Source organism: Tetrao urogallus (assembly GCF_951394365.1).
Source record: "Tetrao urogallus genome assembly, chromosome: 1".
Classification (NCBI taxonomy): Eukaryota; Metazoa; Chordata; class Aves; order Galliformes; family Phasianidae; genus Tetrao; species Tetrao urogallus.
Genome location: NC_136813.1, coordinates 21,252,428 through 21,324,516, shown reverse-complemented (window position 1 = coordinate 21,324,516; position 72,089 = coordinate 21,252,428). Strand labels below are relative to the sequence as shown.

The following is a 72,089-nucleotide window of genomic DNA, read 5'->3' as shown; positions in this document are numbered from 1 at the left end:
GATATTATTCCTATTTTCTTACTTGTCATAACAGGGTCGGTCAAACCATTTCTATGGCAACATAGGTGTCTCTGCAGTATAGTATACACTCATAAATTGGAAGCACAGTGCTCCTCCCTGACAGCCACAGGGAAGTGGAATACCCGAGTCCAGCTGAGGAGCAGACCAGATGACGTTTTAATATTGATTCTAGAACCAAATTAGAATTGCATCTGAAAATGAGCCCAGGGTTGAAAACAGAAAATGTAATTAGAACGGAACCTAAGTTAGGAATCAAGGTCACACCTTGTCATAAACAGATCTTTGTTCCAATACTTGCTTAAAAGCTCCATCTGTTCTTTTGGAAGTGGGAATGGGAATTCTCTGCTGTTAACAAGAGTTTTTCATGGGAGCAGATAGGCTAAAATGGGTCCTGGGGAAAGACAGAGGAGAGTTTAACCCTGCTTGGGTCGCTGTTACTGGGGAGAGCTTGAAGAGATATTGTAATGCATGAAGAAGGGAAGTGCACACTGGTGAGATCACAGACTGTGTGTGTATTCACACAGACTGAGTGTGAATAGAGTGATGTGATGTGGGTGTGTTTCCTATGTGCCTCCTGCATGCTGGGCTGGGGATCCAGCTGGAAAACTTTCCTGCCTTCACTCATACATTGGCATGAGAAGAGCCTGCAGAGTGCAGAAAAATGGGCTTCCATTGCTTCGTAGATGAACGACGCCCCTCAGTGAGGGTGTTATTCAACTAATCTGATATTTGATGGTTTTGCAATTCAGTTGTAAAAGCTTGCATAGTGGAACACCATTAACAGCAAAAGAGGCATTTGTTGTTGGTGTGCGTTCCTGTGCTGAACTAGAAAGCCCTCATTTTCTCCTTGTTTTTGTTCTCTAGTGGCAAAATCTTCTCTATGGCATCATGGTTGCCATACATTCCCCAAGCTGTGACTCACTGCAAGCTTGTCCCCTGGGACAGCAGCAGGCTCCAGAAGGAGCTGTGCATTTCAGGTACCAGTGCCCATGTGCCCTGCACTGAGCCTGTCCCAAGGGCAGGGCACATCTGGTGGGCATCCTTCTTGCCCTGCAGGCAGTTTGCAAATAAGAAATGGCTGTGGTCACTCCAAAGCAAGTATGAATGATAAACCATGCTCCTCAGACCATACATCCATTTAACCTCCTCCTGACCATCTGTCATGCCTTTGCCATCATATCCCAAAACTGTCCCAAAACACAAGGCTAGCCTGTGTGTTGGGGACTATGTTTAGATTGTTTTCAAACTGTCCCCACCTTTGCTGAATGGCAGCCCTACATCTTTTTTCCCTTTTGCTTTATATGACTTAAGAAATGCTTTCAATTTGTTGTAATATAAAGAAAATGCAAAGTTGATTCAGGATATAATTTAGCTTGCCTTTTGGCAGTTTCTCACCTTATCTCAGTGTTCCTGACCTCTAAATCCGAAAATGATTTGAATTAATTTACAGCTACTATGCTCTGCAGCTGCCTGCAATGCTTGTACAATGGGTTCTGATGCCTTCAGTGCTGGAGGATGTGACCATCAGGTGACAATAACCATAGGAACCGTTTGTGGCAGAGCTGTGTGAGCATAGCTGCTTACACCACTGAGCGTTAGATGACTCTGCAAATCAAAGAGGAGTAGCAGCAGATTGGTACCTGGTAAAATGAGATGGAAAGCACTACTTTGTCTGAATGCAGTGCCCAAGACTAAATATCGAAGCCAACATAAAACTCCAGCTACCTTGTGACATTGGCAAATATTGGTTGTCTGCTTTTCTGAAGCATGAAAAGAACTACTGAGGAAAAAAAAATTGCATGTAAAGAAAAAAGCTATCTTCTGATAATAATCCTGCATTTCTATGAGGTAAGTATATTCTACTGTTTTCATTAAAGCATACCATAGAATTTGGTTTTATCAGTATCAGTACAATACCCAGTATATCCTCAGTGAAATATCCTGTATGCCTCAATTATGAAGAAAGAGAGATAAGGAGAAATATTTATCTGTATTACATAAGTGCAAGAGATTTTATAAGTGGGTAGCTGGTCTTAGTTCAAGTTAAGAAGCAATTAAACTAATCATTACTATTTTTATTTACAAAAATCTGTAAGAGGCCGAATCACCCATATGCTATGTTGCTGCATGATGCTACCCAGTCAATTTGCACAGATGAAAATACAACTCGTGCTACAACGTTGTATCCAAAATCTAAACACAGTGTCAGTGGTCAAACTGTGCTCATAAATTTTTCGGTGTGTTCACAAGACAGGACACAAGACAGGACACAAGACATCTCTGGCAGCTACAGCTAGAAAAATATCCACTCCCATAAGAAAATACCCTCCAAAAAAAGACCTCTCATCTGTGCTTCTTTTCAGATTTTCTTAGTGAAGAGTCTCATGCTTCATAGAATCATAGAATTGTTAGAATTGGAAAGGACCTTGAAAGGTCACCTAGTCCAACTTCCCTGCAATGAACAGAGACACCTACAGCTCTATCATGTGCTCAGAGCCCCATCCAGCCTGACTTTGAGTGTCTCCAAGGATGGCAGAAGTATCTACCACCTCTCTGGACAACCTGTGCCAGAGCCTCACCACCCTCACTGTGAAAGAAACAACTCTTTGCGTTGTTTCAGTTATGTTACTACTCCACAGATTGTGAATCACCATTAAAAGCTGCATTGCTACCCAACCCTAAGGGACACAGAGCAGGGACAGAACATGCTGCTGTTGTGTTTCACATGGAAGAAAACATCTGTAATTGCACAGAGCGTTCAGGAAATTCCATGGTAGCAAGATGGGATGCGCTTCCCCACTGAGGTGTATGAGGCATGTCAGCCTCTACTCCAGAGAATAACCCAGCTGTAAATGCAGCTCTGTTCCCAGCATCTCCAGTAGGATCAAGGCAGTTGCATGGACCTGGTGGCTGTTCCTCCATCTTGAGTTGTGTGCTCACACTTCTGAAGCTGGAATAGCTCCATCCCCTCCCTGCTCCATCATGACATCATGAGAAAGACAGAATTCACCCTCACTTATCACTTCTTAGCCTTATCACTTCTACCCCATTTAAGAACTCAGTCATCAGAGAAAAGGCAGAATTGAAAAAAAAAGAATTAAGGAAAAGAAATAATGGCCACAGTCAATTTGTAGTCACCTCAGAGTTGCTCTCTACTTGAATGAGAATTCAACTAGGGGGTGAGAAAAAGCCCATACAAGAATAGACATATGCAACAAAGTACTGTTGGAGTGAGCATAGCTTGAGTTTAGGAAAGAGAAGAGGGGAAGAATTACTGTGGCCTGTTGAATGGTTGTGAGGTCTTTCATTCTTTCACATTCCATTGTGAGATTTGTGTTTTGTAATTAGGTTCTAGGAGTTTTGTACTACGACATGTTGCATAATAAATGCATGCTTATTAGGAGCATTTTAATCGGTGTTTAGGATTATTATTAGAAAGAATGGAAAATTGAGGACTCTATTGATCTGAGGATGCAAAATAGCTGATGAATAGTGTGTACAAAGAGGAATGCTTTCAGAAAAATAGATGTAAGAATGACAGGTTGAATTAAATTTTGCTGGCACAGGTATTATATTTTTGTGCTTGTGAGTGTGTAGCCTGATTTGTCCATAAACTCTTTACTTTTTAATGAGGAAATAAAATGAGAGAACAGACTGTTTTATAGACTATTCTATATACTATTCTATGTATCTATATGTTTTCTTTGTGTATAGTTGCAGTTAAGGCCATATTCTGTTACTATAATCACATTAGCAGGTAACTTGATGATTTGGGTTGGAAAGGAACTCGAAGAATATCCAGTTCCAACACCCTGCCATGGACTGGTTGCCACCCACCAGCTCAGGCTGCCCAAGGCCCATCCAATTCCTCCATGGATGGGGCACCCACAGCTTCTCTGGGCAGCCTGTGCCAGTGCCTCACCACAGTGATAGCGAAGAATTTCCTTATAACATCTTACCTAAATCTCCCCTTTTTTAGTTTAAAACTCTTTCCCCTTGTCCTATCACTATCACACCATGTAAAAAGTCAGTCTCCCTCCTAATTTTAAGCTCCTTTTAAGCATTGGAAGACCACAATGAGATCTCCACAGAGCCTTCTTCAGGCTGAACAAGTCCAGTTCCCTCAGACTGTCTTCATAGGAGAGGTGTTCCAGACCTTTCATCATCTTTGTGGCTCTCTCCTGGACTCTCTCCAACATCTCTACATCCAGGCCTAGGCACAGCAGACAGAATTAGGTCTCACAGGAGCAGAACTGAGGGGGACGATTCCTTTCCTCTCTATCTGGCCACCCCTCTGTTGATGCAGCCCAGGATGCTGTTGACCTGGGATGCAAGCACACACTGCTGACTCATGCCCAACTTTTCATCCACAAGGACTCCAATGTCCTTCACTGCAGGGCTGTTCCCAAGGAATTCTTCTCCCAGTCTGTACACATACTTGAGATTGTCACAATCAAAGTGCAACGCCTTGCACTTGGCCTTGTTGTACCTCATCAGATTCTTGTATGCCCACTTACTAAGCCTGTCGGGGTCCCTTTGGATAGCATCTCTTCCTTCTGCTGTATCAACTGCAACACTCAGCTTGGTGTTGTCTGCAAACTTGCTAAGGGTATACTAGACCACACTGTCTGTGTAATTCATAAAGATGTTGAAAAGCACCAGTCCCAAGGAGGACACTCATGAACAGCTTGCTCCTGGAATCACTGATCAAAAGGCTCTGGCTGCAACCAGCTAACCAATTCTTTATCCATTGAATAGTCCTCCCTTCAAATTCATGTCTCTCTAACTTAGATTTAAAGATGAGGAGATGGAATGTGTGAATGATCCTGATGCGGATTTGGACAAGGGCTACAGGACAAAGAAAAGATACAACCCAAAGAGAACGCACTGTATTTTAAAGGAACAAAGGACTGTTTTTGTAACTCTCGATAAGGAGAAAAATAATCACCCTGAGACTTACTGTAGCTTATTTGGAAAAAGGTTTTCACTTGCTTCTGGTAGGCTTGCAGGCAGCATGCTAAGTGAACAAATCACAAAAGTCGTCTTGCTGTCACAGCTTCAAAGAGTGTTCTCTCCCCAGGAGTGACAAGGGGCTGCTGTAGAAGTCAAGCAGAGTTGCAAGAAATTAACCATCACAAATCACTCAATTCTGATAGCAAATTAAGTAATCCCATCTCTCATGACCCATAACTAAACTAAACAAAGCTTTCTTTTTCTTTATGAAGATAGATTCTCTATTGTAAATAGACTCATCTTTCAACAGAAATTATGAAGTCCTAGTTTAGAAGGCTGTTTGCTTTATAGACTCCAGTGCCTCAAACACAGCAACATCAAAGCTCTTGCAATGTATGTTTGCCATTGCAGAATTGAAGAGGGAATTATCCACTGCTTGCTGGACTGCTTTGAAGATGCCAAACTGTCTGCATCAGGAATATCTGAAAAGGAAATGAGGTTATTAACTTCAGTGTCACGTATCAGCATAAGGAAAGTGGAAGTGAGCATTCAAGGCCGATAACTGCTGCCTATGGCATGGTGACACTGTTCATCACTTCCTTTGGAACATTCTGCAGCCTATGACAGCCACTTCTCACCTGCACAAGGAACTCCAGACCTCTGAGGCATCTCCTTTTGTCAACTTCAAAGGAATGAAGTGAGGCATTTCCTCACTCCATTAGTTTTTTCTAATTCTGGTTACTTGCAGAGTCCAAGAATGCTTACCAGGTTGCCACTAGATATTTTTCTATGTTAGATAAGACTGCCCTGCTGCAGATAAGTTCCTAAGTAGAAGAGGAAGGTAGGAAAGGTGAAGAGATTTTTCATTCTGTGAATACTATTTCGCTTTCACAAAGCAGTTAGTATGACTTTGTGATGCAGTTTTACAAATGCAACAGTCCAGTCCTGTATGCTCATGGTCTATAACACCATAATTAAAAGAGAATCAGATACAAAGATTTTACGTTGTTCTGTCAGATGCTTGTCTGCAAAATATCGTAACAAATCAAAGCAAATCAAATCCTTAAACCAGAAATGGAGTTAATACTGAAGTAAATGCAGATGTTTTCCATTTTGACCTCAGAACACCAATAAAATGCTGATTTTCAAGCAATAGTAGGCACCGAGGAAGAACTTGGTGCCAGATAAGAAATACAAATGTTTTTGTTTGCACGGTGGTATCAGAGAACTTCCATGTCTCATAGACAGGCTGCCCAGAGAAGCTGTGGATGCTCCATGCCTGGAGGTTGGATGGGGCCCAAGACAGCCTGATGTGGTGGGTGGCAACCAGCCCATGGCAGGGGGTTGGTACTGAATGGTCTTGAAGTCCCTTCCAATCCCATCCAAGCCATTCCATGAAACACAGGGTAACTCAGAGTTACTGTGTCTTCACTCATTAATTTTTAGACAGAGGTCTTGTTTCTCTAGGTAGCTATATAGATGCAATGTGTTGGTTTTTTTTTTGTTTTTTTTTTTGTTTTTGTTTTCTTTTTTCTGAAGTGAGTATTTGGGGTAGTTTTACTCAATTCATCATTCTCCAGCTCAAATTGTCCCCTACTCCTTCCTTTCCACCCAGGGGTGAGCAGTTCTCAGCTCAGAAAGTAAATGGATTTTGCACACATTAATTTGGGGATATTAGACATCACATCCTGAGGATTCCTTATGGGAAGGAAATATTTAACTTTTTTCTCATTTTCTGACATGGCTGCATTCTGCATTGCTTTGGAAGAAATCAAAAGGCGTTAAAGGTGGTGCGACTTCATGAGAACATCTGCGCATTTTCAACAGGTTTGACATTTCAATTTGATGTTTTAACCTTTTTAGCACATACAAACAGAATCTGAACAGTCTGACAGATTGGACCCCTTTCACCTGTCTTCCAATCCAATTGCACTTTCTGTCGGAATTTACCAGTTTAGTGTAAAGATAAAGAAGCGGAGTTTTCCCAGGCACCTTGTCACAGCTCTCTGCTGACTGAATACATCTTTTCCTGCATCACAGAGATGGCTATTGGGAATGTGTAACCAATGAGATTCACCAGAATGAGTGTGCCAACAGGAAGACAGGCCACCAGCTTCTGACTGGACCTCTGTGGCACACTCCAGAGGCCGAGACAACCAGCCAATTCAGGAAGGAGCAGGGGAGCAACACCATTGAAGGCAGCAAAGAAGGAAGAGCAAAGGTCTAGTTTTGTGGTATGGGTGAGAGGAGCCATTTGGTGGCAGAAAGACAGGAACACTGTGTGGATCTGGGGAAAATTCATTTGGCCACTGTCAGACAGCACAGTCTGGAAAATTAAGTGGAAATGAACCTGGAGCTATGCTAGGTGAAGTTACGCCACAGTCAAAAGGTAAAGAGCAGAAAAGAGTCCCATTATATCAGGGCATAGAGAAATGCAAAAGGTGTTTAATGCACAGGGCATGACTTGCTGAGTCAGTCCTGGGAGATGAAGATAGTGAGCACAGTCTGAGGGGCTGCCAGAAGATCATGCTTATTTTGGTTCAACATTTGCTTTCAGGGTAATGATGGCCCTTATTCTCCCTTTCCAGGAAGGGTGAAGGTGAGGATCTTGTTGCAGCTGTTTTATAAAATCCTGGACAATTTCCACTCAACATTCTCAAAACGGATTGTCAATTCCAGCTGTCCTGGAAGCCCCAGCTACTTTAGCACATCTACTCTGTTACCCAGGGATACTTCTGCATTAACAATATCTGAAGGTCTACTTAATCAACTCAGATATACCTCAGTCAATCACCCACTCCCACTCCTTTTTTATATTCTGAGGTGAAAAAATCGAATCCATGGAGATAAGCAACAAAGAACAACTCCTGGTTTGGTTCTTCCCTACCCTTCTTTGTTTGATACTCACTGACAGGCAGACTGAATATTGATCTCTGGTTTTTCAAAACCAGATCAGTAAAGAACCTCCTGGGAAACAAAAATATTCTGAGGTATATGCCGAGAAATGAGGGAGCTGTTTCTTTCAGCCAAGTGGGAGGGTGGGCTGAAGGTCTTGAGAATGGAAAGAACTTGCCATTTCTTTAAGTCAAAAACACGAATAACATTTGGAGTGGACATCTCAAGCAAGAGACATGCTTGTAAAATCAAGGCTCCGGTTTGTAATTGTGGGTGAGTATTACAGAATCAAGTAAATATTCACCTCAAAAAGAACAGAAAATAAATTGAGCATGTAGAGAAAAAGAAGTAAAGTTTGGAATTCACAAAGTATCAGAATAAGATTAAAAAAATATTAAAAATTGAGTTCTCCTAGGCCCTGTAGTGTGTACTAAAATAAAAAGTAAGATAATTTTGATTGTGTAAATGGAAGAGGAAATTTGTGATCTGCTCTGTACCAAAATCTGGTCAGTGGAAAATCCTGGGCTGTCCCCAAAGCAAAAGGAGTGCCTTGTCCTACCAGTCAGACTCCCTCCAGGATTCTCAGGAAGCCAAAGCTGCCCCTCTAGCTCACAAGTGCTGTGGGCAGTGGGCTTTGCTTCAATGCTTATTTGTAGCATTTTTAAGCGTCTGTGGAACAGGCATGAGGGACAACTCATTGATCCATTTTCCTGTGGGATGAATGGCTGGGGAGCAACCTGCTCCAGGCTGGGACAGATGGTCTTTTTTTGGAGATGTATCCTTCCTGCACTAGAAGAGAAGGTTTCAAAGACCAAAGGAAGAGTGAGTAGCAGATTGCAGCATGAAGCTGGAGACCTGTGAAAAGGAGCCAAGAGACGGCACTGAAGATCAGACAGGCAGGCTTTACACAGACAGGGGATTTGCTTTGGGACCAGAGGGAAGAACATTATCGCCTTCAGATGCAGAGCCAGCTGGGAACTAGAACCTGCCCTTCAGCATAGCTTTGAGGACGGCTAGGGGAAGTTATGTGTCGTGTAGCTACACACATGCATAACAAAACAAAACAGAAGTATTTCTATTTCAGTCTCCCTGGCATAGCTGCTGAATATTTTTCATTTTTGAATTTTACAATACCAAGCTGAGTGGTGTGGTTGACATGGTAGAAGAAAGGGATGCTATTTAGAGGGTCATCAAAAGACTTGAAAGGTGGGCCCGGGTGAACCTAATGAGGTTCAACACGGCAAAGTGCAGAGTTTTGCACTTGGGCCGGAGGAATCCCAGACATCCATACAGACTGGAAGGAGCGGCCCTTGAGAGCAGCCCTGCAGAGAAGGACCTGGGGGTCTTGATGGATGAAAAACTGAACATGAGCCAGCAGTGTGCCCTTGCAGCTCAGAAGGCAAATGGTATCCTGAGCTCCATCAGGAAAGCGGTGCCCAGCAGGGACAGGGAGGTGATTGTCCCCCTCTTCTCTGCTCTTGTGAGGCCCCATCTGGAGTACTGTGTCCAAGTCTGGAGCCCCCAGTACAAGAAAGACAGAGAGCTGTTGGAGAGGGTCCAGAGGAGGGCCACGAAGATGATCAGGGGACTGGAGCATCTCCCCTATGAAGACAGGCTGAGGGAGCTGGGCTTGTTCAGCCTGGAGAAAAGAAGGCTGTGGGGTGACCTCATTGCAGCCTTTCAGTACCTAAAGGGAGCCTACAAGCAGGAGGGGAATCAACTCTTTGAAAGGGTTGACAACTGCAGGACCAGGGGAAATGGTTTCAAGTTGAGGGAGGGAAGGTTTAGGTTGGATGTCAGGGGGAAGCTCTTTACAGAGAAATGGTGAGGTGCTGGAACAGGCTGCCCAGAGAGGTTGTGGATGCTTTGTCCCTGGAGGTGTTCAAGGCCAGATTGGATGGGGCCCTGGGCAGCCTGATCTAGTATTAAATGGGGAGGTTGGTGGCCCTGCATGTGGTGGGGGGGTTGGAGATTCATGATCCTTGAGGTCCCTTACAACCCTGGACATTCTGTGATTCTGTGAATATTCAAATTTCTATTCAGATGGCCTCTTTTAATTTAAAAGCTTTCAGTCTTTTAGGGTGGAGCTCACTGTACAAGATGGATTAGACAAAAGAATCTTGGAGTGCACATGAAGGTGAGGCATACCTGAACTGGAAAACTACAGTGCTGCTGTAAACCTCACTGTCTAAAAGTGCAAGGGAGCAAAAGTTTTGCAAGGGGAGATAAATATTTTTTCAAGAGACCAGCTTGTAGAACTTAAAGAAGAGAGATATTTGGGCACAGATTGAGTCCTTGAGTGTTTTGTTCTGTTTTGGTGGGTTGTTTTTTTTTTTTTTTTGTCTCTTCAAGGTATCAGGAACAAATGCACCTGAATACTTGTGTATTTGTGTGTCATTCTGCCTGCTGGGCTAGTACAATGCAGGATTAACTTTGCCTCACTTGAGTAAGAAGAGCTTTGCACAATGATTCAGGATGATGTCTTATGCAAGACACAAATACAAGTTTGTGCTTTTTCTACCAAACAGTCACCCTTTCATTCTGTGTGACAGGGAGGGCTGGCCTGGCCAACAGCCACGCTGAGCCCTTTTTCCAGCTCAGAAATTCATCAGCTGGCTGTATCCACAAAGCCGTTGCAAACCCCCATTGAAATAGGGATTCAACTGGAGCTGTGACATGCACCTATGGAAAGTGTTTTCTTTGTATCTTCGCAGTGCTCTGTTGCCATGGTTGGAGATAACAGGTTTGTGCTTTCTGGGGAGAGCTGCAGAACGGCTCTTAGGAGAAGGGAAATCCTGTACAAGATGAATCTTTGCCTTGAGATAAAAAATGGGAAGGAGAGAAAGAAGCAAGGAGAGAAAAGTGCTGAGCTCCTTTGTGCCTGACAAGCCCAGCCCTTTCACACAGCAGGACAGTCAGACATCAGACTGGAAACAGAAGGTGAGAATCTGAGAAGGAGCACCATGACTGTGTGCAATGAGACAGAGGTTCCCAAGATTACTGGAAGCCAAAAAGCTTCAAGTACTCCATGTATATTTTTTGTTCTGAGCAGAATGCACAGCACTGTGCCCCTGGAGTAAGGCAATGAGACTGGTGTCTGGTCAGCCTCCTGAGTGCACCTTCCTGCTGGCAGTGAGGGTTGGCTGGGCCAACAACTGAGCTGCTTCTACCCAAATTAAATTAAATGGCAGGGAACTTGCTTGGGGGATTGAAGTAATTCCTAAGAGCAGGATACAGGTTCATGTTGGTTCTCCTTTATTCACAGAAATGTGGGATCAGCTTCCAAACCAGTGTGCCACTGCCTCAGCAGATCTGTCACATTCGGGGTTCACACAGGGCACACACCAAGAAACCATTCTACTCAAGTCAAGGGTAACTCAATTGTAGGGCTCTATATAGTACTACACAGTCAGGAAATTTAGTTGGACAAAAGCAAAACATTGTCCCAGCAGATTATAAACAGCCCTTTGGCTGTTTATAAATGGTCTATTTGAAATTTCCTGACTGTTCACAGAGAACTGGAGAGGGGATGAACCAGCTTCTCCTCTCAGCTCATAGTGCAGAAGGGTTGGTGGGATAACGCATTTTGTTGCTGTGATGCATTTTAAGGTCTCTGCTGAAGAACATTGCTAAGTACAATTAGTAATTTTAAGAGAAAAGAGAGAGGTAAGGATGGAGGGAAGGAAAAATCTCAAATCCTTTAATTGCTTCATGAATAATTTAAGAAGCTGGAAGCTTGCTTTGCTGCAGTAGCTGTGCTGAGGGAAAAACTGCTGAGTGATTCCCCAGGACTCCAGAGGCTGATGTCTGTTGGACAAATGAGCCTACACAAGATTAATGAGATTGCTTACCAACATGGTTCTATTGTCATAGAATTTTCCCTATTACCTTAATATTAAATATAACTACTGAGTTACTGGGAAACAATACAGAGGTGCATTGTGCTTGGGCTGATCTTTGTCTCAGTCAAGAATCTGCACAGATGGGAAGGACGATCATGCCCTCTTTTTATCACTGCATTCAGCAGTAAGTGCACGGAAGGTTGGCAGGTCAGTAACCCAAATAACCCAGCTGTTATATTTACCTGCAAGAATGATGTGCAGTTCTGTAATAAGATTGCCAGAGGTCTTTCATGGTGGCCTATGATCACGCTGAATTTAAACTGTTACAATAGCTCTCATACAGCTTATACCACACATTTTGAAAGGTTAGATTTAATTGCTTATGAATGCAAGGCCATAAATAACTGCTGAACTGAACCACTTTTCAGACTGTAGTGAAATAAATATTTGCAGCAATTTTATCAAAATAGAAACCAATGATGGATGATTGAAGAGGATGTAATTAATGATTGGTCAGATTTGGAGCTGTAGGGTATCTTTTGTATCTTTTGTTTCTGTGTTTCTGATGACTGCTGGAAATACTTCAACAAACACTGCTTAAAAATGCCACGTTCTTCATGATACGTTCAGTACCATTTCCCCTTAAAGCGGTCCTGAGCCTGCTCTGTCCTGCAAAAAATGGGAGGCATTTGTTTGTTACAGCTTTTCTTACATTTAGACTCCTGTTTTCAAGCATCTGCTCATGATTCCACTTGCCTGCGGATGAATTTCCTTCCAGAATTTGTGCCTATGGTCAAAGCCTTATAGGTCTCATATCTGTTAAAAGAGCTCAACAGGAAGTTGACACCTTTAAAGAAGGGAAAAAATAGAAAAATGTTAAGGATAGAAACCCGAGTCAGGGTATTGGCTTCTGTATCCTTGCTCTGATTCAAATGGAGAACAGCATGTGGGTCCTAAACAGCTTCAATCAAGCTCTGTTCTGAACATCTCTACAAATCACTTTAAGAGAGATCCATATCTTCAAAAGAAATGGAAAAGCACACAAGCTAATACATGTTATTTAAAAGCAGCTGTTGCCATTCCTTCCAATATTTGAAAGGAGCATATAAACTGGAGGGGGTATGAATCTTTATGAGGGGGGATAGTGATAGGACAAGGGGGAATGGTTTTAAACTGAGACCGGGGAGGTTTAGATTAAATATTAGGAGGAAGTTTTTCACACAGAGGACTGGAACAGGTTGCCCAAGGAGGCTGTGGATGCCCCATCCCTGGAGGCATTCAAACCCAGGCTGGATGTGGCTCTGGGCAGCCTGGTCTTGTGGTTGGTGACCCTGCACATAGCAGGGGTTTGAAACTAGATGATCTTTGAGGTCCTTTTCAACCCAGGCCATTCTGTGATTCATATGATTCTATAATGATGACTGTGGGCAAAGAACAACAGAGGCACAGCACATCCTGCAATGAATCCCATGTGGATGTAACCCGAGGACCCCATCAGCCCAATGGGTCGTACTACGGTTCAGCAGCATGTTGATGCAGGCCACTGACTTTAACATCTTGTGGTACAAAGTTGTTTTTCTTCTGTCTGCTTGGAACAGCCCTGGGAATTTTGTCACCAAGAACCTTCACTGAGGCTTGTAATAGCTGGGTCAGCTCGATTTTCCGAGTGCTTGGGCTAATGCCTTCAGAGACCTAGTCATTGGGCACTGACACTTTTGGATATGTCTGAAGTAACAAGGGAAAAATGCATTGCAAGTGATGGTTGTTGCTAATGAAATCTGCCTCCCTAGCACCAGGCCCTATGCAGTATTGATTCACTGAGGCACTTCTTGAGGGCTTCCCTCAAGAGCGCAATTACAGTAAGGACACAAACAAGCAGGAGACAGAAAAGAGCAGGAAAGCACTGGGCAAATCTCCAGAAGTATCACTGACACAACGCTGAATACTACAAAAGGAAGATTTTTGGGTGCTGTTTTAAAAAGGCAAAGGCTCAAACTTGATCAGTTTTGCACAGCCAAGATGCTTGGATCATTTACATTTTGTCTCACTGCTCTCACAGCTACGTATTTCAGTTGCATGTCCTGGATGGGCACTGAGGCCAACACCCTGTCCCATAAGAGAAAATACAGGGGAATTAAGCCAGGATCCTAAAAGCCTGCAAACTGAAAGCAAACACAGCAGTACATAAAACACCGTGAGTCAGTTTGACTGCGCAAAAGGGGAATTCTCCCCAGGAAAACAGTGATCTTTCAAAAGAATCATTTTCCTTTAAGTGCCATTCTAACTCTTTCAAACTTTTTGAAGGAAATTCTTTTGAATATAGAACTTCAGAACAAATCCCTGCTCTTCTTCAGATTATTGAAACAAGCAGGAAACCAAAGTGACTGTTCTGAAATCCACTTCATTCACATGAAAGGCTGACTCACATGGATAGACAGGTGTGTACAAGCTTGAGTGATATTTGGAGAGAAAAAGAACTCTCTGAAAGCACCAGGCCATACACATTCTGCTTTCCATTATGTGATAAAAGAATCTTTAACAATTAACTCCAAGGACTACAGGTAAAGCCTGCTCACAGAAGTATCCACATTCATGAAAGAGGCTTCAAGAGCATGTCCTGAAGTGGATCTGGTTGGTGTGCTTATTTCCAACATCAAACTAAGAGTGAAGTCCTGCTGTCCAGGTATCCACAGAAATTTCCATCTGGGCACAGGCTTCATTTACGTGGACTTTGAGAATTGAGTGAAGAAGTATCTCTCAGTTTTATCCCAAATACATAAGTCTGAGCTTAGGTGGGTGTGTATGCACTGCATCCTCCAAGCAAAGCCAGCCTCAGAACCTGCTTTTATTTTTCCATAGGCCACAACATAGACAGATACAGTGCTTACCATTGCAAACAGACTTCCATTCATCATGTAAGATAAGCTGTCAGGCAGCCCTGCCTTCCTCCCAGCTGATGCTACCGCTTCCATCTATCTTCTTTCTTTGTAGCAGAAAGCAAACTGTTCACCTTGGCTTTGCATCTCAACACTGAATCAAGAGGAATATCTCTCTATTTTTAGCCTTGGAAAAGGCTATTTTGATCTATTTTGATCTCTTCCTTTTCAAAAGCTGTTAACAGTTAGAATTACCAGTAGTGGGTTTCAAAACATTAAGGTTCATGACTTTGTGACTGACACTATCATGTAGATTTTCATATATATAAATCTGTTTGCCTTGATTTTTGCAGAGAACAGGCTGAGCTGATGTTTATAATACACCTGTCGCACTCAGAGGCTCAGGGTGGACCTTATCAATATGTGTCAGTATCTGATGGGAAGATGCAGATTAGGTGGAGCCAGGTTCTGTCAGTGATGCCCAGAGCCAGGACCAGAGGCCATGGGCACAAATCAGGCACAAAAGCATTTCCCTCTGAACACCAGGAGCACTACTGTGCTGTGCAGGGACAGAGCACTGACACAGGCTGCCCAGAGACTGCAGAGTCTCCTCCTTGGAGATCTTCCAAAACTGTCTGGACATGGCCCTGGGCACCCTGCTCTGGTGTCCTTGATAGAGCAGAGGTTGGACAAGGTGACTTGCAGGGATACCTGGCCTGCTCTGTGATTCTGAGTGCGTAAAAGCAGAGTGCTGCTTTCTTGTGACATAGCACGAGCACTCTCAGTGGGAAACAAATTAGGAAAGATCTGCTCACCCAGAAGCAGCACATACAGCTCTGTCTGTAGCCACAGAATCACAGAATTGTAGGGGGTTGGAAGAAATCTCGAGTGCAGCACCCTGCTAAAGCAAAAACCTTACTATAGGTCACACAGGTAGGGGTCCAGACAGGTCCTTTCCATGTGTTGGTACAGAACTTCCTATGTTCAAGTTCTAGGCTATTGCTCCTTGTCCCATCACTGTGCACCACTGGAGAAGAGCCTGGCCTGCCAGAAGTGTGGTTAACGCTGTCTGGAGCCAATGAAATGCTCACCTGTTACAGGTGTTCAAGAGCATTTGGTTTCAACTAGATGTGTGATTTAAAATGTTACTTGTGCCCATTCCCTTCAATCTGCAAAGCCGGGTCATGGTGTGCAAAACACACAGAGAATAAGAGGGCGAGTTATTGCAGGCTAATTACACGCTGATTAAAGACCTATCACCCGCTCCAATTGGGATGAATCTTGCTTTGGTAAGGAAGCTCTTGCAACATGATGACCTGTACCAAGTGCTAAAATGCATCAGAGACAGTGGACAGAAAACCTTCATCACTGTTCACCATGACAAGAGAGAGATACATCACGTCCTAGAGAGAGTAAAGAAGGATGGAGAACACCACTGTTGGGAAGTGCTTCTAGGGTAGTTCCCTATAGCAAAGGGGATATTCAACGGGGATATTCTGTATTCAGTTGTAGTTGTATTAGGTCTAACATTAATATGCTTAGCGTTTGGTTTGTAGTCATACTTGTAGTCATATTATATATATAGGTATGGCATATGCTGAGACGAATGACTCGAATGGCGAATGCTAAGATGAACAAATCAGCATTGTCTAAGAATGCAATATATCGTTTTATGTAAAAATGTTTAGGACATTAGGATCATTAGGTTAATAGGTTGTTAGGTTGTTAGGATTATTTGGCGGATCGCGATGGAACGCGTAAGGCTTTATTGAGCTTGGAGAGGGGGAGATGTAGTAGGAGACTGTGAGACATCCATCGGGATGTGATGCGGCAGGACCTCCCAAGCTCAATGATTGATGTATGGCACATGCTTTAGGGGCGTAGACGAGGCACATAGGGTATATAAGCTAGGTTTCACGTGTAATAAACGCCATTTTGCTGTTCATCATATTGGTGTATACGTGCAGTTATTTGGTCCTGACCTGGTTAGGGTTAGTAGCGTAGGAGGCAATGCAACAATTGTCATAAGCACAGGAAAAGCTTCACATGTCTGAAGGGGCATCCAACTGATGAACTAGTTTTCTAGGGATAACCTGCCATCATTTAAAATCATTTGTATTATGTGCACAGCAGAAACCGTGGCTATTACAAGGTCATGAGCAGCTATGTCTGGAAACCTAAAGAAAGCTCCTTTAACAGACACCAGGCATCTCTCAGGAGAATCCTGAACTACATGCCTTGAATTTCTCCCTGCTGCACCAGCAGAGCTGCTGAACACAACGGTTTGGGCCAGGTGTAGGATTGCTGAGCTGTGATATGTTTTCTGAGGGAACTGGAAGTCAGCCAAATGAGAGGGAGGCATGAATTATTCCTATCAAATGCAGGATTTCAAAAGAACACAGGTTAAGCTCTGCCCTGCAGTGGAATACTTGGCATTTCTAGTTAGACTTTGGAGCAGATTGATCTCAAGCACTTTGTCTTCAAGGATGATTCCTAGATCAAACCATAACACCTGTTTGTAGTGCGGGGGTTAGAGGCGGCTGAGACTCTTTCCCAGAGCAATCAGCCCTCTTGACGATGAGCCTACTGACAGGTTGGTCCCATACTGTCAACATATCAACTCCAAAGCTTGCTCACTTCCTGGCATGAAAAGCTGCTCAGTTTCTCTGAAATTCTAAAACCACACTCACCAAAGATAACCTGGCTGCTCTCCAGAGCCTGAGCTTTGGGATCTTTTCCTTTGGGATGTTCCTGGGCACACAAGTGGTGGTAAATTAGCACTTAAGTTTGAATGCATGAATGGCCCATCAGCCAAACCATGACAACAGTCTTCTTCCCCGAACTCCCCAAGCACTGACATGGCAGAGGAAAACGGAGTTGACAGATACTCTGCTCATCTTTGAGATGGCTCCTTACTTAGACAACCATGAGATGCTCTGATGCTCTGTATACGCAGAGACTGAAGTACACAGCCATCACCAGTAGAAACCACAAACCCCCAGCCTTCCCTTCAGACTGCACTTTGTGCAAAAAGACATTACACAGAGTCACAGGGAAGACAAAGGTCCGTTTAGCCCAGACTCAGAGCCTTAGCTTGAGGATGCTTTTTGAAACAACTGTGTTTATAGGCCCTTTGGAGACCTTCTGGGATTTAGCACAGTTCCTTTCCAAATCCATTTGTAGTTTTCAGTCTGTGCACAGCCCGTGCTGTCAGGTCTGGCAGTTTGGTTTTGCGTTCTGAAAAAGAACTCGCCTGTTTTGAAACTTCTCTGACAAGTATGTTGTACACCTCCTCAAAGCTGTGTTATGAGAGTGAAAAAACCTTCTCTGCTTACCTTCTCTGTATTACTCATTATTGGACACCTCAGCCTCTCTTGTGCCTTTTCAGATAGATACTTGCAGGCTCTTAATGTTCTGCTGAACAAAACAGAACTCTCTGTTCTCACCGGTCCCTGTTACCCTTGGCATCATTTCTCACTATCTCTAGACACAAAAAGTGAACAAGCTCTGGAATGTGTTACTTTTTATCCCAAAAGTATGATGCTTTCTACTTAAATGAATGTTGACAAGCAAACATCTCAAGGGGCAGTAAGAACCTGAGTCATCTCACTGCTTTTAAAGTTTCCATTCAATGTCTCTTCATGCCTCATGGAGGCAGTGAAAATTTAACAAGCCCAGCCACAGTGTCCCCTGTTGGGATCTGTTCGGTTGGATGGTTCTGCAGTACAACCTTGCCTTCAGTGAGTGGAGCACTGTGCTGTGGCTCTTGAATGGTGCTTCCCAAGGACAGCGTTTTTGTTGTTTGCCTGTGGAACCATGAGCTGCATTCACTGTGTTGCTTGAAACTGACAGTAACTTGTGCTGTTTTGGGACCTTGTCTCGGGGCTGGTGGATGTCAGGGTGGGAGATGACTCACCTCCGCTTGGAGTCTGAGCTCTGCAGAAGTTGCAGAGTGAGGGTAAATTTATGCACAAGGAAGCAAGCAATGGATTGCTGCAGGACGCTGTCTGCAGTTAAGGTAAATCCACAGCCCAACGTGGTAGTGGTGATATGTACAATGGAAACTTCTCAGAAAGGCTTGATGAGACCAATGTAACATGACCTAAAATCTGAGCACAAGTGAATGCGAGAGTATGAAAGTTGCATAGACCATGTTATACTTTTACAGCTTGACCCCAGTATCTCTTTCCTTTACTTCCTGCATTTCTACGACTTCTATCCTACCCATCATAACCCACCTGACATTCCAGGACGATCATTCAAGCAAGGAAAAAGATTTTAAGAATGTAGCAGCTGAATTACAAGCAAAGGTCAAAGGATCACTGACTCTCACTAACAGTGGCTATCAGGATGCTGGAAGAACATGAAATGTTGTATCAGATTCTGAAAGACTGGCAGGGCACTTGCATGCTTCTAAAATGAGCTTTTGTTGAAGTGCTAATTACACCACTTAGTGTACAAGTGGCAAGCCACGGCAGGGACAGGTCAGCTCTTGCAAAACAAAATCGTACCTTACTCTGATAGGACTTCCAGTCATTGTCAGACACTGGATTTCTGTTCCTCACAAGAAGTAACTTGGTGATTATGGGATGACTGTCCACATTTTGTTGTGTTAGAAATGTACTTCACTGTTTATTAAGTGTGAAGTAATTCCAGAGCTAGCATTTATAAGACAGAAGCATTTTGTTTAATTTATAATCCATTAACAGGAAGACTCCTGTGTAAACAAACCGTAATGGGAAGAGAGAGAACAAATGATGACTTGGTGTATCAGGATAAGAGAAACACTGAGAACTGCTGCATGAAGGGCAGGAGGAGGCCACGGGAATGCCATGTGGGCTGAATCAAAGCATAGCACCCAGAGCAGTGCTCCTGACCTGCTCCATGTGAAAGATACCTCAGAGAAATCTCTTAGATAAACTCAGCCAAATTTGTTTCTAAATGCAAATGAAAGGAGAGGCTTGTGGGGAACGTGAAGATCAAAGGCAGCATTTGCTGCAATTACTTGACAGGTGGGAGAGGTGGGCTGACAAAAATCTGATGAAGTTCAACAGGAAGTGCAGAGCCCTGCTCCTGGGCAGGAATAGCCCCAGGCACTGATACAGACTGGGGCACCCAGCTGGATAGCAGCTCTGCAGAAAAGGTCCTGGGTGTCCTGGTGGGCACAGAGTTGAATATCAGTCAACAGTGTGCCTGTGCTACTCAGAAGACTAATGGTATTCTTGGCTGCATTAGGCAAAGTGTTATCAGTAGGTCAAGAGAAGCAATCCTCCCCCTCTGCTCAACAATGGTGAGGCTGCACTTGGAGTATTGTGTCCACTTGCCCACTATTACTGGGTGTCCAGCTTTAGGCCTCCTAGTACAGAAAGGTCTGGACGTGCTGGGAAGAGTCTTAATGTGGGGCTACCAAGGTGATGATAGGACTGGAAAATCCTATGAGGAAGGCTGAGAGATGTGGGACCATTCAGCCTGGAGAACAAGAGGCTCAAGGGAGTAACCCCACCAATACCAAAAATACTTGAAGGAAGAGGTGCAGTGAGTGTGGGACAGGCTCTTTTCCATGGAGGCTGGGACAAAAAGCCATGGGTACAAGCTGGAAAACAGGTGGTTCCATCTGAACACCAGGAGCACTTCTGTGCTGTGCAGTCACACAGCACTGGCACAGGCTGCCCAGAGGCAGCAGGGTCTCCTCCTTAGAGACCTTCCAAAGCTGCCTGGACGTGGCCCTGGGCACCCTGCTCTGGGTGCAGGGCAGTGGATCAGATGTTCTTCAGAGGCACTTTCCAACCTCAACCGGCCTGCAATGCTATGAAACATCGAATTCATAGCCTTCATTCTCAAATTCAGTCCATGGTGGAACTCAAACTCTTCATCACTCATCTTTTCCTGCTATGTTAAGTACATCAATATTTCAAGATAGATTGTTTTGGGCTCCTGAACACAAATTATCAAAACCAATGTTTGTTCTTTTTTGTGTGTGTGTTATGAACACATTCAAAGCAAACAGTTAATAATGATTCCAAGTTGTTTTTGTTTGTTTCTTTTCACAACACAGTTCTAGAACTTCATGTAATCAACTCTGCAGCTCCATTTTAATGTCTGCTATAAAAGCAGTTTGTGAATTTCATTTCTCTTGCTTTTCTTTGATGTTAACACTTACACTCCTCTTGGTTTTCCTGAAAAACAGTACTACTGTTCAGGCTCATTACAGCCCAGTTTTATCTTTAGATTTCCAATAGTAACAGTCTTGTTGAGTCTACTAAAACTAAACTCAATACAGAAGGTTTCACATTTTGTTTTCAGAAACTGGGTTCCTCTGCTTGAAAAGGAAGAAAAAAAAACCAACTACATTTAGTTCTTGGGATAAAAGGTCACTTTTGTCATATTGCTGTCTGCACATTATTACTTACATCTCAAAAATTATAAAGTGTTGGGGATGGGATGCTCAGCAAATTACCGCTTCATTGTCTTCAAAACCACGAAGACTGGAATCAGAATTTTCATGTTTGGTAATACGTCTGGAATCATTGCAACAAAGCTCAGAGCTAATGGCAACAGAAAATGAAATGAAGTTTATGAGTTGCTATTGTATTTATCACATCAGATGAAAAAGTTTGTGTAGCTAAGCAGTGAACGAATACCAATCTTTAAGTAAGACAGAAGCATACAAGTGCAACACAGCATGGATCCAAAGACTGTCAGCTCTGCCTGACTATTCATCACAGGGCCCAAGAAGATATGAAATATCACCAGTTTGAGGCAGGAGTTGATTGGACTATATGGAAAGACCTTTGGAGAACATAATGATAGCATAATAGCGCAGAGAATTTTGTGATATCATTAAGATTCCCAATTTCATGAGGACTCCAATAGGAAAGCATTTTTAATTCACACAAAAATAGGGAAGAAAATTAACTTCAAAGGGAAGCATGTCAGGTCAGAATATGAAAACAAAAAAACCCAAACTGTTTAAACATTTTTTTAGCACAACTCACCACAGAATATCATTCAGCTGATAAACTTATGACAAAGGGTCTGAAGAATCCCATACTCTTCTTTTTGCAAGGAGAAAGAAGGCACAAAAGGTTAGACAAGAATGCTTTTATTCCGCTTTCAGCTCTCACAGTTCTAAACAGTAAACACAATTGACAATACATCCATGGTGCCAGAGAACACAGCCCTGGTATCAGTAAATGTCTACTGTTTAAGGCACTGATAGTGGGAAGAAAAAAAGAAAAAAATACATAACGTGGATCTCTCCTATGTAATCAGTACGTGAATCTGTTAGGAATATGTGCTTGCTATTCAAATGCTTAAAATACCACAAGCTACATTCACAAACAAGTGTTTCTACAACTTCAGTAACTGGAATCAGTGGCTCCCCTATTTGGACATACAAGCAAGTATTGCATTACTTTGGAATGGAATCAATTTCTAACCTACCAAAAACCAAAGCAAAACCACAAATGACCTCAGCAGTATGGCTTTAAGACCCTGTATTTGGTTACAATATACCAAGTGAAGTTAAGTAACAGCATACAAGTGTCATATACTGTTCCCTTAAAAGTTTTGCAGTATAAAAATTAGTTTAAAACACACTGAAGCCAGTTTTGGTACAAACATTTCTACAAAACTGAATTACTCCAAGAAAACAATGAAGAACAATTAAATATGAATCAGTTTTTACATATTGTAAGCACAAAATTACTTATCTTGATGATATAAATTAGGAACACTGCAAACTTTTTAAAGCTGTCATCCATGTACTATGGAAACACACACATCAGCAACAGTGAAGCGACAGATCTTCAAAAATCCTTAAGTCCCATTTATACTTGCCAAAGAGTTACACCACGATTTAGGTTTCTAGAGGAGCTACAGTGACCTCCCGTGGCCGCTTCGGAAATCCCAGTTCTTTAGAAGGTGACATTGTCAGAAATTCTGATGAACTTAAAGGTACACGAGCAGCTCACACTTGGTCCACCAGGAACCTCCAGTTTCCAATTGAAATGAGCACAAAGGAGCACAAAGCTTTCAAACAATCCAGCTCCTGGTCACAGAAATAAAGTCCTGTCTCCTCTCTCATTCACCAGAAACCTCTTCAGAACAGTTTAGAGAACTGTTTCCTGAAGGTCAATCAGACACAATGTTCAACGGGCATTTAACAGATATTCAACATTAAGCTCCCAAATAAAGAACTGCAGCTTTTGCAAGAGCAAATGAAGGAAATGCAAATGGATGCTGTATCATTCACAGACCAAAACAGAATGCAGACAAAGTTGTAGTGTGTGTTTGAATATGTGGCAAGTTCACGGATGTATAAAGCTCTAAGATATTTAAAAAGAAACCAAGCATAACAAAACAATCCAAAAGTTGATTACAAGCCTTCATCCACTGCTCTGAAGTAACAGGAACAAAACATTCTCTGCTATGTCACAAAAAGATCATCAGTATAAGAACGACACAAAAATCACAGTAGTGACTGCCTCTCACCTGCAGTACATTAATTGATACTTTATTTCTTCTCCTTCTTATAAGTCCTCTCTGTTAAATTCAACTTTCTTTCCATTAAGTGCTTCTTCTGTGTTTGGTGCCAGCCATGTGAAATACACCTTCACTGGATCAATATTCCAGTGTTTGTGAAATGACACTGGAATCTGGTGAGAAAGGTAGTCTTTGGGGTAGTCCATTGGCCGTGCCTAAGAAGGAAGAACAAACCAAAGCCATCTGTACTCAACAAGGAATCATAGAATCTCAAGGTTGGAAAGGACCTACAAGATCATCTAGTCCAACATCCTCCCAGTACTCTTGCTACCACAAGCTTCTAAGGAAGAAGTATATAATCAGAGAGTACCGCCATTCAGTGGCCTCTGTATCACAACAAATATAAAAACATACAGAGTAACAACAGAGGTTATTTCATATCATTCTGTAAAATTATAGGCGTTAGTTTAGATCTCATGCACTGCAGTCGTCATGCTATGAAGTACACTGGTATTAACCGTGTCCTATTTCTCAGGGTGAAATGGCCACCACCATGAATGCAAGTAGTGAGCAGCACTGTTTGTGTCACACCTGTTTAAATGCATTGTGTCCAATAATAAGAAAATCATTGTATGCAGTATTGTCTTTCTTCTCCTTCTCCTGAGAGATGCTAACCCTGGCACTGTGACCGTAGGATCCCAAATACAGCTGCGGGAATGTATGCAGTTTTATGACAGGGAAAGACTACAAAAGGCAAGAAATATTATGGTGCCAGAAAACTGCATTATTCTTTATTGGGTTGTATCAGAAGAGACAGAATTAGAACAAACTCTCATGATGCAGCTCAATTTTAATGTGCCAAGCATGTTTCATCTCATCTGACAATTTAATGGCATGTAAGTGCATCTCTATATAAAAAAGCCCGCTCTGCAGTGATCTGTGGTAAAATAACTATTTTTTTTTTTTTTTAGAGAAATGCAGTAAAGACATTCAGAACTTTATTCAGGAAGCACTTCGTGTTAGTAAATATTTTTTAATATGTGGGAAGACGTATTCATTTTTTCTTTAGGTACAAGACAAAAGAAGAAAATTGGGTGATTAGGACACTGAATCAATGATTTGATGCCTAAGCTCATAACTGACTGAATACTGTACATTTCAGCCTCTTGATGGCTGAAGTAATGAATTCTATGGGCAGCATTCTTCCAGCCCTTTCCTATATGCTCCAGGCACAAAATCAGTAAAGAAAATGCTAACATTAAGAAATCTGAGTATGTGTTTTTGACACACAGACTGTTTATTAAAAAAAGAAATCCAGTTGTACGACCAAGAAGGACCCCCAAAATAATTTTCTAGTTGTCACAAAAATCCAGTTCTGGCTTCTTTGCTTTAACAGTATTTGTCACAGAACAGTGGGAATCACAGCACACTCAAAACTGGAGTTCTTTTCTCAGACTTCATCTTTGTTAAAGGCACACTAAATTAGGATTTGTTGTAAGAGATGGTAAAAATCAATTACAATTCAAGTGTAATTCTCAGCAAACCACTAGGGTTTCACTTTCTAAGTGAATCAGTAATCAAGTGCACATTATTAAGGATTACAAATAACTGCTTTGTTTTGTTCTTTAAGTGCCACTCCTACACATCTGTGAGATGAGCTCTAGTTTTTCAATCTCTCATTTGAAAAAATAAAATAAAACCCCTGTACAAGAAACCCCCAAACTTCCACAAGCAAATTATTTTATAATTTTGCTGATTAAGATGCATTACTTGCTTTCTTTCATATTTATGCTGAAAGAAGTGATGATAAAATAAAGCAGGAAAAGAAATCAGTATGTTTCTTTTTATATGGTCAGGGAATTACAATTCTGAATGGAGCATCCTGGTCTTCCCATTCCTCTAAATAGTAAATGTAATCAGGAAAAAATGTCAATGTGGGGAACACTGATAATTTAGTTAGCTAACTTCCTCTCTGACCCCGGCAGCTGCTTTGAATTACTCGGTACTCTACTAATTTTCAAGCAGCCTTTCAACTTAATCCTAGCTTATATTCAACTACACCAATCTTTCCAAATTTTAAGCAAGATGAACATCTGAAAAACATCCAGCACTACACTGACTTAAATGCTGATTTTTTAAAAGAAGGGTTTACACAGTTTGGAAAAATCACAAGTGCTTCTTCGCTCCCTGGAGGTGTTCAAGGCCAGGTTGGATGAGGCCCTGGGCAGCCTGGTCTAAATGTGGAGGTTGGTGGCCCTGCATGTGGCAGGGGGGTTGGAGATTCATGATCCTTGAGGTCCCTTCCAACCCGGGCCATTCTGTGATTCTGTGATTGGAGTAAGCAGAGAAAATAAATTCCCTGAAAAATTATCAAGTCTCTATTTCCTGAAGAAAAAAAATTTTCTGTGTTGTGTTTTGTTGAGTTTTCTGAGGTTTTTTTTTTTCCTAGTTAGGCTGTGCATACCGCCTTCCTGGAAGCATTCAAGGCCAGGCTGGATGGGGCTTTGAGCAACCTGGTCTAGAGGGAGGTGTCCCCTGCCTATAGCAGGGGGTTGGAACTAGATGGTCTTAAATGTCCCTTCTAACCCAAACCATTCTATGATTCTATGACATACCACAAGTATTCAAAGCACGTGGCAACTCATTCTATTTGTTTTTCAAAGGGCTCACCTCTGTTGCAGAGTAAATGAAATATCCTATGAACTGCTATAAACTTATAAACAATTACTGTACATGTAATAGTTCATGCTTTGAATTGCTGGTCAAATGTTCCAGACAGAAGTGTGTTGTTGTAGCGGCATTTTGGTTATGATTATTACACACTGGTCCACTTGGTAATATTTATGAGTCTTATTTTATGCATACAATTAAAAGAACAAAACATGTTTTAAGCACTAGTAAAAATAACTTTCTGACCTGATGGAATAGCGGGCTGTGTGTTATAGGGATTCCTAAGCCACTGAAACACATCCCCAGGACCATATCATCAGGTGCATCCATGCTGTAACACCGGCACTTACTAGCGAGCAGCCTCTGAACAGCTGTTCTACTGAAAACCATCCTGAGGAGGAGAAAAAAACAAAAAAAAGCAAACAAAAAGCATTGTGCAGTAAGTACTAAAGTAACAAAATGACTTAAAATGATTAAAAGTTGCTAACTGATGTAAAGTTGCAAGACAACACATAGCCCTCCAATGCAACTTATCTGGAATTTGAGGATTTGAGAAGTCATTACTGGTAAGTAATGCAAAAGGCATTTTCTGAAAGATAATTACTCCACATAATGAAAACTAATTATGCTGCTATTCCAACCATTACTTAGCTAGCCTTCATTTTTTACCACTGACAATTACTCCTACATTTCATCAGGATTTTAAAGGGATATTCTCTTCTATCTTATTCTAATATATTTTCTAGTTAGTTCTCATATAAACAAAAAAAGAAGAACTCTAATCCTCAACTGTCATTCCCTGAATCCTTTGCTATACTGAGTTCTCTCCATAAAGAAAAAATGTTCCTTGAAGCTATAGGAAAGGCTTCTTGTTTCTTTCTTGCTCATCTAACAAGAGCCTGGAGCCTGTAGGTTATTATCACTAAAATAAGCCTCCAATAGACCAGAAGCATGATGCTGTCTTAAATTCAGCAGCAGAGGGAATACTTCTGTAGAGTATTCCACGACTGTTTTTTCTGAGGTTACATCATTCAGTTAGTCCAGTACAGGGTGCTCTAACTATTACAAATCACACTCCAGAAATTCAAGCTTCAAATCTGCTACACAGCTTCATGAGTTCATTCACTTTATGACCAACAAGATGCAAGGTATATTTCTTAGCTCAAGAATATACACTATTTAAACAAGATTTTATGGAACTAAGCAAAACAATTAGGGAGCTTAATTAATTTTTTATTTTATTCAGTCGTTCCTTATTTAGCCATTAATGTTCACATGAAATGACGCTAAGGGCAAGCAAAAGACACGACTTGCTTTAGACACACAAGATGCTTCTTACGATGGTTCTCAGTGTAATACAAGCCAAACTGAAATACCACATAAATGTTAATTTAAACCAATTTCTACACACAATCACAGTGGTCCATATTTCTCAGCATGAGCTTAACCCACAATGCACTTTCTGGAAGACTTTTTATCAGGAAAGAATATAAGATTCCTTCCTCATCTATCTCTCCATAAATGATTGCATGAATTTCAAAAATCACCAGCGGTTTTACTTTTTACCCATGCTTGGATAAAGACAAAGAACAAGAAAAGAGCAGTTTCACCGGAGCAATCTGTATCATTCAATGTGCTTCTTTAGGTTCTCCTTAAACTCCACCACAGTTCAGATCAGAAACAAACTCTTTTAGGGAAACATCCCAGCTGTCTCTGCTGACAATACTTTGAATCACACAGATGTTCTGTGTGTGCGCAGAATGAATTCTGTCAGATGAATCAATGCAGCATGATGTGCATCAAAACAACATGTGGTGCTGATAATTGGTAACGGGCACACAAGTTCACAGGAGCAATCAAACCAAAACAAACCCCCTTAAACATGCGTGGTCCTCAGCACCAACCACTTTGCTCTAGAAATCTGTTCCTGCTGAGCTGCACAACTTATTGTAACAAACATTTGGGTTTTTGAGCATCACTGCTTTTTAATTGTACTAGGAAACTTTACTGATTCTGCTGCAACTGATTTGTACTGTAATTCAAAACATTCGCATTCAAACCAGGAACTAATGTAGATCTCAGCAGGAGCTGAAACAAATTACCCTCCTCCTCCAGTGATATAACTATATCCTCCTGTTCCCAAGCCGTAACCATAACGCTCTCCAAGAAATACTGGTTCATTTGGGTCATAGCAGCTGAGCAGTTTTCGGAGCCTGGAGATACTGAAAGAGGAAAATCCATCAAAGAGAAAAAAATTAAATCGTAAAGACATTTATTTCAAAAATGACACTGCTAGCCTAAGTGGTATTCTAGCAAACAGCAAAAACATGATCGGAGAAAATCCAAACATTCTACAGAAAGCAGAGATATAAACTTTTAAACAGAAATGTACAATGGACTATTTACTATGAGATATGACTGCTGCGTTTGCTCAAATCAATCAATGAATCAATTAGTTAAAATATGTTTTTCTCAATTCAGTCCCATGAAGAAAACGTGTAACTTTTTTTTCCCTCAAATCATAAGAACTTTGCAAATAATCATTTTAGCCCATGCATCAGGAGACAATAAAACAAGTTTTAATTATTACAAACACTGCTTTCTGTACAGTTACAGCCTCTTCCAAATTCTCCTTCTTTTGCAATTTAATGTGAAGTATTCCTTGAACCACCGATCCTGATTGCTGATCAACATGCCTTGTTTTTCTTATACTGCAGTGTCAGTTTTCAGGTAAATGGGATCTCATTTCCTAACAAAGTCAAGTCCCTGAATACAGTCCTGGGTGGCTCTGACAAATGACCATGTAAACCTTCTGACTTATGCAAGGAACACAAGCTGAAAAAGTGGATTGCAAATTACTAAAACCAATCAACTCATACATGCCTACGCTGAAGAATCACAGCAGGTGACCTTATCATATTGAGACTACAGGATTAGATAGTAACACTACGCATAGCTTTTATTAAATCACAAGTTCACGCTTTTTTAAATATCGATCCAGGAATGCTGAGCAAAAAGTGACAATTTTATTCCTGGAAACTATATAAAGCTAAATATAACAAATGAAAAAGCTGTATATCTTAAATACAGGAAAAGAGACAAATATTGCTAAAATTCCTATCAACATCAACAGCAGTAATCCCTGAAATACTGTAACTTGTACCTTATCAGTGTGTCATCATCCACTATGACTAACCATGGAGTTCTGGGAGAGCTATGATTCAAATACCTTTCCAAAATGGCAAAAGTTTTCCCACAGTGACCTAGAGGGAGAGGAATAACAGAACATATACATTTAAATATCATGACATTTCGTAAAAGTCAATCATTACTGAATTAAAAGAGTGCTCACTGGACTAAAACATTTTGGAAATGACTAGAAAAATATCTGAGATACAAGCTTAAATTATCTGCTTCATTACACTGAATGGTGTTTGCATAAATGGTCATTGCTTTCTATGCAAGAACAAAATTTTGAAGCACGCTTTAATATGAACAGTCTTTGAATAATGAAAACCTGGAAAACAAGCTACATTCTAGTTACCCTACTAAACTGTTGGACAACTCAGGGCAAACTGCTACTCTTAATTTCTGACACTAAAAAAAATGAAGAGATGATGATAGATATTCCTTCTGCAAAGTACTCTGAGATATTTCCTGAATACTTCATAATGCATCAGGTCTATTGCTTGCATTCATGCCTGCACTGATCTACTGTGCTGCAGCTCAGGTTCTGATAACTTCCTCTGAATAGAGATCTTAACACTCAATGTAAGATTACAGTGAAACTGAAAGGTAAAACCCTTTAGTAGGTTTTAAAAGGTGAAAAGTCTTTATAATGAGCAGCACAAAAAAACCAACTTCAGACTTACATGGAATCTTTTTTACATCTCAGAAAAATCCAACTGAAAACAGTCTTTAAGCATCTAGATTACAGATCAGTATTGTGTATTGCTATCAATACTAGGGTTACTAAACAAGCATTAAAAAGAAGGATGAAATATTATAATTGAAGCTACTTTCAGTTAAAATATTTCGGAAAAAAAAAAACAATACTAACTTGCTGCTTAAGAGATAAGGAAATCCTGGCTTTGCTAATTTTGTGAAAATACAAACTTAATGCAGACTGATACACAAGTATTTACAAAATTAAATCCAAGATTTCTGTATAACATTCCACAAAAGATGCAAAAACAATACTGGAGCAAATTCAGAACAGTTTACTTTGTTCAGAAGGCCAGTAGACCAAAGGTCCTAGAGTTACACGACAATGCTTAAAGGTCATACAATATGCCTAAAAGCAATGGTAGAAGAAACCCAAAAACCTGAAGCCATCATATCACAGCCTTTTTTTTCTCTATTCGAACACAAAGCAAATGAGCACTCTAAACTCACATTTGTCATAAAGAAAGAAAAAAACTTCCAAAGTTAACATTTAGTTTTTGTGCCTAAATACAGGCATATTAGACACAAGCATACAATGTTTGAATACCATATAGAAAGTAGTTCACATTCAGTAACCATTTGGTCTGAGGCCTTCTGTCACAAATCCATGACGCACTACAGCAATTAATCTTAGGCCCAGCATCATAACACCAATTCCTGTCTCTTTCAGTAAATCTGCATGCCTTTTTATTATATTTACAAGTATTCAGTTTTCTACTCAAAAAATACAATAATCACAGGTGACCTGTACTCTCCAGCCTTTTCCTGTGTGAAAGTAGTATTCTTTTAGTTTTAGAAGCAGGAACGTGTTACTGAAATAAATATACATGAAATACATGCATTGTCCTGAAAACATACAACCTTTACACAGTTACTTGGGACAAACTGCCAACAAGTCAGACAAACTGCCAACAAGGGGTAAGTCAACAACTTACCTCTTTCAGTATTCGGTACACCTAAATCTACAGTAGGAATGGAGATGTCTCTGTAATCACTGTAGTATTCAATAAGTGCAGCTTCTCTTTCCCAAGTCTGCTTTACAACTGGTACTGCAAAACAGTTGTTGACATTGAAATATAAGTAACTGCTAAACTGAAATGTTTATGTCCCTGTTAACCGACACATTCAATCACACTGTCATGAAAATAATGTTTCAAGTACAGCATGATGGCTGTAAACATTCACTCTTTTTTCTTTCCTACAGTATTTAAGGAAACCGATTTACATTTTCATGAAAGCCAGCCAGGACAATTTTATCTATGCTATAACAAAATTTCTGTAAAATATGTCTGTAGTTTCATTCACATGACACTGAGGACTGTGATGTTTACATTTGTATTCGAAAGTATGGAATTCATTATTCTTACCCTTGCTATGTTGGACTTGTATCACACATCTATTAGAGATCAATCACTCTTCCACTATTGAAAATGTTACATTTTAGAAACAACACATCCAACTGCACAGCATACAAAATATTCTGAATCATAAACAGACCAAATGCATCTTCTGAAATGCCTCACTCGTGCCATATACACAGTGTTTGTCAGCAATGCAACGTTAATGCTCAAAAGCACCTGTCTCCAGAGTCACATTCACAGAAGAACATTCCTGATATCACACAATCAGCTTGTAGCCCTTGGAGATTCTATTCAAAGGAGGACTGTTTAACACTTATCTATAAGAGCAATCCTTTTCTTATTAGTTTGCCATTTGACATGAATATCATAAATACTTCAAGTAGATATACAGAATTCTAGTGATTACTCTACAAATGTTTCAACAGTGTCAGCCCCAAACAGTCAGACAGTTGGACAAGATGAAATTTCTAAGTTCCTTCTAACTAGAACTACTGTATTTTCTGAAGTTAATAAATTATGAGTAACATTAAAAGAAAAAGAAAACCCACCAGTAAGCAGAATGGTAGGCACACCTGCAGGATGTTTGGAAGAAAATGATCAGATTAATATCAATGATCTTTCTTTCGCTTTAAAAATGAAGTGGGCAGGCCTAAGGTGAGCAGCCACTCTAAAACAACATGCATTTTGTTCTCCTTGTTCATTTTGCCCCGTGCATTTTGACACCACCCACCAAATCTCATTAGCAGCAGCTCGTTATCTGTATCTATATCTATGGTTATCTATGGTTGCTAAAGATCCAAATCCTACACGTTTTTCAGAGGTAAAATTTAAGTTATTCCTCACACTCAAAAAATTATATTCCTACTAGGAGGAAATATTTACATGAATTCCTTTTGCTGCTATTTAACTTTGATGTCCATGAATAACTGATTTTAGCCCCCTGCTGGAACTGCTCTTCACCTAAATGCCTGCTGCCCACCTAGTTGCTTGCTTCCCTCTAATCCCATCACATAAGGTTTAACTGTAGGATTCCTGATTGATCAACTCTCAGTTGGGTGATGTTAAAATGAATTAAAGGGTGCCTGTTAGGATAGAGTAGGAAGAACACAACTCACTAATAGAAAAAGTTGTAAATTTGGAAGAAAAATGCAATTCTACTTCTGTAACAATGTGTAGATAGAACTGCTTTTAAAGGTTTTACATAAAATTGCAAGCAATTTTTGAATTAAAAATCCATAGGGAATTATGTACAAAAAAATACGTTCATGCAATGTTACAGGGGAGTTCTGAAGTGCAAATTCAGGAATTTCACAATACTCTTCTCCTGCGTACTAAAAATTGCATCAGATCATGTAAATACTGCATAATCATGCATTAATTGGCAGAAAATACCATGTAATCTTTTTTTTTTTTTTTTCCAATTAGAATAAAAAAACAATTTGGCAAGAAATGATTTTCGAATTTTGTGAAAAAGTTCCATTTCAAAAAAATTGTTTCTTGCAAGAACAAAAGCAGAAAGTTTCCAGAAACCAAGCCACCATATTAGAAGTATCACAGAAATACATCATGCTTCCAATCTTCACCTGGTAGCAGAAACACACCTGTAAGGGCATTTTTACTCTTCCCCAGCCAAGGAACTAAACCTCAGTACAAATACAAAGGACTATTTACTACTGGAGTTTGAGCCTCTCAGCTTCCTTGGTGGAATCCCCCCTTCTTTGCATAAATGAAAAAAGAGTTCAGTGTAGCAGAGACCTGAGTCTCACCACAGTTAAATGGCCTAATAAGGGAGCTAAAAGCTCAAGCACTGTTCTCTTTTCCTTCCTAGTTTTAATGGAAATGTCACCATCCAGACTAATGCCTAAACTGAATCCCTCAATCATTTCCAATTTCTAACAGCTCGTTTTCTAAACAAAGAACAGAAATCTGAAAATTTTTGACCAACTACTGATACAAATAGTTATTATCTAGTAATACTAATGATCACATGGCAGGCATAACTCCACACTACAGAGAGATTAACAGGTCAGTTCCAAGCTCTTTATCTGAGTGTGCCACTTTTAGAACACTGTTCCTGCCCTGAAATCTTCCTATATTCCCATTTATAGTATGCGTTGGAAGAGCTCTATCTGAAATCAATTCTTGAACTGCTTTTGCACATCAAATACTAAACCTTCCTGCTGCACTAATGTAGATTTTGGCATACAATAAAAAATGACTTACCAGGTAAAAGGAGCTCTCTGAAGCTGGCATCCACTAATCTTTGAAAATCTTGAGTAAGATTATCCTCTATTTCATAACACTGGAAACTGTGAGGAAAGTTCAAGAATTTTCCTCAGTCTTTAACTGCTGCTGCTTGGAAGATTATTATGCTATCTTTTTGAAGCTTTATTTTTCTTTTTGACTTTCTAGTTTTGCTTTGTTTCATTTCAATATTAATACAAGAAATTAAACATGGATCCAGAAAGGAGAAGTCTTCAGTGAACTCCAATTACAGGACAGTCAATTTTGTTCTGTCAAAAGCTACTTGCTGAAGATCTCCAAAAGACTAGTATAAAATAGTGGAATAAGGGCCTTCACCAAGTGCAGTAACAACACCAAGAAAAGAACTACATAAATCTTATCCTGAAGGAAAAAACAACACTTGGAAAATCATCTAAATCGTAAAATGGCAGAATCTACCATTTCGGATACATTAGCAAACAGGGATTTAGTTACAAAAGGAGCTTTAATCTTTTTCCTATCCTCTGACATAAGATGTGGCAATCTCCCCTTCCCACCCTCCCCCCCCAAAGTAGTACCAGTATTAGCCTTTTTTTTTCTTTCTTTTTTTTTTTTTTTTTAATAATAATAGTCACTTTAAATTAAACTTATGAACTAAGTATGCCAATGCTATTACATGCCTGCAGTATTCAAGGACACACATAATTCAAATATATCAATGGAAATAAATCTATTTCGACTTTCTTTATTAACAAAATGTCTAGAAGTTAACTGGAATGGACTGGTAGGTGGCACCAAGCAGGCAGAATGCTTATTGTTAAACTGGAAAGGAAAATCCCAAGTCCACAAACTGTTATATACACTGATATATAACATATATATATAACATATATATAACATATACATATACACACACACACACATATATATACACATATATATATATAACATATATATAAATTCTATATATATATTTATATATTATAATATTTTATATATAATATGTATATAGTATATTATAATATTATATAATATATTATATATATATAAATACATATTATAATATTATATATATTATATATATATAACATATATATAATAAAGCTAAGCTTTATTATATATTATGTGAAGCTGGGTATCTCCACGTGTTTATTTTCCTTGTCTCTCAGAAAGAAGGTAAAACCCATTGAACTGATTTGGTGGAGCTTTGCTAGTTGGTTGGTTGTTTGATTACTGTTTTTGCCATGGATGTCATGGTCATATTACCATGTTAACTATGTTGTAGCACATCCATTTCCAAATTAAACACTACAGCATTGTACACTTGACAGATTACTGATCCAGACTTTGACAAAATACTATGTTGACCAGATTTTTACAAGAAAGAAAATATCCTATGTCAAGCACTATAAAAACCCTGTTCTCATCACTGCTTAAAGTGATTAACGCAATATAAGAGCACAAACTATCTTTTGTTGGGGTGAAGGGCAATACACAAGGTAGTACCAGAGGACAGAGCTTTCAGCTTGCTCTAATTTCTGAAGCAGTCACATGGGCCATTGCTAATACAAGGAACAGAACTAAACTGACTATCCAGGGGAGCACACTGAAGGGTGTTAAAAGTAGCAATATTAATATCACTAATATCACTACAGCTCCAATTTCCACCATATAAACTAAGTTTATGCAAATTTTCAGTGCAGATACTCCATTTTAATATTGTTAACCAATCGCTAACGATGAAACACCAAATAACTTTGCCTTAAACATTCTGCAACCCACCTGAGGAACTCTGAAGTTTTCGTGCTTCCCAGTGGATTTTGCAAATATTTGGTCCAAGAGGTGCACAGACAGCACATATCAGCTTGTTTTCTAAATATTAATTTCATAAACTATACTGTACAGAACTACTAACTTGACTAACCAACAACTTACTTCTGTCTCCATGAAATTTCCGACATGTTTTTACAGCAACAAAGACATCTTCCTTTTTTACTGGCTCTCCCTATTTGGATAGAACAAAAATGAAATTGCAGGCTCTGGCTTTAACAAATTTATAGGATATGTATGTCCATATATGTAATAGAACAGAAGATATCTTTTCATTGTACAGCATATCAAGTAGAATAGGATATTAGTAATGCATTTGAAACTAAATTTTTGTCTCTTGGCAAAAGTTGGTTTTAAATTCCTAAAATAACATTAACTTTTTTCATTGATAAAATATTCTAACATGAACTAAACACTTATTGTTAGAAAAAGAAAATGAACTGTTGCATTAAGAATGATTCATCTGAAAAAAGAAGTTTCCTTAACTTCTTTGAAATTAAAATAATCACTATGAAAAACTTAACGCTTCTCTGATATTCATAAAAAGAAACTTGAAGTCTACACACTACAAATCTGAATTTCCTCATCTCTAAAATAAAATTGTTTAATCACCCTATTGGTTTCCCTTTTGGAAACCAGATAATCTAGAATTTTGCTGTCCTAGAATCATCGAACGCTTATTCGCCTCTGATGAGTTAACCCATGACATCACAAATGCATTCTCCTAGAGATGGAAGCAATAGGCTTTACATGAATGCTGTGTTACATTTTATCTTTAGCCTAAACAAGATTAAATTTCCCATCTGTGGAAAAAGAAAATCTGTACTTCAGTATCTCAGAGAAATATACAGAGAGTTATTTTAGAGATCATAAGCTGCTCAACCACTGTGGTAAAAAGACCAATTAAAGTATACATGATATTTGTTTGTCAGGAAATATCCTGTGCCCTAGTAGTCTGAAAATAACTATAAATACCTACCACAACAAACCTTTTTTTTTGTTTATTGGAAAAATATTCTTTCACGGTTTGAGATATTTTAAAACCAATGTTACTAATTTATTAAGAACTGTTCCTTTACTAAGCAAGTGATATTTAAAATGAGGTACTTACACAAAGTGGAAGAAAGTTACTGAATGTTGTTGCACACTGATCAACCCTATCTGAGTTCACATCACCTGTACAGAATTCAGGCACTGGAGTAAGATGTGGTCCATCCCCTTTCTGCCAAATATACAGGGCAATCTAACAAAATGGAAGACATTTATATCAGTAATGAAAACTGGATTAGCATTCTCAAGGCTTACAAAGAAATCATACTACAAGATAAAATCAAAAGAGTTTGATTTAGTTAGTTTCATTTATTCAAGTCTGTCAAAAGAACCAATCTTTTCCTTTTGTAAGAAAAAGCAGAATTAATATTTGCACCTTCCTTTGAATTAAACTTTACTGCTCTTTTCAAACTACTTTCATGATTTGGAATAGGTAGGTCTAGTTCCATAGGAATATGGAGCACTTCTCAACTTTTCAAAATAGATGCATTCTCTGCTGATAATTTAAAGTGCTTGAAATCAGCAATGAAACTCAGAAAATGTAAAACACATTGAAGGATAATGTAACGGGTATTCTGCACTACACTAGATTCTTGTCCATTTTAAATTCAAGAACCAAAAAATCCCTGCAAAAACGTTCAGAGAAAGGGGAAGAATCGAATCAGTGATGTACGAAGAAGGCGAAGCAACTTTGTGTTTACATTCATTTCATTAGTAATAAAATTTATAATATTTCAGTCTATACAGACTTGCTCAATATTTCTATCGCAAATCTTTCAGACTGCTTATAACTTTACCTGATTAAAAATAAAAATAAAAATAAAAGAATAGTTACAGACTGGGTGTCCCCCCAGACCACTTAAAAGATTAACTTCACATCATACACAACCGTTCAAAAATTTGTTAGAGTTTCTGAAAGAAAAAGAAGTTTCTGAAAGGCAGAAGAGAGCACCTCATTAAGTATGGCTATTCAAAGCTTTTGACCTGCAGATGTACACTCCCAACTCTGAATTCTTAGTCTCTCTCAAAAATAGGTCAAGGATGTGGAAAAATCCTCCACGTGGTATGAGAGCTGCGTGAGCTCACAATGCAGAACTCTGGGACCCCAGTTTGCTTCCTCTTAACTAATTCCAAAATTACAGCTTTTAGTTTTCAAAAGGGACCCTATGCCAACAAATCATAAATATTCAGTGAAAGACACTCCACACTACCTCATGAAACTCAATTACTGTGCAAGAATTAAAATTTGTGGAATTAACAGCATAGCAAAATGGAGCTTGACTCTAACCCCACTCTACCCTGTAATGGGTCTCCTTCAAGGCAGGGAAAATCCATCTTGGTTTCTACTTTCTGTTTCCAACGTTTTTTTTTTTACAAATATTCCCAATAATTCTTGCATGAAAAATAAGTATGTGTTTCACTGAAATATGGGACCAGACCCAGCCCACAGAAAAGGCAATGAAAATGATCTCCTTTTCTCTGTTTTATGCCTACTTGGGAAGTAAAAATCATTGGTTTTAAATATCCTCATGCAGTGTAGTGGCTAGAAAGCAGATCCTCATTTCAGTCATTAAGTTGTTATCGAGAGAGTAAAATATTTCTTCTTGTCCAGTGTTTGGCAAGAACTTGGTGCAAGCTAAGAAGAGCATTATGTATGGTCCAGACGTGCCCAGGTCATGCCCATGTCATCAAACCAGTCACAGACTTCTGATCTCAGTCTGACCAACAGTCAGAGTTACAGGATGGCTGAGGTGGAAAAGGAACTCTGGGGGACTCCTTGCCCAATCCTGCTCAAGCAAGGACACCCAGAGCAGGGTGGGGGCTTTAGAAGATCTCTAAGAAGGAAACTCCACAGCATCTCTGGGCAATCTGCAACTGTGCTCTGCCATTTGCACAGGACACAAGCGTCTCCTGGTGTTCAGAGGGAACTTCCTGCGTGCCAGTTTGTGCCTATTGCCTCGTCCTGGCATTAAGCCAGTCTAACACTGAAAAGAGCCTTGTTCTGGACTCTTAACACTGTTCCTTCAGGTATTTATGGAAATTGAGATCACTCTGAGCCTCCTCAGAGCAGAGCAGTCCCAGCTCTCTCAGCCTTTCCCCACAGAAGACGAGTTCTAGTAGTTTCATCATCTTGGCGGCCTTTCATTGGACCCTTTCCAGTACGTCCTGGTCTCTTGCACTGGAAGCCCCAGAACTGTGCTATAGAAGTAGCCTCACCAACACTGAGTAGAATGGAAGGATCATCTCCCTTGATCTGCTGGCAGTGCTTTGCCTAATGCAGTCAAAAATACTGTTAGCTTCCTTAGCAGCAAGGACACATTAACGACTCATGTTCAGCAAACTCAACATCCTCAGAAAACAAAACAAACCCTAAAACCTACACACAGCTTTTTGGGAACTTAGCAGGAATAAAACAAAACTGCCAGATCATTACGTGCACAGCTTGCACTAGAGGCAGGTTTGAGAACAAAATCATATTCTTGAGAATTAAGCTTCTAGATTCAACAAGTTTTGGATAGCAAACAACTAGGGTACAATAACATACTAGCACAAGTAACTGATGGATTTTTTTAGAAGTTGCTGCTTGTAACTGCCATAATACAAATGCACTCAGATCATCACCAGTGCAAATTACTAGCCTTTAGTTTACAGTTTTACAATTTAAATTACTGTATTTTTCCTTGTAATTGAAGGGATGCAGATGACTGGGAGCTGTGAATGTAAACTACCAGTGCTCAGCTGGCAGTGAATTGTTAAATCACTCTAGGTCAATGGCAGCCCTGTAGTTTGCAAATTCTTATTTCTCTAAGCTTCACTATTGTTAAGTGGTCTGTCTCTTTGCTGTTTTAGTAATGCTTTGGAAACGCATATGATTTTAGCATTATAGGTAAGTTTGACAGAGTACTAAAGGGATGGGCCCCTCTACATGGAAGAAGATGAAAGCACAAGTAGCAGTTCAGCCTTCAATGGTGGTTGGAGTAGAGGAGGACCATGGAAACAACACATAACACATACACACTTGTGTATGTTTCTTGCCTGCTCTTTACCACATCTCCAAAGTTATCTTTCTGCCTTGCCACTACAGTCACATTACAGGATGTAAATGGTTCTAGATCCCATCTTGTAGCTGGAAAACTACATAACAACAGGAGATGGGATTTAGAAACACCTTCCAGTAATTCCACTGATCCAAACCTAAGCTAGTCATAATGAACATTTATCATGTGAACCAACAAAAAAGCAATGCTTCTGCTGTACAAAGAACATTTAAGAATTGTAAATTAATATTAACTATTTATGAAAGTTTATAACATGCTAAGATTTCCCACTGAATAATGCATTTTTGAATGAAAATCCTTAGACTAGTGTGGAACCATCATATTTCAGAAGTAAGAATAGACTGCCCTTTTGGTTATTGAACAAGATAACAGACTGCCCCTAAACCAATGGAAACATACATAAAATAAAAAGTTGAAGACAGTTTTAGCTCTAGATTAAATCTAATGTTACATATGCCAAAAAATTCTATTATTTGCTTCCAGTTTTGAATATCAGGACATATACCATACATGCAATTACAAAATGTCTAATAAGAAATCTGCAAATGAACAACAGCATGACCATATTTGCAAAGTGGAAAGGGATATAAATATTATGGATATAAGAAATGAGGACTTAGGAAAGCAACAGGGTGAAAAAACTGACACAATGCACAGTAAAACACCAAGGACTAAAGGAGCACATTATCGGGACTTGTCAAACTAAAATAGGTCTTAAAACATTTATAATCCTTCATAAATTTAAACAGTACACACAATCACTAAAGATCGCAGATTATACTCTTTGATTTGTAGTCAATCTTGATTCATATAAGAAGGCTGTAGCAAGATAAAAATGATTTAAGAAGGAGAAGATGGTGATTTATAAAATAAATGAGTGGGAATGGAACTGTCTCCAGGGAGCTGTGAGTCTGTGCAGAAAGAATAACTACAGAGCTGAAGCAGGTTATCAACGGCAATAAATCTGAAAAGAAATATATGCAAAGAACTGTTAACAGAATAAGAAGGGGATGGAAATAATTTTTCAAGCCAAGCGATCAATTGTTTTTCATGAATTAATGTGTGGCACATAAAAGAAAAGTCTGCTAATGACTTTTTCTGATGACAGTATGTGTAAAGTCTTTGTGAGTGCTGAAGTAGACTAGAATATTAGGAATCCAAGTGACTCTGAGGTAAGTTACAGAAACAGGATTAACAGTGTGAATTTAGTCTTGAATTTAGGAAAGAAAGGACTGAATTTAGGAAAGAAACAGCTTATTGCTGTTTCATATAACAAAATGGAAGTTGAGTGGGGTTCAATTGCTTTTGAGAAATACATGAGTCAAGGAGGGAAAACTACATGAAAGAACAGTATTGGCACAAAATCAAATTCATTTAAATATGCTACTGATTTATACTCTATAAAATGCAGTATAGATTTGTGTTGGAAATGAAAAGCCTTCTAACTATTATAAAGATCTGGAAGAGCAACAGTAGTTTAATTTTCTTTCCATCTGGGCCAGAGCCAAAATTTATAGCTGGCTTTTAGGAGAGTATAAAAAAATTACACTAATTCAACATTTCAGGTCCAAATTAGCAATCTTACTCCAGACTCATCCTATTCTTGCTCCATGGTTCAATCTGGTGACAAATACTAAACCCTGGGCTGCACAAACATTTTGAAGGCAGAAAATACAAAAAAGCAGCAGAGAAGGTAGCAATGACCTTTTTTCAGATCCCTTTTCCTTCCTTTCATACTCCCTTCAGCCAACTCATCTATTCTCCAGTAGCTACCTTTTAAAACCATTAGCAGCCAAAGGCAATGAAATTTCTAAACTATCACACACAACACTGCAATTGTTGACACAATTTCAACTCCTGAAGCTATTTCAGCCCAAGTTCATCACACCTAATTCTAAGAATCTGATTTAGAAAGTAAATGAGGCTTGCCATTGTCTGAGTTATTATTTGTGCCAGTGTTTTACAAATTAGAAGGCACTCTGCCTCTCTACAGAACAAATCTTTGAAGATACCTCACTGTATACAACCATACATGCTATAAATGCAGTTTTATCATGAATTCTTCTATGCTTGAAACATAATTTTAAAGTATTATGTTATTATATTCTTAAAGCAAGGGAAAGAAACTAAACATGTTATTGCATTCAAAATTTTTAGCAATCTCTTATTTTCATTATGAATTTATCAGTACTCAAATATATAGATTTCATAGCTTTTTTTCTTTTTTACTTACATTGGAAGTACAGAACACTGCTTACCTCATGTTTTAAATCTATTGTAAAGTCTGACTTGAGTGGTTCACTTTTCAACTTAGTTGCAAGCCTGTACAATTAAAGATGAAGACATTTACTCTCTTCAGAAAGCATATAAAAAAAATAATCAATCATTCCTGTATGCAGCAAAGTGTGGCCAGTACTTCTGACCAGCTATTTACAAGAAAAGAAATGATATATTCTGCATATATTGCCTCAAAAAACAACTTGTATTTCTTTTTCCAATTTTTTTTTTTCTTTTTTTTTTTTTGCACAGAGTGATGATGTTAATATCAGTTTTCAGCACATACATTTCGACACATATTTCCTGCCTAAGAAGAAAGGTTTTATCTGCAAAAGATGAGAACAGTCTGGCACAATGTTTTCAATGGACTTCAGCTGCAATCAGTATCAAAGACAGCTCAAAATTAAAATCTGAATTTAGCTTTGCATATTTACCTTCCTGTATACTGTAGGCATACGTACATCTTTTACATAGAAGTATTAAGAAAGTATTATGTTTGAAATCATAACTCATTAAAGGAATAGTAGCATCTAGAAAAACTATGAATTCTAAACTTCATTGCTATAAACCAACAATTCAGAAGTAATTAAAAATTCAATTCTTACTTGTTAACAAGTGGAATACTAAGTGCCCAACCAGCAGCAAAATCTGGAAATTTGAAGACTGTAGGATTTTCAGCAAAGGCATAGTGGTGAATTATTGTAGATTCTTCATCATGTAATGCTTTACCTAAAAACCACTCCTGTAAAGGAACATATGAAACAATTTTGTTCATCTACAGCATCCTTTTAGCAAAGATGATGACTGCACTCATTCTGAATAAAGCAAATCTGAAAACAGAAACAAGGGGTGTATATAGTTCACAATAATACAGACAAAAATTGTACTTGATAAGAAATGAAACTAAAAGCAGTTCTCTAAGTTCAGAAGCACACTATTTTCACTCTGAATTCCACCTGTTCAAATTAGAACCACGGAATGGTTGAGGTTGAAAGGGACCTCGAGAGGTCACCATGTCCAGTCACTCTGCTCAAGCTGGGTCAGCCAGACCAAGCTGCCTCCCTGTGCCATCTGTTCCAGGCTTTGACCACACAAACTGACTACTGATCAGGCAGATCAGTTAAAAGCACTGCATTGCTTTCAGAAGCTTCCTATAAATTCATTTCAAATTTCCATCTGTCTAGATGCTTCTCTACTAGGGAACCTAAAAAGCAAAGACATTTAAATACCTCCATCTTCAAAACAGTTAAGATGTTCTCCAGTATGCATTTGTAAAGAGAAAAAAAAAAAAAAAAAAAAAAAAAAACCCACAAAAACAAACAAGCAAAAAAAAAAAAAAAAACCCACCAAGTATTATCTTTATTAGAGTTTTTAATGTGTTTAAGAATTTACCACAGATCCTGCTGTATCTGAAAATATTTAAGAAACTTAAAAAATATTTCTTTAACATTAGTATAAGTTCTCCTAATATTTCTGGTTGGAATGGATATAGAATAAATACAGCTCTGTATTTTTGCCAAAAAAGGGCTGTTATGAGCATAAATATATGTATTAAAAATTTCTTTTCATGCCTTTGAGTACAACTGATGAAACATAACTCTCAGTCACCCTAATGGCTATATTAAATCATTCAAGCGCACAACTTTTCACGAAAGATTCTCTTTCTCCATACTCCCACCATATTTGATATTTCCCCTTCTTTAAACAGGCTGCTGTAAGCAACAACAAAAAATATCTAACCGGCACTCGCACAAGCTTAACACAGAGCAAATAAAGTTTATACAAAATTGCGACTAAAGGGAAAATGTTCAAGTAAAGGCACAGTCCCAACATTCATCCTCACCAAAAATGTCTAACAGCTAACGGATCCCCCTTCTCAGCAGCCACCCTCCTACCTCCAAACAAATGCCTGCTATTTAAATTGCGCTACATTTTGTAATTCCCCAGAGCCAATGAGGAGGAACGACTGAAAGTAAACAGGACAAGGGAAGCCTGCATACATCAGCAAACTGCTCCAGCCAAAATCAACTGGCAGGACTACATAGGCATGACTGCCATACAGGACATTCTAGCATCCACCTGGCTGTCTAGAAGGCAATAAAAAGACAGGAGCTGCTGGGGATACCAGTCTTGCCACATACATCGAGCCAAAACTATGGAATGCTGCCTGCTACAAGAACTCCATCTCTGCAAGGACTTTGTGGTGTGCCTAGCCTGTGGCTTGGCCCCATACAGCAGGTATGAGTTGAAGACAATGGAGTCAATCCTCAACAAGAATCCTGGCTTTCCAAGGGACCAATGCAAGTATAACATGGTTAGCATATGTATGCATGTGTGTGTGAGGTATTGAGTGCTTTCCCCCAGATTCTGCACACTCCCCTTCTCTACTTTGATCAATTAGCCTCAATAAAACCAAACTGAATATAGCTTGTACTTGACTAGTTACTTCTTAAGGCAACAAATGTTGTTGGCTTCCATAGTCCTCATATGTTTCCTTAGGCTCGGTGATGTTCAGGAAACAGTTGAGGAAACAGCCACATTTAAACTGACACTATCTAATAGATGAAAAATAGAAGGATGAAGACTTTTTCCACTAGTTTTTAAAAATCAGTTTCGTAGGAGATGCTAACTGGTTCTTATTTACTCTTCCTTTCATTTATATCTTCAATCCTAGCAGATCCTGTTTTCTTATTCCTTTACTGGAAGGATTCAGTAGTGTTCAGTGGAATGATTTAAAAACAAAATGTTGGCAGATGAAAGAGAACAGGCAAACATTACTTTTTATGCACAGAGTGACTGCCTAGAAAAAAATCAAAGTAATTCTTTAGAAGCTTTTATGCAAAAGAATTTTGAAACCTTCTAGAGTCCTGAAGATTTTGAAACATTCAAAACACAAGCACTCTTTGATTTCAGAAATAAGTAATAAATATTAATAATTTCATGACAGTACCATCATTCTGCTGTGCTACAGGGTGAAATCCTTTATCTTTACTCTAATTCAGTACTCTCATTCAGTTACATCATAACAATTTATTAATTTCAAAATAACCTTATTTTCCTCTCTATATAAAATACAGCATATTAAATGCACACATACACCCTTCTCGGGCTTTCACAGAGTATAGTTTCTAGCAAAATTAAGGCTCACATAAACACAGTGAAGGCATTCCAGTTTAGTGCTCGGTTTGTTTGCTCACAGCATTGCTTATTTACTAAACTGATACGCAGAACACGCCTTTACAAGATGAAATCAACTGTACGCTAAGGAACTCATAAAGTAACTTACACAAGGAATGAGAGGAATCAAATTGCATACAGTCAGGAAAGGTTGATTAAAAAAGAAAAAAGGATTTGTTGCAGTACAGATTATTAACAGCCAGATAACTAGTTGCAAAGCAACATGATTCCACCTTGTATCTACTTGCTCACAAGCACCATGACAACAGTGCCAAATTCATCTGTCCAAGACTTGTGCCTAAGACAGCAGACAGGTGATTTCAGCTTGTACATCCTTGCTCTGCCTTCTGAGTTGATAAGATTCTCCGATACAAACTGCTTATTTAGACATCTTTTATACATTTTACTATCAATAGCTATTAAGTCATGCTGCTCATCAGCCCATCATTCTGCATGCCTTTGGGGCTGCAGTTTCTCATTCCATTAGGATGAAAGGAGAGGCAAATACAATTCCGTTTAACCTTGCTGTTGCTTCTCATTATGAAAGCACAGATTGAATCAATTGGCTGTGGAACCTTAGTATCACCTTAGTATTAGTTGAGGTTGGAAGGGAGCCTTCTGCTCAGGCAGGGACACCCAGGGCAGGATGCCCAGGCCCACATCCAAGCAGACTTTTAAGATCCCCATGGAAGAGGATCCACAGATTCCCTGCTCAACTTGTGCTTCATCATCTTCATACTAAGAAGTGTTTCCTTGTGCTCAGACACAGCTCATCATCTGAGTGCTGGCTTTGTGGTCTTTATGTAAATCAGATATTCCTCAACGTTTATTAGCTTTATTGCAGTTAGCAATGTCCTTGGTTATCAATACAGGTACTCTTACCATTCCTCCATGCTCTCTTATGGTGCTTCAACACATCTATTTTCACTCACATTCATATCACTCTCAGTAGTTCTGTTACTAAACTCTACATATTGAGACTGAAAAGCTGCAGATTCATCAGCTATTCATACACCCCCTTTTGGACCTTTTATTGTGATTAATGTATACCAGCTTTTTATTATGCAGACTGCTGACATGGAAGAATGAATTATGAATGAACTCACCCTAGTCTAGCTCATCTTAAATTATGTAAACAATGGATATTATTTTATATAAGGAATTGGTTACGGACTGTCACACTAAAATGACCACTGCTCTGTACAAAAGCAGAACATTTTATTTTCATTTTAAAGCAGGGTAAAACATAATTTGCTGTTGTAAAAGGATTGCACATACTGCATAGGAGATATTAAAACTGGCACGGAACAGCGTTTAGAACAGATCTTATGTTTCTGCTCAGAAAACATCAATTAGGTGTTTTCTGAAACAGAAATAACTGGATATTCCAAAAGCTTAAAAATACTCAATATGTAATTTTGAAAACTGTGTGTTTAGAAAGAGAAAGATATTTAAATTACTATTGTTACTACTTTAGGAAAGAATTGTATGAAAATATGATAAAGTCATAAGCCTGAAATAGAAGCAAATATTCTACACTGAGACCTGAAGCAGAGTTCAATACTCAGTCAAAGTAACAATAGGGAAGCAAAGCACATTTCTCAGAGATTTTGGCTTCCTCTATTTCAGGCAAAAGGACATTAACCTGCTTTTTCTGAGCATTGAGAACTCTAAGTATTAGCAGCTTTCTTATTAGTTGACTTATCAAATTTACTTTGCTCCTTGGTGACTGCATTTTTCATTTGTTCTGTAAGTCTTTTGTTGTTCTTTCTTTTCAAACATGTATGTTTTTCTCTCCTCTCACCACTAATACAGCTCAGAAGGAGAACGCAAATAAATATGATACCATATTATATCAGAGACAGACTAGTTACAGTCATTCTACTTGATGATGATCAAAAATGATGACAGGAAAAGGGGAGGAGAACACAGCGTAGATTATATCTATCTTTTTACTGTTTCTACATCATTTCTGGGATACACACAAAGGCATTATTTTTTTCTGCTCAATTTTAGCAGTTTTTCAAAAGCTGTACATGTTCTCATGGTTCTGCATGTTAAATACCTTGCTCGCTCTCAGCCTCAGCACCTGTTTGGACATGTATTTTCCAATGCCTGGAGCTGTAAGCCATAAAGCGGTGTTTAAACATTTAATTCTTGTCAGTGTAGAATGTTTCATAACATGGAACTCCGTATTTCTGTACTTAAAAGTAAAATGATTCCTCCCCTCTGTTTCATCTAAAAATCTATTAAAGCGCATTAAAAGAAAGTTAAATATCTACTTTTTTACTTCACCTTAGAGGTGTCAAATCTTCTAAGTATTTCTAGCAGCTTTACAACTTGTATTCTTGTATCTTCTTCACAGAAGAAAATCCATGAGGAGTTCCTACCGTAGGCAACAGAGAAACTAACAAAAGAAATTATCATTTACTATGCTTTACTGGCTTATGAATAGAATGATAGATTCAATCCCCATTCCTCAAATATAAGTACTTTGCAATTAAATATTCATTTACACACACATAACTGTTACTATTAACGTAGAATTACATACCTGAACACTGCAGTGAATGGATAAAGATACTGCCTCTGCTGCTACCTATTTTTATAGCACTAGTTATTCTAGAAAGAAAGGAACAGACATACATAAAGAATACCTACTAAAAAAAAAAAAAAAAAGAAGTATATGCACTACTAGTACAGCCATCTATGAATTCAGAAGCACGTACACAGCACTTCCAATTACCAGCCCCTCTGTACCTCAGCTATCTCCCAAGGAGCCTTGCTATTGAGCATATAACACTGCAACAAACCTGAAACTGCCTAATGACATCCTTTGTCATGACAGCTTGATATGATCGTAACTGTCCCCAACTTAAGACATTCATTAGCTCTTTTAATACAGTTATACTACACAGATTGAAGGGATTCTCCACCTTCCTCAAAGCCAACGCTAATCTTGATACTGATTTCCTTACTCCTCCAGGAAACTCTCATCTTTTATTTATGTGCTATCCTGTTAGAATTCTTCCACAACTTAACAAACACTACCTTTCTTCTGTGTCTTGCAATGCTATTCACTACTTTCTGTTTATGATACTCAATTTGCTTAACTATAATAATTAGAAGAGCACATGATTCGTTTATCTTTCAGTTTGCAAAAGCATATAATTGTCTTCTCACCACCACTGAAGTCCAGGGCAACGCTGTCATTCAGGCAATAAATAAATTATCATCAGCTGGGAAAGCCTATTTAATTCAGCATTTCCAAGGGATTCCTTGTAAAACACGCCACACAAGTACCTGAATGAGCATCTAATACCGTCATACTCTTAAATGTGCACAGTACTCAGTGCCCAGTAAAGACTGAAGGCTTTGATGCACAGATAGAACTTGCAAATGGGTTGACCCCCTTGAATCTCTCCTCTTTCTCTTCTTTACGTCAAAAAAGTCTAAGTGTTATTAGCCACAAAACACAAACATATTTCTCATATGTGTTTGTTCTGTCAACAGTGGTATAAGAAACAGACACAATAAACTTGATATTCCAGAATTCTCTTTAAGATGAAAATCCTCCAATTAAGATTCTTTTTTTGATTCCTGATGAAATTTCTTTTACTTTATCACACAGAAGAGTATCTGTATTTTTGCTTTTAGGTTTTGCTCTCTTCTAAGAGCTATATGCGTAAACTTTTGCACTGGGACATAATTCAAAAGAGGAGACATTAGGTCACTGAAAGAAGAGCTAAGAAAGGGAAAAAAAATAGATGACATAGTTGGAACATCATCTTCCAGTTTCTCAATTTACTTCAATTCTCCTTCTGCACCTTCTCACAACTTATGTATACATTAAACATGGCCACTACATAATCACCATTTTCATATTTCTGCACATAAAGAAAGCAATGGAAAGCAGAAAAGAGAAGGGTGTGAAAATCCTGTCCTGTTATCAATCTGATGCAATAAAGGCACATCAGAGGAACAATAATATTAACTAAACTAAACCTCAAGAGGCTGCAGAATCACTGAAATTGCTTTTAAATGCAATTTTTATGCAAGGTTTAAATTTTCCTAACTGCTCAGTTTTTAGTACCCTGAAGCTTTAGAACTTTCACAAATAAAAGTCATTGCTTCCTGACTATTTGCAGCTTCCTACCACATAAATGCAGCAAGTCTTCCTCAGAGCAATTTGCATACGCTAAGAAAAGATATTTGAAATTCTGTCCTCCAACCATACTAAGATGAAAAAAAGCTTCTAAAAATACATTAAAACCTACATCTTTCCTCTGCAGACAACTCTTACCTCTTAGGAACACAGTGATCAACAAAAGATACAAACTGAATACAGATATTATTTACTACCTTTTTTTTTCTTTTTTAATCCTCTTCATTCAGTCAAGTACTGAAAAGTCTAAGGTTCTGAAATACTTCTCACAAACCTTACACTGTGAGCAAATAGGAAAATATACACATTTTAAAATGGTTTTCTGTTGACTACTTTATTTTTCTAATAATTTTAAAACCCATACCTATTTGAGGCAGGTAGTTGTTCAGTTACATTATATTATTTCTTTGGTAGCTGGTATTATGTCTAGAACATACTCCTTTGATTTAATGAAGCTTAACAGAAAATTGCTTTGAAAAAAAAGAAGAAGAAGAGCAAGCAAGTGAAAAGAGAAGTTAGCAGCTCTGATCTAAAAACTGTTGTTTTTGAAAAAAAAATCTTAAAAATATCTGAAAATAACCAGCATTGATTACACTTACTCTCTCATTAGTGGTAATATGGTCCATGCACCTTCATGCCTGTCCATCTGATGAATAAGCAGCACAGTTGGTAATTCCTTTAACGAAAATAAAAATACTCTTGTTAAACATAAATAATATACACTTCTTTTTCCTAAGCACCAATTAATCTTAAAATAATAGTAATAATAATAATAATAATAAAACTATTCTGGATTGCCTACTGGGTTCTTCATTACTTTTACCAGCATGCGGGCCTGCAGAATAAATGACTTCCGGTGCTTTGAAACAAGGTGACCTAAATGCTTCTTACAACTCATGATTTCCTAATTCTCTATTAGATACGAAGCTAATACACTAGAAGTAAAATATTTTGCACAGGCCCCATGTAATCAATTAAGGAACACATCATGCTCATCTCCTTATCATAAAACGTCATGCTATGAAGGGAATACCTAGAGGCTTGAAATAAAGTGCAGAACACTTATACCCAAATGTCACCTGTGGTATCAGCACACTGAGAGCTGCAACAGCTGCCATACACTACAGCTGCAAGTGCTAAATAAAAACTAAGCAATGCATGACTAAAGGAATCAGGTCTCCAACCAATTCAAAAGCACTGACACAGCCTCCTGCTTTAAAATCATGTATGACGTAAAATCACAGTATAAAATGCATCTTTAAAATAATTTAGTACTGCTTATACAAGTTACAGTAACAGGGATGCCAGTGACATGCTCAGTTTTCACAGTAAATCAGCAAGAGAGCTGGAAATAGAAATTCTGATTCTTGAATCTAAAAATTAAGTCATCCTCATCTCTACTTCTGTTCCATGCTCAGATGCCTGATTACCATTTTGAAAAAGCACCAGGCTTGCTTCAGACTTTATAAGCCATTTCAAAGGGTTCAGGAAAAGGCCACAGCAGTACTCAGTTTTCATAAATCAAGAGGAAAATGATGTGTATGCATCTGCCTTCAGATGGTCTTATATTAAAGGAAAGATGGAAGCATTTAGCCAATCACAAGAAGGTACCAATTGCAAATTAAAGCAAAGTGCTTCTGACTATAACTTGAGGTGCAAGGCACAGAGAAGAAAAAATTTCAATGAGACAGGAAGTAATGTTATTCATTTTCCTATTGTGTATTATATTGCAGTCCTCAAAACACAACTTTGCTGCCAGCCAAGTGCACTTAAATGTACAACCAAAGCACTGATTCCTGAGTGCCCACATGCTACATCCAGCTACTCAGTGTCTGGGAAAACAGATGCAATAAATATTTGTATCTGAAAACACATTTTAGGCAGTTTATTGCATAAGGACTTATTTTACATCTAGTTTGTCATCAAAATAAAGATTTCTGCAACAATATATTTATCTGAAGGAACGATAATCATCACTGCAAGCTTTTCACGTGGTAAAGATGATGGTAGCCATTGATTTTTTTTATTTTATTTTAAAAAGCCATTCTTCAACAGTAACTGGAGTAAATTTCAGCATGCTTATTACAACGGTGGAAACTGCTTGCATGCTGCCTAGATTTCCAGCAGTAGAAAATTAATAAGAAGTCTGCTGAGGTTTTTGTGATTCAAAAAGAATTTACTTGATTCAGTAGTCATCAAGTTTTGTTTCATTTGCCTTATGGTCACAACACTACAATATTTCCCTCATATGCTAGTACAGACAGGTCTCCTGCAGCAAACTGAAAAACAGTCACTCAAACACTCACTTATAAACTCAGTAGAGTTTATAAATATGTCTGTGTTTTCTTCTACCACGAAATGCGTTGACATCAACATGTTTCCAATCTTGTAGACGAAAACTTGAATATCATTATTCAGACTACCAGGACATGAGAAGACTCACAAAAACCACTGAAACCAGGGGAGGATATATATATATATATCACATATATATATATATATACACATAAATAAAAAATCAAATATAATATATATATATATAAAATATATAAAATATACATAATATAAAAATATAAAATATAAAACACACATATATAAAATCAAGTTCAAAACGTTTGCCCATCAATCTACAATCCACAAAAAGAAGGCTATAAACATAAACCATTTCTAACTTAATAGATTTTTATACTAGACTGGGCTTCACGTTTCAAAGATCAAAAGGAAGTCTGGAGTCTTCCATTAACACTTGCTAGCAGAGGTGGCAACTGACTTTTTGAACTGGACAATATAAAAAGCTAATTAACTTCATTCTTGTAATTACTGAGTTTTGAACAATATTCAGAGGTCTTGCCCCCACGTTCAAATAAGTATCGTAATTCTTACCAAAAAAAAGGACATATTTACTAGAAGAACTATAAGAAACATTCTAAGAATGAATGTGACAGGTACATTTTGTGACAGTGAAGGGTTTACCTGACATAAATAAATCCTTACAGCTGGAAGAAAGCCATTCATAGGAAGGAAATGGATCTATATGCTAACACTTGACCAAACCATAAAACAATTGATCTAATAACATTGGGAAATAAAATAATTTGAAGAGATGTATAAAACAGATCTATTCTAATAAAAACAAGATTCATGTTGATATTGAGGAAAACCTACCCATAAGGACAAATTTTTCTACCGGGCAGGACTGAATGTAATACAACACTTCACTTAAACATAATCCATTAAACCTCATTAAAACTACAAGATCCCAAAAGACTGACTAGTCTCAGCTGGAATAAGCTTCCATGGGATGGGAAGCCATTAAGAAGGGAGAGCAGGAGCAAAGCTTTTCAGAATAGAACCTAAAATTTGAGCAAGAAATCTGTATGTTGAAACAACAGAGGCAGTACAGATTGCACTGCATTGATGGTATTTATTTTAAAAGGTCTCAAGCAAATTAAGACTATATTCTTCTAAATATGCTGATTTTCTAAATGTACAGATTAAACAACTAAATTGCAATGATCAGGAATTACGTCCATTAGATTTTATAACCACAGATTTATTATGCTTTATAGTGAAGTAAAACACTGAATAGTTCGGACCTACTTCAATACTCACAATCATTCAAATATTCTAGCTGTAGAGTTTGACGCAGGTCTGTAGGAAAGTATGCCTGTTCATTTGTGGAACACATTTAACAAGGAATAAAATGTGGAAAGTACTAACACAGCCCAAAGCAAATGGAAATAACTCTGAAAACTGTTTCCATGTTGTATTATTTAGAATTTCTTTCAGGTGAGATACAGATGTCAGAACTCATAGTGTATTGCAGAACAGAGAAATATTTAAGGACATTTTTGGACAACACAGCTTCACTTAGCTTCTCCCAAGAATCTGAAAACAGATGTGGAAGTAGAGTTAGTGAGAACTTTAGAAAATATTAATCCACCCATAAAAGGGCTGCATGCCCCACCGGTAAATTAAGAAACATAGAAAAAATACCTTCTATAAAACCCCTGAAAATTGTTTCCTGCAGACGACCAAAGCGTGAGGAAGAGCAATTTAGAGACAGATCATTTCAGACAGGAATATGGTGAATACACATATTAAAATTCAAGCAAGCTATTCAGTCTCTTTTCCTCCCCTTCCTCAACACTTAAGCAAGGAAATATTTCAGTGCATTGAAACAGTGCAATGCTGTCGTCAGTATAGCCTAGGCAATTAAAAGCAGCAGATTCTTGAAGCAGTTAAAGCCATACTCAACAGCAATTGGCAAATCAACAACAGATATTGCAGCCACGATTCAAAGGCACAGTAAAGCTGAGATAGACACCAAGAGGCTTCACCAGGTTATAGAAGCAGATGCTACAAACAGATATGGTCAAAGAAAGCTGGAAACAGAAAAATAGAACCTTCTGGAAGCACGAACCTGTCAGATAACAAAGAAATTGAACTTCTGATGTGCAGACCAATGCTACAGGCCAGCTGGCATCTGATTATACATTGAATAATAGATAATAAATAAACAAGAACACAACAATAGGATGTTCCAAACATTTGTCACCTGTTCTTATCCTAGCCAAAACACTTAAAGACTCTGAACTGGAAACAAGTAGATGGATGAAGAGACAGTATGAACAAAAATTCAGTGAAGACATAAGTGACATTGGCATCGCCTCAAGCAGTGTGGAGGTGTTCTATGTACACTTCCACATTTATGAATGTACTTGTACCACTTAAACTGATATTAATAATCTCTACAGTGGTAGTTGAACTCAGAAACAGGCAGGTACCCTACAACAGGTTGCACAGGTATGTGTTCAAAAGAACCAGTCAAAATCTCAAACATTTCTATGGAATGGTACAAAATACATGATTTTGCTCAAGTCTAGCAAATCTAATGGTTAAAGCAAGTCTAATGGTAAAAATACTGCACGCTTCTGTAAAGCAGTTTATACATCCCATCATCCATTGCTGATATGAAAGTAAGTGCTATTCATTTTTACTTTTCAATACTATACAGCATCGTTCTCAAAATCTTTTTCTTACATTCTTGTTTTTTACTTTCCTGGTGAGGCCACATCTGGAGTATTGTGTCCAGTTCTGGGCTCCCCAGTTTAAAAAAGACAAGGATCTCCAAGAAGGAGTCCAGTGGAGGGCCACAAAAATGATAAAGGGTCTGGAGCATCTCCCGTGTGAGGAAAGGCTGAGTAACCTGGGTCTGTTCATCCTTGGGAAAAGAAGTCTGAGGGGAGACAGGGGAGATCTGATTAATGTTTATAAATATCTAAAGGGAGGTGGGAGGCAAATGGATGAGGCCAGGATCTTCTCAGTGGTGTGTAGTGAGAAGACAAGGAGCAATGGCCTAAAACTTGAACATAGGAAGTTCCGTACCAACATGGGAAGAATTCTTTACAGTAAGGGTGATGGAGCACTGGAACAGGCTGCCCAGAGAAGCTGTGGGGTCTCCTTCTAAGGAGATATTCAAGACCTGCCTGGATGCCCACCTGTGCAACCGATAGCAGGGTGCTTGCTTTAGCAGGGGGGTTGGACTCGATGATCTGTAGAGGTCCCTTCCAACCCCTGCAATTCTGTGATGTTGCTGCTCTACTGCCACAATGCTACAGATGTGCAATAAAATTCTAACAGAATCTACATCACAGCATCTTCATTTGCTCTAGTAAAATGATGTGCTTACCTAAAAATTATTCTAAGTATTGTTAAAGTGATTATGTTGTTCACTTCGTAAAGAAAGCACCTTATCTTTTTTAAATTAAAAACCAATTTTAATTAATTTTGATTAAATTTATTATTAATTTTAATACCAAAAATATTTTAATTAATTTTACTTAAAAACAAAAACAAAAGATTACACTCTTACAGTAATACAGGTAAACTTCAACACTTTTTTAATCACTTCTATATCAAATGCCATTCAAACCTAAAAAGTTATTCTACAAAAATGTATAGTTCAAATTAAAATTATTTAGTGATAAATTATGGTATTAAATCAGTGAATAATCATTGAAACAGTTTTTATACAAGCATACAGAAGACAATAAAAGGAATACAGTAGGTCAGAAAAGGGTGAAATATAAAAGCTTTTCTTTCTTTTACTAATACACAGAAGAAACATACATAACGAAATACAATCTGTATAATCTAAACGTACCTTTCCAAGATCTGCAGTCTGTTTTAAAATATCTCTTTTTAGATCTTCTGCTCTTTTGGAATGAAAGGAATTGCTTTGACTCTGGATGACAAAGATAACTTCTTTTAATTCTGTGAACCAGAAAATAAAAAGATTTCAAGATAAAAGTAGTTATTTTCAGTTTTGCTCCCGGGGCACTGAAAACCCAGGTATGTGTGGGGGAATTTATTATAAAGGAAGCAATTTCTTTAGTTACACAAATATTTCATGAAATAGTAAAAAGACATCATTTAACACACACACAAATCTAAAACAGTCCCTTTAAAAGATTAACTTATAAAAGCATGACGTGAGGATGAGATCTGAAGCAACAAAGAAACTTAAGCACACAATAATATTAGCCATGTTAGACCTATGACAGCACAAAGTTGTCAGTTAAATGTTTTTCTGCTTTTCCTCAATATCTTTTTCATTCCATTTATTAATTTATTCTCCAAGATAAACACTGAAAGTATAAAATTGTGCAGACATCATAAGCACTGACATACAGCTATGCTTAGATTTCAGGTTTTTTTGCCCGTGTAGCATTCCCTCATACTCTGACTCACTCTATAAACTACTTAAAAAAACTTCACAATAAAATCATATGAATACCAACTACTGACTAACTAGCACTAAATCTACTAAATTACCTATGCAGAAATTAAAATCAGTGCAAAAGTTAAAATTACACTTAATTGATGCTACTGAGTGCCAAAGGGTTAAATCTACATGTAGAACATTAAGAATATCCCAGAGACAAAAAGCAACAACTAGACAGTATACAATTACTGCTGTAGTATCAGAACACTTACAGATATGCAAACAGCTGAATTACCTTCAGTTTCACTTACAGTGCATTCAACAGCTGTAATATCCCACAGCAGAATTCTTTCTAAGAGTAATCTAACACCCAATTTTGTATTAGTGCTTGAAACCCACAGAAATAGTTTCCCCTCTACAGACACTTTAAAATACTTTCTAAGAGGAAATATATACAGTATTAAAGTATCAGTGGAACGCATGTATAATTTAAAACTGTTTATCGTACACATAAATTGTTTCTCAGGTTGAGAAGTAGTCAACCAAGCAAAACAAAGAGCAGAGTCTTTTGGAACCTGTTGTCAGCAATGTGCACTTTAGAGTATGCACTGGCTCTGTGCAACACAGAATCATAGAATTCTCAGAGTTGGAAGGGTCCTCTGAGGGCCATCTAGTCCAACTCCCCTGCAGTGAACGGGACGCCCGTTCCAACACTCAAGTTAAATGCTGCCTTGAGTTCCCAAAGAAAATGAAGTCAGTACAGTATTTCCAATCAACTTGCTGCTTACCCAATGATCTTTCCCCTCCGCTGTCTTGACCCTATACTGTAATTAGCTCCACTGATTTTCAATACTAATGCCATCTACTTTATTGAAACAATGATACGTATTCAATAAATGTGCTCAATTATCTACTCTGTCCACACACAGCAACAAAATGTTATGTATGTTCTCAGAAATCATGATGTATATTAAACTCATGCAACTGCAAAATTTTCAGCAAGAAGTGTTACTCCCAGGATCCAACCATCACATTTCAGCATATGACAGATGAGTAATTGCTACACTTACTTAAAATAGTCTTACCTCCATAACAGACTTGCTTTTGTTATTGAGATACACTAAAAACTGAAAATAGTGTTGGTCAGCTATGTAGGCTATCACTTGGGGTCAGATGTACCCACTTTTTGCCAAGGTGTGGCAATGGTGATGCAACACTGGCAGTGGTCTTATGGTTGGGCTGTAACACATCTGTGCAAGAAGCTCACTGAGCACCAGCCAATCCTGAAAGCGGCATCACATGCTGACCATGAGAACACAAAGTTCAACCATATTACACACTTGTCTTCTCAGTGACTGAAACATCAGTATTTTGATACTTGTCTTCCGAGTCTAGGCTAAGGACATTTCCAAAGACCTTTAACATCTCTGAAAGGAAGACTATAGATAGTATCTTTGCTTCCTTGTCACAAAAGGTACAGCTTATTTATAAGAAAACAGAATGTTCTTGTGCAACAGTTTGAAAAAGATGAATGAAAAAATCACAGGAACTAAGAACCATCAAGAAAAAAAAACACTGTCCCAAGTCCTTTTATTTTACAGTATCCACAGAACTGCTTGACAACATACAAATTAGAAAAAAACCTTTCTTAGGAAGAGGTAGGGTCTCCATTTAAAAAAGATAGAGAACACAGGTAATGATGCATCAAGTCCATCAAGTCCAGCTTATTGTCTTCAACAGCAGTGATAAGAAACATGATGTGGGAAGAGTGCACAATCTTCACTTACACAGTGCTGCTCGTACCCTACCAGCATGCACAACTACTGCATTAGGAAATGCTGGAAGATAAATAACTGGCTGCTTCTCTTTCCATCTCTTTACAGATTTGTCCTTAATTGAAACTACCAATGTTGTCTGCTTCCACAACCTACTGTTGCAACACATACCTAAAATTTGTTACCTAACACATAAAATACCTTCGTCTGCTTTTAAGCAAAACAAAATGAAACAAACACAACAAAAAAAACCAACAAACCACAGATGATAGTAGATACATTACTAATGCTTTATTATAGTCCTTTTAAGTATAAGTTTCCTAAGAAATGGCATTACATAAAAAGCTGTGAAAACACAGATTATATTAAAAGTTATGGCAAAAGCAAAAAAAAAAAAAAAAAAAAAAAAAGCCTGTCAATGCATCCCTGGATGTTTTATGAAGTGAGACACAAGAAGTCTGTAAGGAGTGATAAAAACCACAGTGAGAACCAAACAGCAACGACCTGGCTGTGTGGCTGTGCTATGAGATTCAACAGAAAGAGACAAAAGAACATAGAGAAATAGGAAAGGGATTTTGTCAGACACCACATAAGGAAAGGCAATCTGAAAAATAGAATAAAAAACCTTCTGTTGAAAGGCCCTGACTTTTCAATGTAAAATGGGAGATCACTGGGATAAAGGATTTAATTATATTCCATGTAGTTATCTGCACTAGGGACACCGCTTGGAATCAAATCCAAAGAAGTCCAACACAAAACCAACCAAAAAAAAAACCCAAAACTTCTCAGTACCATTAAGAGTTCTATTATCAACTCCAGTACAAGCATGATAAATGTTCCTGGTGATCATCTTTGATGTCAGAATGAACTCCCAAATTCTCAGAAGCTGCTACAACAGAAACATGGTCAAACTGCCTCTTTTTAGAACAAGATCATCTAGGTGCTCAACCTTGCATGAGTGAGAAGTACCACTGCAGTTCAAATTTATTTCACTATTCAGAATGCTGTTAGTGTTCGACATCTTTCTTTAAAACTTGCTTCTGGTTGTAACAAGTAATTTGTAGTGGTTCCAGTTACTACAATTACCATGAGAACCTGGCAGATTTCATAGCACTCAGTTTCATATCACATTTTTAGCATGAAAATTGATTTTAAAAACCTGTGTACTACACAAAGTTATGCATTAATTTCATAATGCAAGTGCACATTTTGAGAAAATAAACTTAACTGCACTAAAATTTCAAATACAAATGCAGATCAAGAAGCATATGGTTGATGAGGCTGTGCGAGCAAGGAAGAACATATTTGGGAATCAGCAACTCACTAATAATGCTGTTGAGCATTTAGTCACTGTTCCCAGTTACTTTTCAAAGCATGGCCGTATTTTATTTATTTTATTTATACAAAAAAGACAGCCACGTTAAAAACAGACTGAAAAAACAAATGGGATGTGTGAATTTCAGTACTGGCTTAGAACAAGTTTGCACAAAACAATTTTACTTACCCTTGTTCCTTTTACTCACTGTTCCACGTTTTTCAGACTTCTAGAAGGGAAAAGCAGAAAAAAATAGTGAGAGAACTCTTATCCATGACTCAGTTTATATTGGAGCTTTTAACACTAACAATTTCAGCTTTTTTTTTTTTAATGTGTATATATATATACACATTAAATAATATGTGTATACACATAATTATATGTGTATATATATATCCTTTGTGACCAAAGCACAAAGTTTGGAATAAGAAACAGTACAATATATACATGCATGTATAAAAAAACACTTCTACTCATGTGTGATGCACTATCAAACATCCATCAAAGCATCACTCTTAAGAAAAACCCAAACAGCAATTTATGTCAAAACAGTAAATATGAAAAGGTTGGGATTTACTCAGGTCAGGCATTACATACTGGTCCTTTCGTCACACAGTTTTAATAGTGTTTAAGGACTGGCAACATTGGCATTGCCCTTGTATCAGAAACTGGGAAACAAAGACATAAAAAATATCTCTAGAGTATATTGAGCTGCTTCTCAGTAACACTGGGTGGAAACGTATTGTTTAAGAACTGATGACTGGGGGAGAAATATCAGACTAGAGAAATAGCTTTACACTTCCTACAGAAATTGTAGGAAGGAGAGTCTCCTTTTATTGCCTTCCTGTGCCTTCCTGCTAGCACCTCAGTGCTTCTGTTCGTCTGAATGTGAAACCAAAATTGTCTTTATTAATTGCATAAGGATGTTCTTAAGATTTATCTTAGTTCAAGTGTTTTGAGTCCTTCACATAGAGAAATATTGTACTTAGCACTCTCCAGGAGTAAGCCTTAATAAAGTTTTCCTATCCTTGTGACAATTACTGTTTAGAAGCTTGTTTTGTCTCTTTTTTTTTTTTAATGCCAATCCATTTAACCCTTTCAGTTCTGCTTGCATCAGGTGATTTTTCCTTTGTCCAGATTTCTGATTTTACACTGATAAATAATCAGAAAAACAACTACATACACATTGTAATCTATGAGCAGAGCAGTAACTAAGGTAACATACAAATCAAAGTAAATTTGTCAGATTACCTTCCAGAAAAGACACAGGAGAAAAAAAAAAACAAAAAAAAAATTGGTCCCTCAGCAACAGACAGCAACAGAATCCAGGCCAGAGCAAACTGAAAGTCTGGTCATCTCTGGAAGCCATGAGGTAAACTTACTATACATGGACTTGCACACATTCCACTCTGAAATAAAAAAGTAACAATCCAATCCCTTGCCGTTGGGTTCAGAAAGGCCTTTCATTCTAAGCACAGAAATCTATGTATTCAAATGAGTCAGCATTAAAATAATTAATTACACAAATTTATATGCCAGACATACATTAGACACCAAACACTACTGAAAGACCCTAAGCATCCTTAGCATTTTATTCAAGTGGTAATTACACCTTAATGTTGAATTGAGGCAACCAGTAGAAATCCAAGTCACTTTCACAATTCTCACCCTTCCAGATACGTTTTCCCTAGTATGCAGCTCCTCTCAAACTGGAATGAGAAGCATTGGCATTTCACAGAGAGAAACATGTAAGTAATGAAAACAGGATTACGTTATCCAGGCTCCCAGATATATGATAGCAGATCATGAATTTGCAATGGGGATCTTTTTAAGTCATGTAAACTACTGTAGATTCAGCAATCATCATTAAGAGCAAATTTAAAAACACATCAACTTTTATTGCATTTGATGCAAGATCAAATTTAGATCAAATCTAGATTTAAATGGCTTTTCTAGATTCTAACTTTTTATTAGTTCCACTATTTCTGATTTTTCCTCTTTAAATTTTGTTTATGTATACACACATCTGCTACAAATGTACACATGTGCATATGTGTATTTTATATATATAAAAACTTGTATGTAGAAGCTTGTTACAGGAATGCACACACACACAATTCCCCTTATGTTCTTCAACTGAACAGTAGGACTACTTCTGACTATTCATTCTTCTAATCTATTAATCTAAAATTTCATATGCAAACTTTACTTGAGATGCAATATGGGTAGCAAAAAGTCATTCAGCCAATTGGACAGCCATATTCCTTTCATTGCACAGTATATTTAACAAAAATGGAGAAGAAAGGAAAACCATCTCTGAAGTAATAACAGTTACGTGTTCAACATTATTCTAGTTAGATGTAACAGCACAATCTGCCCGTAGAAGCTACACAAAACAGCGAAGTTTGGTTGGATGCTTTTTTTTTTTACCTATAATTTTCTAATGGACTCCTCTGCTGATCTTGGAAAAACAAAATAACTTTTCTCAATTATTATTCTGTTCCACATCATCACAAATAAAAAACAAACAACCTAATTATCTTAACAAAAATGTCAACATAAATCAGAAAACGCAACGTAAGGAAGAATCAAAGGTGGTAAGTTTATTCCAGTAGTACCGAGAGTCCATGAGATAAGACGCTAGCAGTGCTGGAAGACTAGTGTAACATATACAATGTGTGTCCCACAAAAGGTATCTTAAGAAGTCCGACCCACCAGAAGGATGTCAAGTGGCAGTTCATATCACTGAAGTCACTGATCAAACTAATCCATGTCATGGATGTAAACTTTTTGCTCTGCACATTTATAGATGAATTTATAACGGCTGTAATATGTTTCTGCTTTGGCAATTAAAATTTATTACCTGCAGCACTGGTACTTCAGCTTTATCTTCTGCATCTTCAAGAACTGCACTTAAAGCAAAACCTGAAAGAAAAAGCAGACATTTTTTTTCAAATTATAGGAGTTGTTTTCATACATGACAAAGCTCTGAAGCAAAATTATTATTATTATTATTATTTTTTACATTAAACAATATTATTTTGATGATAACCTTAATGAATATTCTGTAAGAATCTGTGTTTTTAATACCTGGCAATCCTATTCCTATGCATCGCTAGGAAAAGAAGTCACTCTGATGTGAAGCAATTTATCTTGGTTAGGTAAATCCCATATAAAAAAAAGAAAAAAAACATCTGTTCAGTCATTCATTCACCTAACACCAGCATAATGTGCTGTCACACGGAGGAATCTGTATTCCTCTCTGTCTTTAGGCTGAAGTTCAGATTATCAAAATGGAATCACAGATACGATATCACTGAGGTAAAACTGTGTCAAATTTGAAGATGGTTGTTTTGCATCTTGAATGCTCTCTCTGAACAAGTTCAGCGGCTGATGTCTCAAGATCCAAACAAATATTTAAAAGAGACCCAAAAGAGCTAATTTACACAAACCTAGTATCATCTAAAACCTTTCATACTGACACCACCCTGTGCATATATTTTGGGATTAGACAAAAAATCATAACAAAAGGTTTCATAATTTTTTGGTTCCTTTCCTGCTGATGCAGTCTCAGCAATTTGTCTCAGTTTCCTCATTTGCAAAGCAGTAATTCTATTTTAAATAAGAAAACCTAAGATTCTTCATAAGGATTCTTTTTCTTAAACTTACTAAAGATACGCAAATTAACGCTAATTGCCATCACTTGAAAGGAACTAAAGGTCCTATTAATCATGATCAAGTACATAATTTTCTTAAAAACTGAGAAAAACACAGCACATTAAAACAAAGTGCTACACTGCAATTTTAAATTATTTACCATTTGAAACTGATTTCAAAGTGAATTACTAACAAATCTCAATTCCTTAGACTGGAAAACAGAAACATAGGAAAGGGAGAAGTTGTTCAAAGCCTGTGATGCTCCATCTCTGGTTACCTACAAGACTCTGCTCTTCCAACCGGGGACTGAATTTCATTAAATACCTTGGAGTTGTGTAATACAGTAGAATTGCATTAACCACAGCCAAATTTCAAGACAACATCTAGCCAGGAAGAAGAAAACAGTGTACAAATAGGGGCTGTGTGTGTCAAATATTCATGGAATATTTTGTACTTCTATTTCAAAAGGGCACAGTAAATATTTCAATCTTACTATTATACCCCTTGCTGACAGCATGTTCTGATCATCACCTTCCCTCACACAAAGCAGATCCACATGTTCTACTAGACACAATCCGAATTACAAGAACAAAACAAAACACCCTTATTTTGGGAAATGTACTGATTACACAATATTAGCATGAAGAATAATCACCCCATAAATTTGGCTTATTTGCAGAGCTGCATGTAAGCAGAATTTTCACAACATTCAGGTTTTATTACATAGCTGAGGCACGGCATACAGAGACCTGAAACAGCCATGATTGACAGGAGATGCTGCCTCTCACCATAATATTAAATAACCCATGTCACACAGCTTCTAGAGTTTATAAAATATTAATGTCCTCTATCCTTGAAACAGAACAAACAATATTCAGATAACCCTGAAAAAAAAGAGCTATTCCTATTATTTTTTGAGAGCCCATAATCATAAGAAAAGGTTCCTTTTCTTATTTTAATAACCAACTTCATCTTTGCATCACAGATCCGCTGAATACTTGAGGTTGGAGAGGACCTGCAATGATCACACAGTCCAACTGCACCAGTCGAAGCATGGTAAACTGGAATAGACTGTCCATTATCTACTAACATTATCTACTAACAGTATTTCCTAGGACACAGATAAATAATAAAAAACTTATTGTCCTTCATGTGTTTGGAAATGGTTCCTGGGATTATTTGCTCCATCCCTTTCACTAAAGCAACACAGATTCTTGACGTTCTTAAAGCCAAGCATGATATCTGCTCTCTTCTAGTCAAGAAGTGGCCATCTATCCAGAGCTGCCATGCAGTGAGAATGTCAAGCTCTGTCAGCATTAGCAGATGCCTCCCACCAGGCCCCATGATTTCTGTATGTTCCATTTGCTTATACGTTCCCCTAAACTGGTACTTCTCCTTAAGTCTCCCTTGCTCCAGACCCTCCCACAAGTTTTATCACAGCCCTGGCACTGCTAACAGAAGGTCTTAACAGTAAAGACCAAGGAGAAGAAGATTTTGAGTTCCTCATTCTCTTCCACACCCATTCTCACCATCTCACATCACCCATTCAGTAGCAAGCCCACTTTTTCCCTATTGTCACTTTTGCTATGGATACACTGTAGAAGCCCTTCTTGTCTTCCACATCCCTCACCTTCAGCTGGGCTTTTGTCTTCCTAAGCAAATCACTGCACACACAGCGTCCCTATATTCCCATGGTGACCTGACCTTATTTCTACCTCTTGCACAGTTCCTTTTTGAGTTTTACCAGGAACTTTCTCATCCATGTGGGCTTCTTGCCATCTCTGTCTGCCACCCTGTATGTGGGAATGGACCACTCTTGAGCTTGCAGCAGGTGAACCTTGGAAATCAACCAGCAGTTCTGGACCACTTCCCACATCCATCTTTCTGTACTGTTGAAGGGGCAACAGAACGAATAAGCCTGGCTAAAATGTTTTTTGTTGTAGCTGTCCTTACATACAAGGAAATGTCAACACTGACACATACCATCTATTAAGCTGAAATCTGACAGTGATGAAGGTTCAGTTTCTCCATGTGCCATTATTCTTACTCTCAGTGGTTACAGACACACAGCTTCCCACTCTTTTCCAATGTTAAATGTACATGTAAGAGTACGTGTAATTTTTTCCCAAGCTGATACATTTTGAAGATGAGACAAGAACTGTTCTGATTATTTTTAAACTACTGAGGAACCATTCACTGATCAGACTGCCACCACGAAGCCTCAGGATTCTTCAACAGCAGCTACACTTTTCATTCAGGCAGAGATAAGATTTTATTTAGCAATGAGTTTGCCACAGTCCCTCTACAACCTTATCAGCAAATCCATTATGCTCACACAATATAATTTAATATGAGCAAAGCAGTCTTCAGAACTACACAGGTATGCACTTGTGGGGTAACAAGTCTACCAAGATGAAGTGTTCTGGCTACGCAGTCTGATCTATCAGCCTGGAAAGAACTATCCTCTTCCAGAGATTTACTAGAAAAAGGGTGAAGTGTAAACAAGATTCTTAAGACCAGTTGGTGTAATGCTTACCAACACAGGTAGTCTGGAAACACAGTGCCTAGGAGTCAATGACCCTCTCTAAGACAAATCCATCCACCCACTTTTCAATCCCAACTACATGCATGCAGGCAGTACCACACTAACTTGTGTAACACACAAACTGCAAACAACTGTGGAAAGCATGTTTTCTCATTTTGCATACATTACACAAGCACAAGGAGTGACAACCTATGTCTGGGAGATTTGAGATGCCATGTTAAAAAAAAACAAAACAACACAACAAAATAGTAACTTTTCCAAATATCACTACTAGTTCAGAAAAACGGGTATTACTTTCAGCACAGACTTCCCTATGAAGGGCACCAATCTCTGCAGCTGCAGGTTTGTCTGCCAAAGTCAGAACGTCCTCCAATCCCTTTGAGTTTGTTGGTGCAAGACAAACCTCACGTGGGCCACTGACTTATCCAAGAGCATACAAAATCTATTAACAAGAAGAAACCGACTACCTGGTAAAAGTTCAGACTCTGTGGCCACCACCGCAATGAAAAAGGCTACGGTATAAACTGTACAACTGCTCACAAACAAAGCTATCTGAGGAGAACAAAACAAAACAGCAAGACACTGAGTATCGTAATGTTGTATTTCTCTCTTGGCAATTTAATGCACTGTGCACATTGATGTCTGTTAGCACACACAGCTATTCATACTGGCAAAAGAAGCCAGAAACTGAACATGTCAATTGCCAGTCCTCCCCTCCTAGTTGCTCATGAACTGAGGCAAAGTAAGAAAGCAAAGAAATTTTAGGCAGATTTTAAAGCTCTTTCTTTTCATCAATCTTATCTTTATTTCCTTTGGAAGTAGGGATAAATGGACAACATTTCTGAATCAATTTCCACAAGAACTAGAAGCTTAATCAGAGAATGAAATATAAGCAGCTTCAATTGCGAATTATTGTTCTCAAGTGTCCCATTATTTCAGCTGGAATTTTGGTGAGTTAGGAGACTTGTTTATGGCACTGTAATGGGGGGGGGAGGGAAAAAGAAGATGAAAGGAAAAAAAAAAATCCAACTGTTTATTGTTCAGCAGCTGAACTGCAGGAATATGTGCCAACAACTAGGAAAGTGCAAGTAAGTATTGTAGCACTAAAATGCAATACATTGTGTAACTATAATGTTACAAAATCATATTGTAAATGCAGAAGTAATCCCCTTTTTCAGCACAGTGCCCCTTTAAGCACAAGCAGTTTTCAGGTACCTACGATTATATATGGAAAGGATGTTAAAAACTGAGTTATTTCCTTTGATTCCATCAACAAAATCCATTTCAGCACAAAGACCACGTGCCTGGCATCTTCCTCTTTGATGGTTTGATTCAGGTCTGTCCGAACCCAGAGTCATTCCAACCATCCCACCAGGCTGTGGGTCGACTTAAATGAGCTACAGAGTTACGATTTTATGACTTCTATACAGCAAATGTTCCACTGGAACAGGTTGCCCAAGGAGGCTGTGGATGCCCCATCCCTGGAGGTATTCAAGGCCAGGCTGGATGTGGCTCTGGGCAGCCTGGTCTGGAGGTTGGTGACCCTGCACATAGCAGGGGGTTGAAACTAGATGATTATTATGGTCCTATTCAACCCAGGCCATTTATATGATTCTACAGAAATCACAGTAACAACCTGCCAAAAACCTGCCAAGTCAAATATGTTGTGCTCAATAAACAGAATCTCCCTGCACTTCAAATTATAATTTAATGAAAAGCCTATTTTTGTTTTGTTTGGGGGTTCATGGTTTCCCCATGCCTTAATTTTCAAAGAACATAAGTCTACCAATTGGCATGATTCCAGAGAAAATCTGCACTGCCACTGTTAGTCAAAGAGATAGGATCTTCCACAATTAGACAGCACAAGAGCCTTAGGAGGCAAAATAAATTAGCTACGTGCATTTACATGCAAGTTTTTGTAACACTTCTTCATTGATGCTGCCTTAACAACATCAAAGACCCTGATGGAGCCAGGTAAAGTGAAGACTAGAGAGAAAGCAAGGGGAGGGAGTAAAGGAGGTGATGCAACAAATATCCACATCTGAAGCCTTTCATAAAATAAAAGCAACTCAATTTGTTTTTTTACTGTATTTCTTTAAGCTCATGAAGAAGGCAGCTGAATTCATCACTGTGAACCACTGAAAAGCCAGTGAGCACTGCATACACCTGTATCATTATAAAAGGTGACCAAGAAAAGCTGTGAAAGAAAAGGCATCATCACTATTCCTTCCAATTGTCTGAATACTATACAAACAAAATCATCTGAATACATTTTCCCGTTCTGCAAGCTGCCACCTGCAAGCTGGATTTTCTACAACAGCTTAACTGCTAACAGACACGCTGCTTCTCTTCTGTGAAATGCAGTCCAAATTATTACTTTTCCTGGACAAAGTTGATAGTTTTGCAAATTTGCCAGCTGAAAAACATATGGTATTTATTAAAGGGAGAATTTGAAAATTAAGTATTTTTAAAGCAGAGGAAAGCCCTGACACTACAAAAAAGCTTCAGGTGGATGGATTCTATAGTAAGATCAACTAAAGCAAGAATCCAAGCTGTTAGACTTCTGCCTTCTAGCTGTAAGTATCCACAAAAAACACATCTATACATAAATACACAGGGAAAATTGAAGCTGCTGTCCTCTGACAGTCAGAAGTTATGTGTGCTATAGCACCGGAGCAAAACTACTTGCTCTAAGAGCGAGATGCAGCGTTAGGAAGAGCAATAAGGTATCAGGACTCCAAAACTCAGTCTGCGTGGGTAAAACGAAAAATGTTTTGCAGCCAAAAAGCCAAACATCACCCTTTACTTTGCTGGAAAACGGATGTGCCGGTACGAAGCTTTATTTTTCCTTCACGCTGACACTGAACCGCGCGGCGTTCCCCCACCGCCCGCTCTCGGCGCTATCTCCAACACGAGGACGAGCGGCCCCGCGGCGCTTCCGAAGCCAACCCGTAGCACGGGCAGACGGGTGCCGCTCCCACGCCCGGCCCACAACAAACTTCAGGGGAAGGGGCACCTCCTCCACACGGGGCGGGACGACGGGGCAAGGAAGCCGCCGCGACTCCGCCATGCCCCCGGCGTCCGGCTCCGTCCCGCGCCCCTTTCCCGCTTCCGCGCCCCGGCTTCCCTCCCTTCGCCCCGCCGTGCCGTCCCGCCTAGGGCCCCGCACACTCACCCCGGGTGCGGAGCGGCGGGAGGAGGAAGAAGACGTGGGCGCAAGCGGCCAAAAGCAGCCAGCGGCTGCGGCCGGGATCCCGAGACATCTTGGCGAGGGCCGCCGAGCCGCTCGGGGCGGAGGGAGGAGGAGCGGGGCGCGGAGCGCCCGCTGTCCGCCTCTGCCGCAGGAGCGCGGGCGAGCGGCCTCCGGCGGGTGGCGGTACCGCCGCCAGCTCCCTTCTCCCCTCCCACCCCCACCAGGGCCCGGCAGGACCGGGCGCCAGCGCCGGGAGGAGGCGGAGGGGAGGCGGAGTGCGGCCGCGGCGCCCTCTGGCGGGCTACAGTGGATCCGCCTCGCTAACGAATCGCTAACAAATCCCAGTTCAGGGTTACGGGCTGAATACCCGACACAGAAACCTAAACCCCTCCTAGTAAGTATAGCTTCCCATAGCCATCGTCAAACGTCAAGCATCTGTTACCAAAAGCAATTCATGGTGTCTTTAATTCTTAGTGCTACATTAAGAAACTGGAAAATTTCCATAGAAAATCCTCCAAAAAGGCTTGTTTGTTAAACAAAATGTTTATGTTTTTTTAATTATTATTAGCTTCATCTCTCATTAACAAATCTAAATATCAATCAAACGATATTCAGCACTCATATAGGATCATGGTCCAAATTAGCAAGTTGCCCAATACATCTCTAAAACAAACTTCATGCCATTACCAAACAGGAGCAGAGTGCTGGAACAGGCTGCCTGCAGGTGGTGGAGTCTCCTTCTCCAGAGATATTGAAAACCCACCTGGATTCCTGTGCAACCTGCAGCAGTGAACCTGCTGGGCTGGGCTGGGTGATCTCCAGAGGTCCCTTCCGACGCCTACAACTGTGAATCTGTAAACCTTCAGGCAGCCATTTCATAATTACCCATGTAACAAGATGGCTCTTGCACTGTCCTCACCAGGAACAGACCTCCAGTCATATATCGAATATGCAAGGCCTTGGGGCTGCTGCCAGTCAGTATTACTCCACTTTCTCGACCTGCCTGCACCACTGTTTCATTTTGTTTCACTGAGACAGCCTTTCCTAATAGAACAAGTGCCCAAGACCAATTTTACAATTGCCTTTGTTCAGCTGCAGATCAATGAAGAAAGATAAAAAATATCGAAACTTGTTCACAAACAAAAAATGACCCCCTGCGGATTGTGGAGTGAGGATAAAGAAGCCACCAACACAAACATATTCCTGTGAAGAACTCCACAGGCTGACAGCTTGCTGGACAAGCCTCCCATCAGAAAGGAACTGCCAGCCTTCAGACCCAGAGGAGCAACAGAAAGGTGAACTTAACAGTAGGAAAAGGAGTAGAGAACAAGCAGTGTTCTTTCTCCTTCTGTAACAATCAGATTTGTAATAATAATGATAAGATTATTTGCATTTCATTTATACTAAACAAGAAATGATTGGCTTCACTTACATGTAAGGCATGGTTTCTCTTTGCCTTCAAACACAATTTTGAGTGTGACACCCAGTGCCTCTAGGGAGAAGTCTGAGGGGAAACCTCATGGCAGCACACAGCTCCTCAGAGGGAGCAGAGGGACAGCGCTGATCTCCGCTCTGGTGACAGCGACAGGAACAAGGATACATGGAGCAGCGTCAGGAGGGGCAGCTGGGGGTCAGGGAAAAGTTTTTCACCAGAGGGTGGTGGGCACGGAACGGGCTGCCCAGGGCAGTGGGCACAGCCCCGAGCTGCCAGAGCTCAGGGAGCGCTTGAACAACATAGAAATTGGATTTGGGGTGGTTCTTTTTGGAGCCAGGAGCCAGACTCAATGATCTTCTTGGGTCCGTGCTAACTTGGGACATTCTATGATTCTAAGAAATATTTCTCATACTGGGTACTTACAGTCATGAATTCCAGTCAGGTGTGTGTATACACATTTTCCTATTAAATACAGAAGATTTCCATCACTCACACTCCCCTCCTACCAACCCAATTATTCAGTAAATGTTGATCTCACTTGTAAACCATAAACTTTTCTATTTTCAAACCAGTAAGCCCAACAGCTAACCTGAACTTTTCCTAGAAAGTCTGTATCTTTTATATCTACTGCATTAGTTTTCTGACAGATCAAGCATTCAATAGGGTAACTTAAGTAAGCCAGAGAAGTGATTTTGAAGATGAATGGAAAACTTTTCACCGTGATAAATGTTCTCTCTCACTGCAAGTTCATCTATGTCGCTGTAACTTAGCAGAAGACATCACACTTCCCTTTATATATCAATAGAAATACAACAGGCAGACTTTCTTGGGGGAAAATAGACTTGCTTAATCTATTTGCATATCCACCTTATATTACAGGATATTGAAGAGAAAGGGAAAACAGGACACAAGAGTGAGCAAATCCAATTCGTTATTTGCCTTACAGAACAATTTCTTGTTGCTGATTGAGTGACTGGCTTCAAGAATAATTATTCTTATGCAAAAGAAACAGACACCTTCATAGGATGTCTCACTGTCTGATTATATGCACATGCTCATTACTAGGAAAAGAACATGTTCAGTCATCCTTGCATTTCTAAATCCATAACGATATACATAAAATGTGTAAATCCTCCTGCAGATCACGTGTATCTCAGTTGACTGTTTTTCTTTATAAATTCCAGAAGTGTTTCCTGCCCCTTCTCCTATTCCTTTTTCTCTGTTGGTTTTCTTTATACCTGTCACAGAAATCATGCCCGCATTTGGGTTAAATGTGATACTTCCCACTTTTGGATGTTTTCCTGCTCAGCAAGACAATAAGAAAAAAATCTTCTGTTCAGATGTTATCATTGTTTTGGTTTCTCACAAGCAGAAATTTCACTAATACCTTCACTCAAAAATAGAAGTCACACATGAATTGTAATATTATCCAACTGTTAAGAAGATCACTTCAATGTTTTAAATTTTATGTTCAGGGTTGGGAGGAGGAAGAAATAAATCTTCTTCTTCAATTCTACTGTGCATATAAACTCAGTTTATTTGTAACCACTCCACTGGGAATTTCCATCTCAGAAGGGATGAAAATAATGTACGTTCTGGTAAGGAATACAGAAGTTCAGAGCAACACTAAGCTTTCCTTCCTGATAGCATTACATATGTCAGTAAATAACTCAACTGTAACACTGATGCTGTCCCATCTTTGAGATTAACTGAGGAGAACGTAAATCTCAAAGAAATCACATCAGATACACATAAATAAAGTTAGACATATTAAAATTATTTTGTACTTTATCTTTCTTGCACATTTTTTCAGCCATTAAATTTAACTAACTGTATTTCAGAATGTCCTCAGAAGTGCTCTGTGGCTTTTTTATTCTTCCTCCAGAGTCACCATGTTGGCTACAGTCACCTGTACCCCTCAACTTTTGGAATCTCTGTTGCCTTTGGTTTTACTTGATAAGATTATTTTTTAAATTGAATAATTTAATTAGAAATTTACTTAGCTTCAGAACTAACTATTTGAAATGTTTTTATCCCATAAGACATTGACAGGATGATTAAATTATAAATTATTTTAGTCCAACATTTTTGAAGAGCTATAGTATAAACTCTTTCAGAATCTGTATCTGCTGACAAATTGCTGTCATGTTAAAATTGTGGGGAAAATGTGTTATTTTGATTTCTTGAGACTGTTGGGTGATGAGAGCAAGATGATTTATGCATCTGTCTTTATATTGCACACAGTCAAGGAGAAACAAGGGTAATAATTCCATAGGCAAGTATAGAGGACTGAAGCTTTTCAGCCTTGATTATATGCCATGGGCATACTGCCCACTCCATTGGTCAAATGAACAGCTTGCCTAACAGAACTGTCAGACTTCATACTCTTTCCTATTTTGTCTCCTGCTGCTTCCATCTGACACAAAATTGCCTGTACCAAGCATATCTGAGCTCACTGTATTTTCCCTGCTGAAGTACAGCTGTTGAAAATAGAAAACATTAGTCCTAAATTACTTGATAATCTTTTTTTTTATTAATATACAAAAATATTACTTCTTCAATTGAAAGAGCAAAAATATAGTTGAACGTTGGGGGACTTAAGTGACCAAAACCA

General features: G+C 38.7%; 1 protein-coding gene across 1 annotated transcript; it reads right to left on the bottom strand.

Annotated features, from left to right (window-relative positions):
• Window positions 1-23,118: 23,118 nt before the first annotated feature.
• Window positions 23,119-68,110, bottom strand: B3GLCT (beta 3-glucosyltransferase; the record flags this gene model as incomplete). The annotated part of the gene is made up of 15 exons (XM_079540689.1): window positions 23,119-23,286; window positions 25,988-26,132; window positions 27,844-27,963; window positions 28,905-29,004; window positions 30,622-30,735; window positions 35,206-35,275; window positions 36,212-36,343; window positions 41,468-41,531; window positions 42,092-42,228; window positions 46,959-47,070; window positions 49,428-49,504; window positions 54,995-55,104; window positions 58,835-58,874; window positions 61,509-61,570; window positions 68,023-68,110. The coding sequence occupies 15 exons, from the start codon at window positions 68,108-68,110 to the stop codon at window positions 23,119-23,121; spliced, it is 1,539 nt and encodes a 512-aa protein (XP_079396815.1).
• Window positions 68,111-72,089: the final 3,979 nt, after the last annotated feature.